The 72,089-nt window shown below is 39.8% G+C and overlaps 1 protein-coding gene and 1 long non-coding RNA gene across 2 annotated transcripts; both read right to left on the bottom strand.

Moving 5' to 3' along the window:
- Positions 1-1,814: 1,814 nt before the first annotated feature.
- LOC142374880 (uncharacterized) lies at positions 1,815-2,484 on the bottom strand. The gene is made up of 3 exons (XR_012768831.1): positions 2,321-2,484; positions 2,056-2,144; positions 1,815-1,982 (listed from the first exon to the last, which is right to left on the bottom strand). It is a non-coding gene; the product is annotated as an uncharacterized LOC142374880 (long non-coding RNA).
- Positions 2,485-28,793: 26,309 nt separating this feature from the next.
- On the bottom strand, positions 28,794-63,074 carry LOC142375689 (uncharacterized). Its single transcript, XM_075459830.1, has 33 exons — positions 62,935-63,074; positions 60,534-60,637; positions 60,356-60,404; positions 47,848-48,000; positions 45,814-45,978; positions 45,501-45,656; positions 45,100-45,243; positions 44,757-44,921; positions 44,444-44,599; positions 44,043-44,186; positions 43,699-43,863; positions 43,386-43,541; positions 42,985-43,128; positions 42,639-42,803; positions 42,326-42,481; positions 42,060-42,203; positions 41,793-41,960; positions 41,165-41,209; positions 39,882-40,079; positions 37,654-38,784; positions 36,803-36,909; positions 36,607-36,665; positions 36,376-36,515; positions 36,089-36,295; positions 34,987-35,196; positions 34,740-34,886; positions 34,473-34,654; positions 33,683-33,847; positions 32,201-33,601; positions 32,059-32,100; positions 29,870-29,929; positions 29,612-29,678; positions 28,794-29,535 (listed from the first exon to the last, which is right to left on the bottom strand). The coding sequence occupies exons 2-33, from the start codon at positions 60,633-60,635 to the stop codon at positions 29,459-29,461; spliced, it is 6,570 nt and encodes a 2,189-aa protein (XP_075315945.1). The 5' UTR covers positions 60,636-60,637; positions 62,935-63,074; the 3' UTR covers positions 28,794-29,458.
- Between the last annotated feature and the right edge of the window lie 9,015 nt (positions 63,075-72,089).

The raw sequence follows: 72,089 nt of genomic DNA, 5'->3' as shown, positions 1-72,089 counted from the left end.
TCTGTTGCTCTCGCAGGTGTGTTTTCATACATGGCAGGTGATTATTTAAAGCTCCCCGAGCTTCATCGCGTGTATGATGTAATTTCACCAGACCAATCAGTGGACAGCACTGATCATGTGACGTTTTAGTATCGGCTAGTACCGACTAGACCCACCTGCAGTACCAGCAGGTACTAGCCGGTGCTAAAAATTGTAACGGGTCCCACCTTCAACCCGCGATGGAAAAGCTCCCAATCAGGGTAGAGTCGTACCGTGTAGAGCTGTACCGGTACAAAAATGTTCGGTGGAAAAGGGGCATAAGACCCCTCCTCAAGGCCCACTGCATCAGATGTAGTACACTTCCTTACACAAGGCCTTGAACTTGATTTGGAAAGTCATTATTAATGTTAACATCTGTTAACATTTCACTGTTCAGCAATTAAGGGACAGAAGTTATGTGAATATAGAACTTCTTTTTTTTAACAAAAAGGTAATATCTTGGTTTTGGTTCCAGGTTGATAAAAAATAATTTCAAAACTACGACTGAAGTATTAAGACAAAAGTTGGGATAAGTTATCTGAACATTGAATGAATATGAATATGTTGCAATAAAAAAATCCATTTTCATATGTCATTTTATTTATCATCAAAGCTACTTACTCTTGTTTGATCCCATTTAAAGTCAAAGTCAGGTTTATTGTCAATTTCTTCATATATACAAGACATACAGAGAGATCGAAATTGCGTTCCTAACTGTCCCACGGTGAAGACAGGACAAGACATTTACCAACAAGTAACACATGGCAGTAAACATTAAAGTGCACAGGCGACAGCAAATGAGGACAGGCTTATCCTCGTCATACTAAAATAAAATAAAATGAAAGTAACGGTGACCTTTGTACAAGATAAGATAAGATAATTTTCTATAAGACCTTTGTACATTTCATTTGCTTCTGCAAAGGTAGAGGGTGTATTAATTTGATCTTGATTCATGACAGAAGTGATTTTTTCAAATGACCATAAGGTAAGCAGCAAGACAACCCTCTGTTGTACATGGAAACTGACTGTTTCCTAAGACTGTCTGGCAAATGTCTCTGAATTCCTGATTTGCCACCAAAGATGGCTCTTCTTCTCCGCTGACGAGCTGCTTTGCGTAGTCTAGGAGGTCTGCATCGACAGGGCACAGCATATCAGCAAAACCTGGAAATAGAATAGAAACATCGGTCCTTCAGTTAAATCCCCTTTGGGTGACTGAAGCATATAGTAACTGCAAAGTGTATTTAAAGGAAATAATTACAGCTTCTATATAACCCACAGAACTAAAAGATTAAGTAGCTCTTGTCAGAAAAATGTATGCCTCCTAAACATCAGAACCAAGCTAAATTGGCTGAGAAAGTTACTAACATGACATTTCAAAGAGATTAGTAAAACAAAAGCAATTACTGAAAAGATACATTTGTACCTGCCTTCAACCAAAGAACTTTTCTGGAAAATCTGAATAGAGCAAGAGAAAAGATGGACATTTCCACACAAAAATCAGTTGTAAACAATCTTCTAAGCATTTGTTCTCATGTCTGCCTTTCACTGAAAGTGAATAGATCAATTGTGCTAGCAAATTGGCATCAAAATTTCCTTTTTATATACAATTTAATCTTCAGTTCTCAATAATATCAGGAGATATAATAATACTTAATAATTTGCATGAGATATTCCCATATCGAGTTTACATACCCATCAGATGTATCCATATCCCAAATAATTTGAGCTTGTCATTGCCTATTTAAAAAATATTTTAAAAATGAATCTTATTTGAATCCAATATTTGCCATCTTGGTTTATTACTCAAATTAACAATGAAATTTATGAACTTTTTACCATCTATGTGCCATGTGTCATTTGGGCCGCGGCTGAAGTAGTTCCTTCGATTTATCTTTTTCTTCCCTGGACATCTTCTCTGAAGCCCACTTGCATCCAGGTCCTTCATTATTTCAGCAACATCATTTCTAGATTGACAGGGGTCTATTATTTTGTGACACGTGAAGTATCGCGTAAGAAGTCCAAAGTAAAGAAATTAACCTGTAGCAAGGTTGCACGCCTCTCATGTCCCAAACTCATTTCAGCATTGCCCTGATGCCTTGTTCAGGTGGCCAATGTTTCATCTCACTCTGGAAATTAACATATTACATAACATTGCACAGATAACCAGAAGAAATAATGTTGCTAATGTAACTAATGTTTTATGTATTTATCAATAATCCAGCTAATAACAATTTTAAACACTGTTCCAGCAGGAAAAAAACCTTTTCCTCTGCTATATTGCTAATACTTGTGTAAATCTTACCTGTACAGCTCTGCAAATTTCAGAGAAAGATCTTTGCAGGCTTCTTTGCCTCAACCCAAACAAACGTAGGACCCTCCTCAGGTGCCTGTCACTGACTGGGTGCAAAAATACTCCATTTCATGACAGTATTACAGAAGTCACATTATAACATTTTCAAAAGCATAAAACTATGACAAGGCAATAAACTAATGAAACTGTAAAAGCATTTTTATATCAGAGAAAAGTCTAAGGGATGATTTTTCAGACAAATGTTGGCTTACCTGATTTTATATTCATATGAACTGTGAGTTTGGCAGATTTCCTTCTGTTTAAATCCACTCTTAAACAACAATTCAATCATTCGATCTATAAACAGTTAAGTGCAGCAACCATAGACTGATTTTCTATTGGCTCCATCTGTACTTATACTTATTATAAAGGCTCAATCAGCCAGATTATGAAAATTTGGAATATAGCATGTTGAATATTATTCCAAAACAGTTAGTACATAGCTCTCAACAGCCATAATTAAACATTTTAACCCTAAGACTAGCTTTTATATGATCGTGGATACTCCTTTCAGTTTCAGCCATCTTCCGTTGTTCTGAAATGAAAATTGTGAAGCAATTAGCAGAATTTCACAATGGACATAGGCTTTTATACAAACGATTAGCTTTACATTACAAACTATTTTTGACACTACCCATCCGCAATTTGCAACTTACGCTACGCTGCAGGGAGCCAATTTCAATCGTATCAACCAGATAAACACAAAACTTTTAGCAGATGTTGGCTCACTTTCTACAGTTCACAATTATATGCATGTATTAAAACGTAAATACTACTGGGATATGGGTAAAATATTTTTACAACGTAATATAGCTATCAATAAGTTACACACTGTCATTAACTCACATTTCCAAACGGCTCCAAATTGCCAACTTCTTCTTTTTTAAAATCCAATCATTTGAATTTAAGGCCTTAAAATGTCTAAAATTCTCTTGAAATCTAATAAAATGTCTTAAATACGATTTTGAAAAGTCTTAAAAATATATTGACTTGACTTTTATTTAAAACAAATGTATAAACTTTGGTCTCGCTTTTAAATGTTTTCATTTTTGAGGACGCTATAACGGAACTAAAGTACCTGTGCAGCCCGCTCATTCATGCTTATTTTCAACCTGCGTGACTGAGGAGCGGCTAATCAGTTAACGCTTTATTTAAGATGGGTAAATGCAAATTTGACAATTTGTGGCTTCAGAACGAACAATTTACGTCATGGTTGAAGCCGGTTGATGGAAATATTTATGGAGCACACTGCACCTTGTGCAAAAAAAGTTTGAAACTTGGCACATTGGGCATCAAGGTGTTGGAGTCTCATGCCAAATCAGAAAAGCATAAAGCGGTCTTAAAATGCCAGCAGGAAAACACTTTCCATCAGCCAGTATTATTCCACATCAGGATCTGGAGCATTGAGGTCCAGCGTGACCCAGTCTGCTACAACTCCAGTTGACCTCCGGACAGCGTTTGGGTCTACACCAACACTAAAAGCGGAGGTGCTCTGGACTCTTCACATGGTAGCGAAGCACCAGTCATATACTGGCAATGAGAACATTGGTGAGCTGTTCTACACCATGTTCCCGGATTCTGAGATAGCAAAAATGTTTAAGTGTGGAAAAGACTTTTGTTTTGCAAGAAATTCCTAGCCTCCTTTTTAAATTGTACTAATTATGGTCTTAAAAAAGTCTTAAAAGCTGTAAAGCACTTTGAATTGCCTTATGTACGAATTGTGCATGTTATGTCTTGTCAAATTTGTTAATCATGTTTATGTTGTGTTATGTCATGTCTTGTTTAGTTTCATGTGTGGGTCCTGTATGTTTTAGTTTAGTCAAGTCACTCATATCCAGTCCTGTCATGCATTTCCTGTTGTAGCGATATTGGGCATTAATATATGTATCAAATATAAGGATTTATAAGACGTTCTCACTGTCTCAATAAACCTTAAACCTCGAATGTAGGGCACCACCTTCGAATGAAGGAAAAACACAAAATCTTACGATCCTGGTGTGTAAGATTAATGTTTTAATTAATAATCAATTAATAATCAGTCTCATATCTTGCTACTTTCGTGAAAGTTCTCGTTTGGTTGGACAGACATTACTTAAAGAAAGCATACGACACAATCTGTGATTATAACATATATATAGATATAGATATGTATTAACTATTTATTACAATGACATGACCAAAGACATGAACCTTAAACAAACAGGAGAGGCATTGAATATGGGTGATTATATACGACACTTAGTGAATGGAAAATAAAATTATGGGAATGGAGGGATACTGGATTTATTCAAATAGTTTAGGTTGGCTTACTATTTGAAGCTAAAGACTGGCATCTTGGATTCATTTGTCAGTCTAGTAGTGAGAGCCTTGAGACATCCATCTAACCCACTTTAAGGTGAAAAACGGGTCGGCCTTACGTTACTGAAGTCCTTTTTGTCAGCTCGGAACACAGCAGGTAGTAGCCACCAGTGGTGTAGTCTACCTTTTTGAGGTGGGTATACTGTATAGTTGGCCAGTCATTGGCCCGTGGTACCAAACTAGGGGTCGGGACTCGGGACCCCTCGGGACCAATAGTAGCCCCTTAATGCACGCCGTACCTCCAGTGGCGCGCTGTAATAGTCATTGAAAAGTAAAAAGTACCATAGTACTACAATACTATGACATAACACAGTTCAGATGAAAAGCCCTCTAAAAGCTATGACAAAAAATAGGCCAATGTAAAGTTTAATTTTTAAGCATTTTCATCTATGACAATCAAAAATGTTACTATCAAATAGGCCTACAGCAAGTCAAGCCCAAACAAAATGAAATGAACTGATTTTTAAATGTAGGCCTATAGAAATATAGCCTGTTTTGTAAACTTATCACATGCACTAAAGGTTTTTGCATCTGACATTATATCGCAGTAACAGTGTAGTAGATAATGTAATTACCATTGCCTAAGTACAGATACATCTCCCCATCCATGCATACCATGGAGATAGCATGGTTCTGGCTAGTAAATAAAGTTTAGTTTATGATAGATAAATTACTTAATCCAGACAGCCACTGTACATATCATCATGTAGACCATATACAGACAGGTATGGCGATTAGGAGTTATTCCCAAAGAAGAATCCCAGATAAACAAACGTCTAGAATTTTAAACTAAGTAAGCAAACGTGGATCAGAGTAGCTAGCTTGCTAGTATTGAGAGAAGAACGAAAGCTAGACTACAGCATGACTAGCCTGTGTTTTTGCCGTGTTATGTCCACAAATTAAACAACCTAGAAGGGTAACTTGGTAGCAATACTAGTTTCATAAAAAGCATGAATTATGTTTTTGACTCAACTTAACTTACTTTTGGAAACGTCAGGTCGGGCAACCTTATTAAAAAAGTTCCTAAGGTCTTGCTGTCCCTTGCGCCTGGCCATGATCCTCGTCGTCCCCAACTAAAAACCTGGAACGCTGCTGCTTTGTTTAACCTGGCAGCTTGTGGTCGGCTACCTAGCGAAATTCACTGGCATGTTTTCATCACGCATTGAGGCTTTTCAAATAATAATGATCATCATCATAATAATAATATATTGTAACGACCCAGAATGAGGGTAAAAGCACACGGACTGGCTTGTTTCCTCCTCTCCCTGTCAATCACTGGACCGCAGGTCATGTCACTCAGGTGTGGGCTGGTGATTGGGGGAGAGGAGTGGGCGTGGGCCAGTCTGTGTGCAGGTTTGGTGTTCTCCTGGGGCTGGTTGCGGAGCAGGACTGAGAGTCACCCGTGTTCTGCGATTGTACTGCTTGTAATAACTTAATAAAGAGCCGTTCGGCAACCGCCGGTCTCAGAGCCTCCGTGAAGTCATTACAATATGTTCACGAAAGTTAGACAACGTGTTAATAAATCACTACCATACCTGTCAACAGCCATGGAAAAGTGTGCCCTGGAAATGCAAACTCTCGGGTTGAGATGATGAGATGATAATTCCATAATCCGATCAGAATGGTGAGAACATGGAGAACATATTGTATCAGCCCATTCCAGATGTACAATGACTTTTCGTAGAAGCCTCGACTTTACAAAGTCCTTTCCTTAGCCACTAAGCACCTACGTACGCACCCCATGATAGATTTTTGTTTTGGCTGACAGCGAGACACAAAAAACGCGTCTGATTGGTTGGAGATTGAGTGACTGCCGCAATTTCCGAATGAATGCAATTCTGAAGTGTTGTCGTTGTATTGTTAAATTATAACAAGGCTTCCATGAAAAGTGGTAGTTGATGAAACGTGGCTGTGCTATTCTAAATATTGAAAAACGAATTTTAGGTTGGTATACTGAGCATTTTAGGTGGGTATACGGAAATCCCCCAAAAAAAGAGGTGGGTATACGCCGTATACCTGCGTTCAACGTAGGCTACACCACTGGTAGCCACGCAGCCTGAGTGGATTTCTTCTGGGTTCCGCTCTCAGGGCCTGGTTGTTGCTGATTTCAGCGGACCTGGAGGTCGCTTCTCTTCAGCGGGAAACGGGAACGCTGGTGCCAAGGACTTCACCGTACAGAATGATAAAATCTTCAGAGTGTCAGAGTTGGTCGGTTACTGGTTTCTCTGATGAAGTGAACTTACGTTCACAGAAGGTTAACAGAGGTTGCTTGGAGTTGGCTTTCTTGGTAGGAAAAACTGATGATGGCGTGCAACAGCGGAGGTTAGAACGTGCGACGTAAAAAGGACATGGATGGACGAACAAAAACACAGAAAGCGTGTATCTTCAGACTACTTCATTCTGTTTCTATCTTTGTTCGGGTCTTTCTTTCTCGTCTTTCTTTGGTTATGGATGACTTCCTCCTGTCGTCTTCTGCACCGCTCATCCTCTCGTCTTTCCGCTCTCTCCTGAGACTCTGGGAAACTCCCAAAACTCTGGTGAGCTCTTCTCTTCTTCTCTTCTCAAATCATCTCTACATCTTCTCTAATCCTTCCAAATCTCTTAAAATCTCATCTTTCTCACTCTCTTCAAATCTTTCAAAAATCTGAAAATCTCTGAAAAACTAAAAAACCGAACTTTGGGTTCGCGGGGTCCGTGGTTTGACTCGCGGAGGCGGGGCATGACGTAGGCTTACACTACTCTTTCAGCCAATGATATGCCTGAACTGTGGTGACGTCTGCCTGGGTGTCTCTGTGTGAGGTTATCTGTTCAGCATTTATATGGGGATTCCTGTGTAGCGTTACCGGGTATTTATATGCGTATTAAATATAAGGATTTATGAGATGTTCTTACAGTCTCAAATAAACCTTACCTCGAATTCAGGGCACCACCAACCTAGGTTTTGACTTAATTTAAGTCACAGTCAGGTAGGAAAACTGTTCGAAATCTTACGATCCTGGTGTTAAATTAATTAATAATTAATATTCAATTAATATTCAGTCTCATATCTCGCTACTTTCGTGAAGTTCTCGTTTGGTTGGACAGACATTACGTAAAGAAAGCATACGACACAATCTGTGATTATAACATATATATAGATATATGAGCTGTTTATTACAATGATATGATCTTAGACATGAACCTTTAAACAAACAGGAGATGCATTGAATATGGGTGATTATATAAAACACTTAGTGAATGGAAAATAAAATATGGGGAATGGGGAAATACTGGATGTATTCAAATAGTTTGGGTTGGCTGACTATTTGAAGCTAAATACTGACATTTCGGATTAATTTATCATTCTGTGAAAGCCTCGAGACATCCATCAAACCCACTTTAAGGTGAAAACGGGTCGGTCTTACTGTGCTTAGCCGGTTCGGACCACGGCAGCGGCCACGCGGGGTCCGAGGGGATTTCTCTTCCGCTCTCTGGGCCTTCCTGGCTGTGGTGGCTGACTTTAGCGGACTTCTCAGTTGCTTCTTTCACCGGGAAACCGAAACGATGGTGCCGAGGACTGTGGTTAGCTGATCGAATCTTTTGAGTGTCAGTGGGTCCGTTGCTTCTCTGATGAAGTGAACTTAAGTTCACAGAAGATTAATAAAAGGTTGCTTGGAGTTGGCTTTCTTGGTAGGAAAAGGTGATGATGGCGTGAAACAGCGGAGGTTAGGACGTGCGACGTAGAAGGACGTGGATGGCGAGGGACGAACAAAAACACGTAAAACGTGCATCTTCAGAGTATTTCAATCTGTTTCTTTGTTCGGGTCTTCTTCGTCTTTCTTTGGGTCCTGCTCCGTCCTTCTCCTTCCTCCCCTCCGTCGTCTTCTCCACGGCTCATACTCTCATCTTTCCGTGCTCTTCAAATCTCTCTGAGCAACTCATCTGATCAATTCTCCATTGTTCTTCTCTGACCTGTTCTCCCTCTGAAAACAAGAGCGTGCTTCTGGAAAACAACCAGAGGCAAGAAACGAGAGAGGCCAGAAGGCAAGAGAGAGCGAGTGTATTTCGCGGGGCACCGGGTTTTGACTCTCGGAGGCGGGGCTTACACTACTTTTTCAGCCAATGACATGCTTGAACTGTGTGCATGTCTCTGTAAGGTGATCTGTGCTATAGGGGGATTTCTGGATGAGACAAAGAACTCTGTGTTTCTCCATTACTCCCATCTCATAGAACATTTGTCTCGTTGATTCTGAAAACACCACATCTTGTTAAGATATGCAGATTAAAGATATAACATAGACTTGTAATATAAAGACATCAAAATAACACACATGATAAAGACAATTATGACTTTCAAAATTCAGATGAATATCTATGAAATCGTGACATATGAATAGTGAGTCACAATGCTAATTTCTGTGTTAACAATGGGGACACTAAACAAATACCAAATAGATACCGAAGGGACATCGTTAGAAGTTACTAGTTGCATATATTGTCCATTTTACTTAGTCCTCTGGGATTTAAATGTTCAACTAATTAACACTGCAGACCACTAGGGGGCAATGTGGTTCCATCAGGCAGGTTGGGCGTTTTCCACCAAAATCAGTTCTTTGTCAATATTTGAGCCAGAATCGTACAAATTGTCTCTATATGCGTCTTGTGATCAGGCTGGAAACCTGAAAGAAATTGTACACGGTTATCAAACACATTTAATATAGTTTTAAGATTCGACTAAAAGTGAGTCTTTAGTGAAGTCTTCTCAGTTCGTATGTAGCCATCTGGTCTCTTTCTCTGGTGGGAGAGGGTGTTAAAATGTCAATTCGATTCATGGTGAAGATAAGATAGTGAGGTCTCCAACATCTCCAACAGAAAGGTTCTTTGTTCATTGAGTTTTCCGATTTTTATGGCAAGTGCCTGTTGCTTAATTTTCACTCCCAAAAGCTCTTAAGATTGTTGTAAATTAGGCAGTTTCTGTCTCTTTTTCCTTTGTGGAAAGAAAATGAAGATCTGGTTTATATCCACATACGTAAACATCCCCCACAGGAATGTTGGTTTTGTCAAAGTTTGAAAACTCTTAATCCACACGGCACTGTGACTGCTACACCTGGATAAAACAAAGAAACTCTATTTCTCCATTACTCCCGTCTCATAGAACATTTGTCTTGGTGATTCTGAAAACACCACAACTTGTTAACACATTGACTCCCAAGTCACGTAAAACTACGTTTTTACTGCCCATGCGTTGGCTCCCAAATGGTAAAAATACGTTTTTACGTTTTTTTTATGGATTCTGAATCTATACATTCTTAGAATCCCTCCACCTACTTGGTGGTTTTATGAACATGTAAACTCCTTTGACACAAGGACACGACGCAAATCCTCTGACCCGGATATGTATCTAAAATGCGACAGGCTGAAAGAGCGCACGTTTCACAAAAGCCCCGATATCTCAGTTTGTTGTTGATTTTGGTGGATACCCGCCTTGGTTTAGCTAAGTATAGCTCGCTAATGGCGGCACCTAGAGACACACAGTTTTGACCCACAAAGAGTTTAAAGTCTCAGCTTTCAAACGAGCCATAACATGTTTCAGTGGCCCTATCACATAATATGCTGTGACTGTACAAAAAAACGTCAAAAAATGGTTTAGAACGCTGGTATTCTACGACATAATTCCGTAAACACCGCCGGTATTCAATGTGTTAAAATATGCAGATTAAAGATATAACATAGACTTGTGATAGAATGAGAAGCTGCACCTGGTGACGCTTTGCGGACGCTGTGACGCTTTGTGGTAAGACGTGTTGCATCACTTCCTGTTACCTTGCTTGTGCACTGTGGAATTTCTTGCTCCGCTTGGAGTACTGATAATCACTTTATTTCGATCTATAACTTACACAATTTTGCATAGTTAAACTCTATAGCTTACCGTTCTGTTCTAACACACTCCTACCGATCTTTATTCTCACTTTTTAACGATGTGTCTGGTTCTCTAGCGTAGCATGGCTATCGGTTCTCTTCCTCCTTCTCCTGCTTTCACCTGCTCCGTGTGTCAGATGTTTAGTTACTCCTCTGCCTCCTTTAGCGATAATCAGTGGCGTAACGACACAACAATAGGCCCGTAAGCAACATTGTCTATGTGGGCCCTATATTCCGTACAACATGTGATAAAGGTCCAGGATAGGCCGACAGTTCCATAAATAGGCCAAGAACATACAATTATGCAATTCTCAGTAGTTTCTGATCACACATCACACACATGGAAAAATAGTGACGGCGCACCTTGAATGGAACCATTGGTGACGGTGCACCACGTCCATGAAAACATATAGGCCTAGCCTACACATCGATGACGCCGCATCATAATAAACGCACACTGTGCTCTTAGGCAAGAATAAACACCCAATAAACTCAACATACACACAGAAAAATGGTGACGGCGCGCCAAATTAATGAAAACGCATAGGTGACGGCGCACCATAATAAACACACTCTCAGGTCAGAATAAACACAACACAACAATTAGGCTTAATACATGACTATTTTAAGATAAATAAAGTTTTTACTCACATCATAGATGCATCTTCCGTGCCTTCCTCTGCGCAAACTCTTCAATCATATCCTGTACATCCAGCTGACGCGCACAGGCATTCTCAATTGACAGTATGGCGAGTCCAGAGAGACGACTCTGTCCCATTGAGCTCCTCAGGTAGTTTTTGATTAGTTTCAGTTTGGAAAAGGAACGCTCTGCAGAGGCCACTGTTACTGGGATTGTGAGGAAGATCATGAGAACTGTGCAAACTTCTCCAAAACTTGCTGTGATGCAGCTGTGCTCAACGAGAAGCATCTTTGTCAACTTTGCTTTGGAGGACAGCGAGACACACAAAGGAGAACTTCTCAATTAAGCGCCTCACTGATGTTGCTTCGTCCCGGTCGTCCTTCTTTTGGCTCGTCAGCGCTATTTTTGTCAGTGCCTTCATCACGTCCTCGTATCTGTAGCGCAGAGCACTCACTGCATCGTAGCGAGATGCCCATCTGGTGGGGCACAATTTCTTCAATGTGATGTTGGAGCCGTTTTCTGTTGCCTCACTCTGATCTTCATTTGTGAGCATTGCCCATCTCTTCATACTGTGTCCAAAGAACACATAAATACGCTCCACAATGTCATAAAATTGTCTCACTTCCTGAATCCTCACCGCATCATTTAGAATGAGATTCAGGTTGTGTGAGGCGCAATGCACATACACGGCAGTTGACTTTTTCTTAGCTATTCTTGCCTGAACACCACTGTATATGCCGCACATATTAGCGGCACCATCGTACCCTTGCCCTCTGCACTTGGAGAGGTCTAGTCCGCTCTCCTCCACAGATGCGATTATCTGCTTGGTTAGTTCACTGGCGGATGAGTCGGTAACTTCACGAAAGCCAACAAAAGACTCTTTGATTGCAACATCAGTGGCAACCCCGCGGCTATCTCGCTCAATAACGACATATCTGAAAATTTGGCTCATCTGGTCCACTTTAGCCACGTCTTGTGTTGTGTCCATTATCACTGAGAAGAATGGAGATGAGCGCAATTCATCTAGAATGTCTTTCTGTACACGTTTGGCCAGGAGTTCGATCAGCTCGTTTTGTATCAGAGGGCTTAAGTACTTGAACGAGCGAGCAGGACGGCTAATCAGTTCTTGTAGCACTGGGTCATATTTTGCCAAGAGCTCGATGATGGAAAGGAAGTTGCCATTATTGGCTTCACCAATGTTTTCCCTATGCCCTCTAAAGGGGATGTTGTTCATGGCTAATGTGAGGGTAACATTAATCACTCGGTCTATTACCTGTCTCCAAAAGCTTGCTTCCTGAAGTATATTCCTCTCCGTTTCCTTATCCATGACTTTGTTCTGACGCCAATTGTCGTAGATCACACATGCAGCTGTATGTGCAGTAGAAGTCTCGTGTTGTTGAATTTTCCTCGACAAATTGCGCCAGGTATTTGTTTTCCAAGTGTGCTTTGCAAAAAGCCAGCAGGGCTCACAGTACGCTACGTCTAGCATCTGAGAGTAGCATAGCCATTTTCTCTGTATCTCCAATCCAGACTTGGTTTTGCTAATGTAGAACGATGAGCAAAGCAGCGGTTCTCCTGTTCAGGGTCCCGTGGGAAAGGACCAGTTGGCTTACATGACCCCATAGACACTATAAAATGTTTCACGTCTGAATCAAGACTGTCGGGGAAATGCCCCATGTCAGTTGGGTATTCCCTCGATGTTGAAACGCCCAGGTTTTCAACTTCTGTAAGCGCACTGTCAGAGTCAGACCCCCTACTGTTAGCACAACAAGCCACCGAACTAGATAGAAGTTCACTGCCCCCCTCCTCACCCACGTTGCAATCTTTACTCGCTGGGCTGGTAGCAGCAACCTCCTCATCTCCCTCTCTGGTCCTCTGAAAGAACGTGCTTATTTTCGGAAGTTTTTTCCGCTCTTCCAGCTGCTCTTCTTTCCTTTTTCTTTTCTGGAATCCACTTAAGTGTTTCTTCTTGGTCCCCATCGCTAACACAATGAAAGTAACGGTTTGTCTAACGTGACGTCTCATGTCTTGCACGCTGCACGCACGTTCATCATTTCCCATAATTCCAAATCGCAGTATAAAAACTAAAATACTAAAAATATGTCGCTCTTTTAAGATATTTATTGCTGTTTGAAACATATTTATGTGTGTAATTGTTACCACCCATCTAATGAACTATACATATATAGTAATTAAAGGTACCACCGTCATGGTGGAGTCTGGCAATGTTCTATAAATAGGGTCCGATAATCTACATTGAGTGTTTGGTGGCATAGTGAGAAAATTCTGCATTGTGAAACATCACTGTGAAAGATAATCTCTCTATTACGTTGGGGGCCCGCCCCGCCCACTAGATGTCAGTGATGGAGGGCTCAGGGCCCCTAGCAGGTCGTGGGCCCGTAAGCAACTGCTGCCTCTGCTTACCGATAGTTACGCCACTGGCGTTAATGGTACATGTAACAAATGTAGTCTTTTTGTAGTTTTGGAGGCGAGGTTATCTGAATTGGAAGCTCGGCTCAGCACTGTTGAAAATCAACCGATAGCGAGCCAGGTCCCTTTTGCCAGTGTGGAGCCACCTAGCGTAGCTAGCTCAATTAGCCTCCCCCTAGCAGAACCTGAGCAGCCAGGATTACAACGTGGCTGGGTGACTGTCAGGAAGAGGCATAGCTCTAAAGTCAAGCCCGTTGTTCACCATCGACCTGTCCACGCTTCAAACAGATTTTCCCCACACAGCGACACACCCGCTGAGGACAAAACCCTGGTAATTGGCAGCTCCATAGTCAGAAACGTGGCATTAGAGATACCAGCGGCCATAGTCAAATGCATTCCAGGGGCCAGAGCGGGCGACGTAGAATCCTATTTAAAACTGCTGGCTAAGGATAAACGTAAATATGGTAAAATAGTTATTCACGTCGGCGTTAATGACACCCGGTTACGCCAATCGGAGGTCACTAAAATTAATGTTGCATCGGTTTGTAATCTTGCCAAAACAATGTCGGACTCCGTAGTTTTCTCTGGACCCCTGCCAAATCTGACCAGTGATGACATGTTTAGCCGCATGTCGTCCTACAATCGCTGGTTGTCTAGATGGTGTCCAGCAAACAACGTGGGCTACATAGATAATTGGCAATCTTTCTGGAGAAAACCTGGTCTGATGAGGAGAGACGGCATCCATCCCACTTTGGAAGGAGCAGCTCTCATTTCTAGAAATATGGAAGAATTTATTTGCCACCCTAAAACATGACAACCCAGGGCTCAAACCAGGATGCAGAGTTGTAGTCTTACACACTTCTCTGCAGCTTCCCCCCTGCTGCTACCCACCCAATCAATTAACACAAAAGGAGCAAATCCTCTTGTGCAAAAAGAAATTATTAAAACAAAAACTTTAACTGAACAAAAACATCAAACTATTAAATGTGGTTTGCTGAATATCAGATGTCTCTGTTAGTGAATGAGTTGATTTGTGATCATCATATTGATATATTTTGTCTTACAGAAACCTGGCTGCAGCAGGAGGATCATGTTAGCATTAATGAATCAATTCCCTCTGACTGTTTAAATGTTCACGTTCCTCGAACCACAGGCAGAGGAGGAGAAGTGGCAGCTATTTTCAGATCAGGGTTACTAATCAGTCCCAGACCCAAGATTAGTTTGAGCTCTTTTGAATCTCTGATTCTCAGTTTTTCCCACGCAAAGTGGAAATCCCAGAAACCTCTTGTGTTAACAGTGTTCCCTCATAACCCTGTCTTATCTGACCATTTTCTGATAACCTTTGAGTTTACATTACTTGACTATACAGTTTCTGAGAAGAAATTTACGTATAGAAGGTGTCTATCAGAGGATGCTGTAACCAGATTTAAAGAATTAATTCCATCATCCTTTTCTTCACTGCCATGTGCAGATATGACAGAGGACGACTACCTAAACTTTACTCCAGCAGCACTTGACTCTCTTGTTGACAGCACTATAGTTTCAATGCGTACAGCACTGGACAATGTTGCCCCTCTGAAAAGGAAGGTAATCAGTCCGAAGAGGTTAGCTCCTTGGTATAATATCACAGCTGCGTGCTTTAAAGCAGACTGCAAGAAAGCTGGAGAGACAGTGGCATTCCTCTAATTTAGAAGAGTCTCAGTTAGTCTGGAAAGATAGTTTAACAATGTATAAGAAAGCCCTTCGTAAAGCTAGAACTGCTTATTATTCATCATTGATAGAAGAGAATAAGAATAATCCCAGGTTTCTTTTCAGCACTGTAGCCAGTCTGACTAAGAGTCCGAGCTCTGCTGAGCCAGTTATTCCTTTAACTCTCAGCAGTGATGATTTCATGAGCTTCTTTATTAATAAAATTGTTTCTATCAGAGAGAAGATTGATGGAGTCCTTCCCACTATTATCAGTGATGTATCATCAAGTACAGCAGCTTTAGAAGTATCTTTAGAACCTGATTTATATTTAGACGGCTTCTGCCCAGTTGATCTCTCTGAACTAACGACAGCAATAGTCTCTTCTAAACCATCAACTTGTGTTTTAGACCCAATCCCAACCAGACTGTTCAAGGAGGTTTTCCCATTAATTGACACTTCCATATTGGATTTGATCAATCTGTCTTTGTTGACAGGATATGTACCTCAGACTTTTAAGGTTGCTGTAATTAAATTCAATTCAATTCAATTCAAAAATACTTTATTTATCCCAGAGGGAAATTAAATGTTGATGTAGCTCAATTAAATCAAAGAGTTATTATAGATGCTGATGGCTGTGGGCAGGAAAGATTTCCTGTAGCGGTCCGTTTTGCATCCAAACTGAAGAAGCCTTTGACTGAAGAGACTCTGTTTTCTGATAACAGTCTCATGGAGAGGATGTTCAGGGTTGTCCATAATTCTCTTGATTTTATGCAAAATCCTTCTTTGCATTATTGTCTCCAGAGGTTCCACAGTCGTCCCCAGAACAGAACCAGCCTTCTTTATCAGGTTGTTGAGTCTTTTTAGGTCCCTGGTTCTGATGCTGCTGCCCCAACAGATGACGCAAGAGGAAATGACGCTCTCAACAACAGACTTGTAGAAGATCTGCAACATCTTGTTGCAAACCTTGAAGGACCTTAGCTTCCTCAAGAAGTACAGTCTGCTCTGTCCTTTCTTGTAGATGGCTTCACTGTTTTGTCTCCAGTCCAGTTTGTTGTCCACATGAACACCAAGGTATTTATATTCCTCAACCACCTCCACTTCTTCTCCCATGATGGAAACAGGGTTTGATCTGACCCTGTTTCTCCTGAAATCTACAATCATCTCCTTTGTTTTGTTAACATTCAAGATGAGATGATTGTTCCCACACCATGCCACAAAGCGGTCCACCAGCTCTCTGTACTCAGCTTCTTGTCCATCTCTGATACACCCGACAACTGCAGAGTCATCTGAATATTTCTGTAGATGACAGGAGTCTGACTTGTACTGGAAGTCTGAAGTGTACAGAGTGAAAAGGAATGGTGAGAGTACAGTCCCCTGTGGTGCTCCTGTGCTGCCGATCACCTGGTTAGACACACAATTCTTCAGTCTGACAAACTGTGGTCTGTTTGTCAGGTAGTCATTAATCCAGGTGATTGTTGAGGCCTCCACCTGAGTCTTCTGGAGTTTCAGACGAAGCAGATCAGGCTGGATTGTGTTAAATGCACTGGAGAAATCAAAGAACATGATCCTCACAGTGCTGCCTGCTTTATCCAGATGACAGTGGGTTTGTTGAAGCAGGTGTATGATAGCGTCTTCAACTCCAACTCCATGGCGATAAGCAAACTGCAGGGGGTCCTGATATGTGCTGGTTTGCTTACACAGGTGGGTCAACAGGAGTCTCTCCAGGACCTTCATGATGTGGGATGTCAGGGCAACAGGTCTGTAATCATTGATGTCTGAGGGGTGAGTTTTCTTTGGTACCGGAACCAGACAGGATGTCTTCCACAACAGTGGTACCTTCTCTTGGGTCAAGCTAAGGTTGAAAAGGTGTTGCAGAATCCCACAGAGCTGCTCTGCACAGGCCTTCAGGACTCGGGGGCTGACACCATCTGGACCTGCAGCCTTGTTCCGGTTCAGTCTCTCCAACTGCCTCTTCACCTGACTTCTAGAAACAGAAAAGTGGGAGGGGGAGGCAAAGGGGACAGCAGCATCTCCTGATTGGGTTGAAGACAAACTAGTGGAAGCAGAAGAATCCATGACTGAGGTGGAGGTGGAGATGTTACAGGAAAGCTGTGGGTCAGAGGAGGGTGGGATGTCTCTTTGGCTGGGAACAGGAGGGGAGGATGGTGAGCTTGTTCCTGAACTGAACCTGTTGAAGAATGTGTTCAGCTCATTTGCTCTGTCCAGACTCCCATCCATCTGATCCTCCCTCTGCTTGAGGCCTGTGATCTTCTTCATTCCTGACCACACATCTCTGATATCATTCCTCTGCAGTTTACTCTCAAGCTTCTTTCTATACACCTCCTTGCTCTCTCTGATCTTGACTTTGAGCTGCTTCTGTAAACTCCTCAGTAACTCCCTGTCTCGCTCCCTAAAGGCTCTTTTTTTCTTGTTCAATAGTTCCTTTAGCTCACTGGTGATCCAGGGTTTGTTATTAGGGAAGCATCTCACTGTTCTGGTGGGGATGATGTTGTCCACACAGAAGTTTATATAGTCAGTCACACACTCAGTCATGGCATTAATGTCCTCTCCATGTGGCTTACAAAGAGAAATCCAATCGGTTGCATCAAAACAACCCTGTAAGGCTTCTTCAGCTTCCTCTGACCACTTTCTAACAGTCCTTTTTGTGACAGGTAGTCTCTGGACAAGGGGTTTATATGCTGAACAGAGAAAAACAAGGTTGTGATCTGATTTTCCCAGGGGAGGTCTTGATTTGGAAATGTATGAATCCTTGACATTTGTGTAAAACAAATCCAATGTCTTGTTTTCTCTGGTAGAGCAGCTGACAAACTGTTGAAAAGTTGGCAGTGTAGCAGAGAGTGAGGCATGATTAAAATCACCAGATATTGCCACAAAAGAATTGGGGTGTTGCGTCTGTATCTTAGCAACAACGGAACTGATGACATCACATGCAGTGTCGGCAACAGCTGATGGTGGAATGTAAACAGCCACCAAAACAACACTGGTGAACTCTCTTGGCAAATAATATGGACGGAAACTTACTGCCAATAGTTCAATGTCAGGACTGCAGAGACGACTCTTCACAGTAACATGTCCTGGGTGACACCATCTGTTGTTGACAAGCACTGCCAATCCACCCCCTTTCCTTTTCCTGCTATTCTTTATATCTCGATCTGCTCGTACAGTCAGGAAGCCCGGCAGAGAGACGCTGGAGTCGGGTATATGATCCTGTAGCCATGTCTCAGTAAAACACATAATGCTACATTCCCGATATTCTTGCTGAGTCCTTATCAAGGCTAAAAGTTCATCCAACTTGTTAGCTAACGATCTTACATTTCCCATGATGCAGGATGGCAGAGATGGTTTGAACTTCTTCTTTCTTTCTCTCCTCTTTGCTCCTGCTCTGCATCCACGACGCCTCCTTTTCAATTCCAGTGGGATTTCTGGCTTCAGTTGTCGAATTATTTCTGCTTTTCCAATGTTATTCAGCTGCTCCCTGTTGTAAACCACCTTGTTGCTATGGTGATGCATCATGACAAAAGAGTAAAATATACAAAAGTATTGGGAAATATCAATCCAGCTGCACAGCATCCAAGGCAGGAAGGAACAGTTGTCCAAAAAAATGCAATTTCTTCCAAGAAATAACAGGAATGAAATTTAGAGAAAAAGAAAAATCTCAATGTGAGGTACAGAGCTACTCCAACATGCTGCCACCCTCAGCAGCGCATTCTAGAACATTCTAGAAACCTTTACTTAAAAAACCTACTCTTGATTCAGAAGTGTTGGCTCATTATAGACCTATATCCAATCTCCCTTTTATGTCTAAAGTTCTTGAAAAAATAGTTGCAGCTCAGCTTTGTGATCACTTACACAGAAATAATCTGTTTGAAGAGTTTCAGTCAGGATTCAGAGTGCATCATAGCACAGAAACTGCACTGCTGAAAGTTACCAATGATCTCCTCTTAGCCTCTGATAGCGGACTTGTGTCTGTGCTTGTCCTGTTGGATCTCAGTGCTGCATTTGATACGGTCGATCACAGTATCTTATTACAGAGACTTGAACATGTTATTCGGATTAAAGGAACTGCATTAGGCTGGTTTAAGTCATATTTATCTGATAGATTTCAGTTTGTTCTTGTAAATGAAGAATCTTCCTCACACACCAGAGTAAGTCATGGAGTTCCCCAGGCTTCTGTGCTTGGACCGATTCTTTTCCCTTTATACGTGCTTCCATTAGGTAACATTATTAGACAGCATGGCGTAAATTTCCATTGCTATGCTGATGATACTCAGCTGTACTTATGTATAAAACCAGATGAACCCAATAGGTTGGTCAGACTACAAGCATGTCTTAAAGACATAAAGACCTGGATGACTCAGAACTGTCTGCTTCTAAATTCAGACAAAACTGAAGTCGTTATCTTTGGACCTGAGCGTTTCAGGGAGACATTGTCTAGCTATATAGTTACTCTAGATGGTATTTCCTTGGCTTCTAGTTCTACAGTGAAGAACCTTGCAGTTATTTTTGACCAGAACTTATCATTTGACTCGCATATAAAACAGGTTTCTAGGACTGCCTTCTTTCATCTTCGTAATATTGTTAAAATCAGGAACATCTTGTCTCAGAGTGATGCAGAAAAACTAATTTATGCATTTATTACTTCAAGATTGGACTACTGTAATTCTTTATTATTGGGCTGTCCCACATATTCTCTGAAAAGCCTTCAGTTGATCCAAAATGCTGCAGCCAGAGTTTTGACGAGAACTAACAGGAGAGATCCTATTTCTCCAGTTTTAGCTTCTCTTCATTGGCTCCCTGTTAAATTCAGAATAGAATTTAAGATTCTTCTCCTTACATATAAAGCTCTTAATGACCGAGCTCCATCATATCTTAAAGATCTCATTGTAAGATATTTTCCTAACAGAGCACTTCGTTCCCAAACTGCAGGTTTACTTGAGGTTCCCAGAGTTTCTAAAGGTAGAATGGGAGGCAGAGCCTTCAGTTATCAGGCCCCTCTCTTGTGGAATAAGCTGCCAGTAAATGTCCGGGAAGCAGACACCCTTTCCACTTTTAAGACCAGGCTTAAAACTTTCCTTTTTTATAAAGCTTATAGTTAGGTCTGTTGAATCTGATAGTGTGTCTGCTAGTGTGTCTTGTCCTGCCTCCACCTCTGGCACCCTCTATACTTTCATTACCCCCTACCCGAACCAGGGTTTGAATCCCATTCCCGCTTATCTTACCTCTTTTATTTCTCCCCCTACCCGAACCAGGGTTTGCATCCCCACCCCGCTGTGACTGGTGTGCAGTTCGTGAGAGGCTGGGGTAGCTTGTGGCTGTAAAAAGGTGGTTGTTGCGGTGTGAGGAGCAGATCTATATAGGGAGTATAGGGAATTACTCACTGAGTCTGGTCCTTTATTTTATTATTTATTTTTTCGTTAGCACAAGTTTCTTGTGTTTACCTTGAATAGGGATGGCTCAGGTAATCCTGAAACATCCCATAGTTAAGCTGCTATAGGCCTAGACTGCTGGAGGGCCTCATCTGTCACACCTTTCCTCACTTTACTCTCTTTATGTATATGTGATATTATTGTGGTCATTAACTCGTGTTTCCCTGTTCCAACAGATATCCTTTGAAAAGGAGTCGTTTTTCTCCACAGTTGCCTCAGGCTCAGGAGATTGGACCAAAAAACAAAAAGTTTTCAGTGCAATCTGTTGGTTTTCTTAGCTAGGAAATTGTTCTTGAATTGGCTCTATATGAACGAATTGGATTATTTTATGAATTATGATTATCATTAATTAATTGAATTCCAATTGGCTTGAATTGGACTTACTATCTAAGTGCCTTGAGATGACATTTGTTGTATTTGGCGCTATATAAATAAAAATGAATTGTATTGATATAAAGGCATCAAATAACACAACATGATACAGACGAATATGAGTCTCAAAATTCAGATGAATATCTGTAAAGTCGTGACATATGAATAGCAAACCACACAATGTTATTTTCTGTGTTAACAATGGACATACCAAACAATACAAATAGATACCGAAGGGACATAGTTAAAAGTGAAATTGTTGCATATAACTGTCCGGTTTACTGAGTCCGTGGGGATTTAAATGTTCAACACTACAGACCACTAGGGGGCAATGTGGTTCCATAGGCTGGTTGGTAATTTTCCAACAAGATTATTTCTCCGTCAATATTCAAGCCAGGATCGTACAAATGGTCTCTATATGCGTCTTGTGATCTCACTGGAAACCTGAAAAAACCTTGTATAAGGTTATCAAACACATACAATACAGTTTTAAGATTCGACTAAAAGTGGGTATTAGTAAAGTCTTTTCAGTTCGTGTTTAGCCATCTGGTTCCTTATCTGGGGAAATGGGGGTAGTGTCAACTTCGATTTATTGGTCCAGAGAAGATAGGTAAGTCTCCCACTTTTCCAAAAGAAGGGTTCTTTGTTCATTTGAGCTTATTCCAATTTATGGCAAGTGTCTGTTGCTAGTTCCACTCCCAAAAGCTTTCAAAGGGCCGAAGGTTGTTGTAAATTAGGCTTTTGTCTCACTACTTTGTGTAGAATTTACGATCTGTTCTTGCCCAGAAAAGAAAACATCCCCCATTGGAATGCTGTTATCTTCAGAGGCTGCAAATCCTCTTAATCCAACACTGGGACTGCTACACTGTTTTATTTTGTATTCACGCCCCATGTCATGCTATCACGGCGGAAATGTTTCATCATACCACACAGACAGAACCGGTGGGTGTTTAATAAGTTAAACTCACACTGGTCTCCTTTGTCTGCAGCGCTCTGCTCTCCTTTCTTTCTTCCTTCATGAAATGAAAAAGTATGGCCTGCGCTCGATCCTTCTTCTCCTGACTCTCTCTGTGTGCTCTTCCAGCCTCGATATTAGACGCCTGATGTGATCGTCCATGATTAATATCACCATCATGCAGACCATGAACACGGTGGCCTCCCCGCTCTCCATATTAGCTTCTTTGTGGTGTTTTTTCTTCTCTCCTTACTTTTACCGGGTTTTGTTTTGTTTTGTTTTGTTGTTGAATGTGGCGCTGAACGGCTAACGTAACACGTCACTGACGCAGACGGCTGCGCGCGCCGCATCAGTCCCGACCTGGTCCCGACTCATGTGCGAATGCAGACTGAAACCGTTCCGCTGGGGAAGGACAGTTATCAAAACGAAATTCGAGTAGGACAGTTCTGATAACTGCGTATATAACTACTCTGTCCGAAAGCGGCTATTGTCTGTGGTGCCAAAAGCTGTTTCCAGGGCTTTAAGATACTCTTTAAAGCTGCCGTCAGCAACTTTTTTTTAGTCATATTAGCTTGAACTGTCATGGGAGTCTGGAAGTAGAATATTAAATAGGCTGTTTAGGAAAAATCCTGAATTCTGTAGCTCCCTCTAAAGCCTGTAATCGTGCTTGCAAAAATCGAGCGCTCCCGCCTGTTTTTAACCAATCACGTTAGGTTTATTATTACTATTATTATTATTATTATTACTATTATCTGAGCAGAACAGTCACCAACCACGTCTTCCATGCTGAGCGTGAGTCTGCCCCCAGCTTGTGTGCGCACACACTGGTGTGAACTCACGTGCACAACCTCGTCCACAGAGGGGGAGGGACCTGAAAGTTGTGTCAGTTCGAATTTTCCGACTTTAGACTCGGAATTTTGAAAACCTGCCGATGGCAGCTTTAAGACTCTCAGCTATTCTCTGCTTCTTGACGACATCAGAACACTGCCACTCATCCAGAAGCGGTCTTTGCATAGAGGCATAGCTAGGCAACCGCCTTGGCCCCCTCCACTGTAGGGTCCCCCTGACTAGCTGCAAACTTCCCATAGGCCTACAGCTCGTAATTGGGGCCATTTGGACAGTAATTCACAGATAGTGCGTTCATAAATGATGATTTTTGTATGTTTAAATTGGAAACAAAAACAACACAATAAATGACAAAGAAATATAGATTACGTGCACACCCCCTCTTATTCATGTTAAAATGGAATATTCCATCCATGCCATGTGCGCTAGACCAAAGTGGTGTAAAAAGAGAGTGGCAACACTCCCATAGAAAGAAAGGAATGCGGAAGTCACGTGGGTCACGGAGACGCCAGAGTTCCAAACAAGAGATGCAGCTCCGTTAACCTCAGTTACTCGTCAAGAACAATTACTGGTAAGTAGGGTGACCAACCGTCCCGCGTAGCGCGTGCGCGTACAGCGTTCGAGGCCAAAATAGTCCGTCCCGCAAATTCAGAGCTTGTCCCGCATAATTGATTCTTGCTGGGGTTGTCACTTTGCCCGCGCCACCCAGATAGCCAAACGAGCGTTACTTGACATTTCAGAACAGCACAGTCGCCGCAGACTGTAGAGCTACAACAGATCCACACACACGCGCACACACACACACCCCTTGCAGTCGCATCTGACAGGCTGGCTGTTATCAAATATTTGTTGTTGCCATGACAATTGACTCAACGTTCGCAGTGATGATGAACGTCAATTCACGCGCCTCATCACTAGGCACTTCAGTCAGTCAGTTGGCGCGGCACACTTGGCTAGAACTAGTTGTGGATTGTGGTTTGTGGATAAAAAAAAACACAGGGGAAAATGGCAGTGTAGATGGTAGTGTGTGTCATTGAATGCTCAAAATATTATTGTTATCATTATTATTGTTATATATTACATCACCAATAACAGAGGAATCTATATATATATATATATATATATATATTTTGATATACCATGTAAGGTAGTATGTACTAGAAATGGGTAAACCACTAAGAGTCTGGCGGCGGGGCGGCGTCCCCCCTTATCCCCCATAAACATACCCCTTGTCCCCCCTTGTCCCCCATAAACATACCCCTTGTCCCCCCTTTGGCTTATGAGCAGGTGGTCACCCTACTGGTAAGTTAATAAAATAACAGCATTTTAAACGTTTTTTACATTTTTAAACATTATCTATCAGAAGTATACTCTTAGACATCGTTATTTTTACATTTGGTTAGCATGAAATGTCGATGTTGATGTTAAAAATGTAATGGATTTAGAGACCTAACTGAAAGCTTTGTAAAGGAGGCTAACGTGAGGTAATTAACGTGATCATTTCACTAAAGTCCGTTAACTTTTTATTGTCAGGTGACATTATGTAAAGTTGTTTTGATTGTTAGGTTTTAAAACATTACCAAAATACTATATAGGCCTACAGTAATAATACATTTAATACATTTTTGGTATTTCTGATGTATTTTCTCTGGTGAATTGATTAAATTACAACATTTTTGGCATAGTGAGGCATTAGCTGACTGGTCTTTAATTAAGTAAGTTTTTTTCAGCATGACTTTGCAGCTGTGATAATGAATTTATTAATTTCTCTGTTGTTTTTGTCAGGGAGGTCAGCAGATGTGGTGGTCGCTGCTGTCATGCTGCCATGGATCAACCCTTATTAGGGCTTCAGCAGATTTCTACAATATCCAAACGCTTAAATTTGATCAAATACAGTTCATTGTTGCAGATTAATCAACCCAACAGTATAAATAGCAGTAAAAGAACTTCTTTAATAAGGCTTGTTTTACATTTTCCATGATGACATTTTATAATAAAATGTTTGGTTTAAATCTGTTTTGTTTATTTTTTTCACAACTGACACATTTATTTATGTTTTAACCAGAAAAAAGTTAAATTCATATTTTAATCCATCCATCCATCCATTATAGCCGCTGAATCCGTCGGTCGGGTCGCGGGGGGGCTCATTGTCCATCTGACACCAGAGAGAACAGACAGACTGAATGACATCTTCTAAAGATGGAGTGTTTGGGACAACAGGAGTAAGTCCAGACAGTAACATCAGGCTCTGTTGAAGGATGTAGATCTGAAGGTAAGCTGGACCACTGGCATGATTCAGTATAAAGGAGGACAAGGTAGCTGCCCCCTGCTAGCATGCAGGGGTACCCTCTACGATTTAAAATGGTGATAAATGTGTCTCTGCGCTCCAAAAAAGAAAAATGTTGATAAAATACATCGTCAGTGAAGTGATCAATGCACATTATGGGTCAATATTTACCGAAAATTGCGTCGTAAATGTAAAAGTTATCGTTTTTGTGCTCCGTCCCGGTAAGACCTGTTCAAACTGACTGACAGCGCTGTGATGTTTGGAACTCCGGAGGCTTACATGAACCACGTGACAGCCCTAGCGGCGACTTCAAAGCGTGTCGCAACTCTGTATTACTCTATAGATCTGCGCTAGACGACAGTTCCATATACAGTAAACTTATTTCTCGCATATTAATGTTGATGGGCCCCCTAGCTAAATTCGCCTTGAGCCCCCAAATTGCTAAGTCCGCCACTGCACTCATCTAGCATGTGGGTGGTCTGTCCCAAACTGCAGGTTTACTTGTGGTTACTAGAGTTTTTTAAAAGTAGAATGGGAGGCAGAGCCTTCAGTTATCAGGCCCCTCTCTTGTGGTAAATGTCCGGGAAGCAGACACCCTTTCCACTTTTAAGGCTAGGCTTAAAACTTTCCTTTTTGATAAAGCTTATAGTTAGGGATGGCACAGGTGATCCTGAAACATCCCATAGTTAAGCTGCTATAGGCCCAGACTGCTGGGGGGCCTCATCTGTCACACCTTTCCTCACTTTACTCTCTTTTTCCCCCATTTAATTTCCCAAATGATATTCTGTACATGTGACATTATTGTGGTCATTAACTCGTGTTTCCCTGTTCCAATAGGTATCCTTTGAATGGTGTTAGTGTTTTCTCCCATCTTTTCTGTCTTCTCAAACCCCAGCTGGTCGAGGCGGATGGCCACCTTTCTTGAGTCTGGTTCTGCCAGAGGTTTCTTCCTGTTAAAAGGGAGTCGTTCCTTTCCACAGTCGCCTCAGTCACGATCAGGACGGGAGATTGGACTGAAGACAAGTTTCGGTGCAATCTGTTGGTTTCCTTAGCTAGGAAATTGTTTTTGAATTGGCTCTATATGAATGAATTGGATTATTTTGAAAATAATTATGATTACAATGAATTGAATTCCAATTGACTTGAATTGGACTTTACTTTTTAAATGCCTTGAGATGACATTTTTTTGTATTTGGCGCAATATAAATAAAACTGAATTGAATTAAATTGAATTGAAATTACAGTATCTTCCCAAATAAAGTACCACATATACATTTCTCCACATTAATAACTTATTTCACAACAGCAGTAATTTAACAGACAATATTTCAAAATATTACTGCATTTTGTTAACTGAACACATGTTTAACTAAACAAGATATTAACATTCTTACCAGAGCACTACAGAAGTATAGCCATATAGAATTGCCTGGTAAGCACTTGGTTTTTTGTATGATAAAGCAGGTGGGATCTTCTTTGTCTGTGCTTCTCAACTCCACAGACAGCTCATGTGTTGGTGGAATTCGCTCTTTTGAATATAAATATTTTGTCATTTGAGAGACTTTCTTGTCACTGTCAGAATATGATCAGCCTATAATATGTGGATTCTAGCTTCCAAATTGTCAATATACGGTGAACATCAGTATTTTCTAAGAGCAGTTCCACCACATTACCAACATATGGTCACAGTGATTCAGTTCTTCTACATGGAAAGTTCCCCCTTCTGACTACACAGTCACACAGTCAAAGCTGACAACTGTGCGCCCAAAGTTGCACCAGCTTTTTTTTGTGTTGGTGTATTTAAAAACAAAGCACCATCTCTTCCAGTTGTCCATTTTTCCAGAATATATTGGGTAAACAGAATGTGCTCCATTTTCATTAGCAGCTTTGTGCACTTCTTCACATTTTTTCGCTCATTTCTTTCACCAGGATTTCCTGACACTCAGTCTTCATGAGCTGCTGGTAATTGTTTACCTCTGGGTCAGTATAAGGGGTAACAGAGGGCCTTCTCTGTATTTTGGGGTGACATAAATACTAATTTTGCAGTGAGTGCATATTATGAGCATGCCAGTTATAAAATACACATATAATATACATGTAACTTCACTTGTTAACTATTCTAAATCAACACAAACCTAAATAGCACATATCCCATTACTTGTTGTAGCACACTCCTGAAAGACTCATGGTGGCCACAACTAAACAAAGTTAACAGTTTATTGAAAAAACGAGAATGAGGTCATCTGGAAATAATGCAATACCTACAGATCTAAATGAAATTATGAGATGAAATGACTATATTAGCATATCACAGAGAACAAGCACATAAATAAATCCACAGAAAGATAATGGCTTACTCTCAATTCTGCTGCTTTGTCCTTGTAGAAACAGACTGCAACAAATTTCTGTGCAAAGCATATGAAGTAAATGTTGGGGGATTGTAGGAGGACATAAAGGCAAGACACAGGAGACAGATGTGGCCTACGAAAGACTAATAAAAAAAATAATGAAACCACAGAAAGCACTACAGATGCAGGATAATAAAAATGTATTTAAAAAAAGCATATATTGTATCTACGTGTATCACAAAAAACATGCTACAAGCAGCATGGTAGTTGGTGCAATTCCTTTGGTTTGATCCATAAAGAAGACTTGCTTACGTAAATAGTCCTCATTGTTTGTTGTGTATCTTCTGTCACAGTTTTTTTGTTGCGACTTAATAACTGTGTATAACTGCACAATGAGGATTTCCATATAACACAACTGGAGGTGGCCATACAGGTGGGAGAGCAAGCTGTAGTGCTACTTTCACAAACTTGTCACAGATTTTGTTATGTTGTAGGAACAGACTTCTTCAGATTACTAGCACACTTTCTGTGGCTTGACTGTAAATATTTCTATGATTTTTAAAGAAATTTTCAAGTTAATACCCAATGAAATTTGAAAAACCCTTTATGTAACTGTGAGTATAGTAGTCATAACATATATACTTTCAGTAAATTAACAACACATGATATCAGAAAACTAAGTCTTTATAGTTTTTTTTTGCAGACTGCAGATGTGCAGGGCTATAAATCAAAACGTCTTAATTGGAAGGTTTGCCATTACATAGTGGTCAGGAGGATATATGTCTACCAGTTCTGCATTGTTTTGATGGGATCTTAAGACAATCATGAAGAGGACAATGTTTAATGCATTTCCTTGTTTCCTTGTTATATAGCATAATATAAATGTTTCATATGAAAAATATGACAAAAGTTCCAAATAATGAAGTACATGTTTTGAGAACAAATCCTTGTTAACCAGACCCTCAGGCCTCAGACATTTGAAGTTTTGACAGTTTTAGGTTTTCTTAGAGACAAGCCAATGTTAGTTTATTATAAATTCTGTTTATAGTCTCATATAGTTATTTCTGTTACACCAAATGTGCCGTGTATACACATTTTCACACAAATAATTAACTTGAGTAGTAATTCTGGTATGTATAGTAAATTGCATTCAAATAGCATCTGGAACAGGAAGATACAGACACTGTAATATTCAAATTAAATTAATCAAAGTAAATGACAGCTGTTTTAGTTTTTTGACAAATTGAGAAGTTGCAATTTCCAAATAAGAGCAATAAATCACCTTGTGATTTCACAATTTGTTTTCACAATTTGCTTTTAAAACTTTTTAGAACTCTGTAAGAAAAATGGCAGTGAATGTCAGTGGAAATTCCATAGCTTGTGTTTTATTTCTTAACATACTAAATTCATGAAACAACAACAAATTTGCACAACACTGTTAACCTGAGCAATGACATTAATTAGAGGCATAATAACAGCAATTCCTCAATGAACCATCTTTATCTTAACTTATTAATTGTCACATGATTTAGGCAAAAATATTTTACAGCATGGTGCACAACACTCTGGAACTTTGTTACATTATTAATTGTTATTTCAGTTAGGTTGTAGGATGCAGTGGTCTGACTAAATGTACATATCATTGTTAAATGTTCTGTTTCAAACAAGTTCGTGGTTTAAGAAGTCCCAAGGGACAAAGGCTTCAAATATCATTTCATAGTTTCCTTTACAAGACTGTAACATAGAACTTTACATACATACACAATAATATAACGAATGATGATATACATTTCATGCTCCTATGTGTGATTGTTGGAGTGTTAGGCATTACTCTGAAATGATTCCACTGCCTCACTGTTGCTGCTTGATGTCGCAGTCTGTGAAACATGGTAGGTATCTGGAAGACAAAATTTTTTTTTTTGATGAAGTTGATTCAGGTAAACAGAAAGGGTGCTTTATGTAAAATGACTTACATCTTCTTCCACGGAGTCGACTTATCAAATTTGTTCCACTGAAAGTGGAAATGCCCCCAGTTGTGCTCTATGGTAGAAATTGTGTGTAAAAGTAAGTGAATAGGTTTAGATTTTGAAATCATTTAATGAGGCAATAGTTCTGTAACTGGCTCTGTAATATCTATTTCAATTCAACAACAGGTAAAATCCACAAAATTACTAAGATAACATGCAAAATACACTCATTAGCTTGGTTATGTAATTAAAAAATAGACTTACTCTTGTTGCATTAGAGCCAGTACTTAGTGAGAGTACACTTCTTGAGAGGAGAGAACGGATCTAAACACAAAGAAATTGATGACATTCCTAACTTTATTTACAGTTTTAAAAAAAAGTTTTCTTACTGGGGAAAAAAAAACGTATATTATTTCAAGTGAGATAAGAGAATTTATTCTAAAATCTAAAGGCTAGGGTTTCTTTTTACCGGTTTCAATAGAATACTGAGCTACATGTTGTTATGTTCTTAGGTGCTGACCCTCCTACCTTATCTGTCTTTCCTGCTCCTTCCTTCCTCTGTCTTGTGTGTCTGTGGGCGTGAGTACCAACTGCGTGTACCCTCCCAGAAGCAGGCATGGATGCCCCAGTTTCTCCGTCACACCTGACCATCATCATTCATCTACTACAGTATTTAACCTGGACTCTCCTTCCACTCATCGCCTGAATGTTAATCTATGTTGTATGGTAGTGTGATCAAGGCCCCTTGCTTTTTGACCAAACCTTGCCTGTTTTTCATGTGTCCTATTCTCCTCTGCCACAGACCCAACTCCGGTGTGCCTGCAAAAGTACATGCTGACAAATCCTGCGGTGTTCTCGCCTTGTGTGTGTCTGTCCAGAAGTTGAGTCCTTTGCACCCACCCTTGTGATACATGTAACTTTGAATATTAGGAAAAGGTGATGCCTTTTAAATGGGATTATTTTGAGACCTGTGTTCTTAGCTAGCATCAAGCAACCATCAATTGTATTGCTTTTTAACTTTATGAAGTTACAAGAGTACCACAAAAAAAATGACAATGTTAAAACTTTACGGGAAATGCAAAGGAGAATAAATAAATGTGAAAAAAACATTTATTTTAGTTGTGTATTGTTTAAAAATTTTCTATTTTTCTCATCACTTTCTTTATTGCAATGCAATATATTTATTGCTTTTACTTTTCTCAATAACTTTAGCTTTTCCCATCTACAAATTGTTTTTTCCACTCCATATTTATTTTGATCTTACCATTTCTCAGTTGCTTTTGCTTTTTTTATTTCAGTTTTTTTAATTTTATTTATTTAGTGCATTTTCTTTTTCCATTTCCAAATCTGGTTTGGAATCTCCCTACAGCATGTGCTACTAGTAGCAATCAGAGTGCAATTGCTGCAACTTTTAACTTTCCAGTAAGTGAAGCTAACCACTCGATTATGCCTATCACTTGTTCAGTTGGTACAGGATGAGTGTTAAATCCTTGTTTACATTAATAATTTTTCCTCTTACAATAGGTTGGTATCTTGGCCAATATAGGATACAATACTTGGGGAAGAAGATTTGTTTCCCATATGTGTGCACCTGGGCTTTAGCAGGAGCTTTTCAATGGACACGACCTGCTGTAGTCCTCTAGCCCTAAAAATGCTACTGCTATTGTGCATTCTCAACACTGTGCAACCTCTTCTTCTGATACCAGTGTCATACTTTGCATGGCAAGAATGTGTTACGTCTTGCTGTAAAAGCTTCCAAACTTTTGCTGGAGTAAAGAAGGATTCATGTGTACGGGGATTGAAAATGCATCCTTATAAGTTTGAGTGTCAAGTGTTAACCAGGGGCTAATAGTTAGCTTCAGTGACCTAAAAGTTAAGAACGATACAGAAATTGTTAATACAAAACTTTAAACACAAATTTAGGCCCATCACTGTCTGCACCAAGAGAGTACATATTTTCTTTTAGTCTCTGATAGAGCGAGTAATCTGATTTGCAGCCATCTGTTGGGGCAGCAGCATCAGAAATTTTATTTTATTTATCTTTTTTTCTTGCTTGTTTGATCCATCTTATATTTTTCTCATTTCTGTGTCTATTCTTTGAATAATTCAAATTTACATTTCCTTCTTCATTGTCTTATTGTTTTCAGGGTTGTTCTTTTTTTGTGACAATCCGATCATCTCATATCCTTCTTGTTTGCTTAAAATCTTAGGCCCCATAGCTTCCTCCATCTTTTTTATGCTGTTTTTAAAATGTATCAGACTTAATTTTCAGCTTGGAGTTTTATACATCGGACAAAATAGAAAAAAAAGATATTGTTCTTCAAAAATAGTGACTAAAAATACATACTGCCATGGACAAAACCAGAAACAATGCTTTTTCCTTGTTATGCTACATGTGAAAGATGTAAGAATCACTCTCCGAGATATTAGCAAGTCTTTAAAAATCAACATACCTTTGAATCAAATAGTGTCCCAAACACTAAAATGAAGAAACCCTGAGGAAAATCAAGCATTTCTTAATCAAAAGTACACAAAAACTATACAAATTCAATTGAATTCCATCATTAAATTACAAATTGTTCTGTGTGCAAGTACCTGTAGTGAGTTGAAGAATGCAAAGGCAATGTGGATTCCCTCATTATCTGATGATATCATGGTTCCAACTCCCAAAGACCAGGTTAATCCAAATAAAGGAGTCAAAATGGCCACACATCTTAAGATGACTACAAGGGTATGTTTTTCATCTGGCCGGGCACTGTCTCCCATGCCTCTTCTCAGCATTTTGAACAAGACTACGATTACAATCAAAATGTTGATCAAAACTATTGCCAAGGCAGGTATCACCAAGGCCAGCAGGGCCCGTGTATCGTCCCAGTTTAACCAGCAAGCATAATCTTTTCTTATGTATTCTTTTTCCGGTGCTGTGACAGCAATAGTAATAACAGCTATAATAAGCGGACAACCATAGCCCAAAGTGAAGCCAATGGCTACCATGGTTGACTTGGACATGTGGGAGAAAACCATGACTGTTCGGTAAAACAGCAGAAGCCCGGACACAAGCATCCAAAAGAAAAGAGCAAGGTAAAAAAAGTGCATAAAAAATATTGCTGCAGAGCATTTTTCAATTGGAACATTATAGTCCTCTCCTGGATTTTCAGTGGGGTTCTTAGCAACAAATGCACCAATGATAAAACAAATGTCAGCAATCAACAGACACAGAGCAGTATTGACGATGGAAACATGACGCATGAAAGCAGTACTATTTTTCGTTATGGCTTTCCACACATATCCTTCAATAATGAGACATATTACTAAACTAGCCAGGGATATTCCAACTCCAATATAAGTGATTATATCCAAGAGGGTTCCCATTGATTGAGGAACATCTGTTGACATCAGAAGTGAGAAGGATGTAAGGTGGTTGCAGCTACAGGTTACTGTGTTGTTTGTATGGGATTCAACTTGACACCCCTTGTCATCCCAAGCACCTAGATTATCAAGGAGTGTAAAATTCCAAAAGACGCACTGTTGGTTCAGTGACAGGCTTCTATTGAAAGTGGTGTATTTCAGGGTGACATTTTGAATACTTTCACTTATTCTGACAATTACTACAGCAGCATTGATGGCATTATTGGTGTCAGTTTCATTGCTGGTGGAATTAAGGAGGTTGGTGTCGAATGAGGAGTTCCGTGTTGGCATAACATTATTAAGGGTGGAAAGAATGATGGTAGTGATAAAGACATTCATGATGCCTGTCTCTGGAATAGTAATGGAAACATTGGAATTCAATTTTTCTGCAAAAGAGTTGTTAAACACAGTTCTGTTTAGTTGGATCCGTTGAGTCTTGATTGCTAATGTTTCATTCAGTCCATCAGAGAGTCTTTCTAGTGAACCCAATAATACTGAGCTGGAATTTAAGGTTTCATTTGCATTCAGGAATTCCCAGGACTCTTTTGCATCATCAGCAATGATAACATCAACAGTGTCCAGTACATTCTGTAGAACAGATCAAATAGTTATTTACTGCCAGGATCACGATTAATAGTTAAAATATACTAAGTGGAATGCATGACTTACCTGCATGACATCTTTGCTAACAACAGTGGAAACAGTTGCAATGGTATTTACAATGTCAACAATAGTTGATATTGTTGCAGATGAATTTGAAATTTCAGTTTTTTCATCCTGGACAGTCTTACTTAGATTTGCGGCAAATTCCTTCACTTCTTCTTTAACTAAATCCTGAAACAATGAAACAGTTAAAAGAGTCATTTTTTACATCACCTTGTGCTTGTAAATTATTCTTCTTGATAAATGCAGAGATATTTATCCCCAAAAGAAAGAGCTACAAAAATGAACTATTTCTAAATAAGGCCAAAGAATGTGCAAAAAGCAAAATAGAATGAGCTGCTTTTAAGTTGAAAAAAAGCCAGAGTGGCTCATTATCCCAGTCTAGGAACCATTCAGGTTCCTCTTGGGGAAATAGTCAGTATCTCTGGATTTCTGGTGCACCAGCTGAACTACAGATATTTACAGTTTTACTCCCTGCTGCAATGCTTTTATTTTATGTAAAGCCCTTTGAATTGTTTTGTACATGAAATGTGCTATACAAATAAATTTGATTTGATTTGATTGCTACTCCTCCTTTTGCATTATATGTCAACATACCATTAATAACCAGTTCAATTAAATAAAAATGGTGTGTTTACTCCTTGTATTACTTTTCAGCTGTCTTTTACCTCTGTTGTCAAACCAGTGTTTCTACATATTATTTTTTTCTTTCTAAAGTTGCATGATATCATTGGTAAATATAGAAGATATTTAAATCTATCATTATAGCAGATTAGTGAAATGGTGAATCACCTACCTGTGACTCAATTAGTAATTCATTGATTTTGGTGACAATGCAGGTGTCCTCAACAAGTTTCCAATCTCCTGTTTTCTGACATTCTGCAGTCTTGTTACCCTGTTGACCTTCATCACACATTATGCTTGCTCTGTCACCTTCTCGTCCAATCCCATACATATCTTCATTGTCACATGTAACCACTATGAAGTATATAACTGATTAGTAAACAGGACAGTAAAACAGAAAGGATAGTATAATTACAATACTATACTATACTATTCTTACCTCCTTTGAAAACGGTCATTGTTGTCGTCTCTTTATAATCCTTAGGATCTCTAACGCTACATGTGAAAGTGTGTTTGTCTGCCTCTAATCCACTGCAGCTCTGTATTTTGTGATAATGCTTGATGCAGTTGGTTCCTTCAACGGGATCTACGGATATTTAACATTATTGTTTAAACAAAATTAAAAGTCATATCCATCTTCTCAACATGGACACATTGAGGAGTTTATATCAATAGCTCATGCTTACCTGACTGTATGGGCCCTGAACCGTTTAACCACTCAACCTGGAAAGGGGACTGAACACAACACTGAAGGGGCTCTGTTGTTTCCTCTTTGCATACAACATTAATTTTATTCTGTAGTCGCACAACAGGAGCTGGTTTGATATTTTTGTCTGTCACAGTTCCATTTTGGTATAAATAAAAATCTGTGCCTTTCAGAGTACATTCATAAAGTCCTGTAATAAAGAAAAGTTGACATTACTGATTATATCGTTATACATTAATAATACAAGAATAAAAAGCATTGCGATAGGTGGAGGTTTTTTTCTTGTCTTTCAATTAATCCATTAGCTTTGTTTGGACCACAAATGAGCTAATTCATTTGTGAGCATTAATTTGTGAATAAGCTGTTATTGTTAAAGTTAAAAGTTGAATCTTTTCCTCAACAAGTTCCTGTAACCATAGCCAGATATTTGCAGAGGTTAAATCCTTGACCATTTTAAACAAACAACAAGGAAGTAATAGCCTGCCTGAAATTCCTTTGCAGCCAGGCAAAGACTAAAGTGAAGTCAGTTAAGCAAGTTAGCTTCAAGCACAAATGCTTCAGAGGCCAGAGGGTTTCCCTAAGGCCTGCATTATTAGAGGCTGCATTTCATGTTGGAACAAGAACTTCTTTTAGCCTAGCTCATTAACAAACAAAAGCCACACAAATCAAACACACTTCAAACAGGACTACCAAAAATGGAAGTTTAACTTTTACCTGCATCATGTATATTTATGCATCACGAATCATAAGTTCTTCTTTGTATGCAAACACTAACATCCATCTTTACAATTTCCATTGGTAATCAATAGTCCAAAATAACTTTAATCAATTATTATATAGATTTTACAAATCTAAGTGGAATATCCTGGAAATCCCTATGTCTTGAAAAGACCAACACAATATTCTGAACCCAAACTACAACACAGCCTATGTGACCGTATAGTAGTAGTATAGTAGTAATATGAGAAACATAGAACCCAAATTTGTCTTCTGTATACTTGGCAAAGCTGTCAACATTCAAATTGTGTAGGGATCTTTGGTTAGTGGTTTCTGAGTAGCAAATTAAGTTGACTTTGACTTACCGATATCAGCAAGAATTACTTTGCTAACCGTAAGCGTGGACTGCCTTTCAGAAGTAGCCACTTTCAACCTCCCTTGCCTGATTTTCCGTCCTTTAAATTTCCACTCGGAGCTAGTAATCGTTCCTATATTAATGACACCAAGTTCACATATCAGCTCCATTTCTCCTCCACTATAAGTGAGCGTTGGAATTTTGACCTGGGTGGGACCTTTAGGAAGAATGAAATAGACCAGTTTGAAATTAATTTAAGTCACACAAAAATGAATAAACTAACCACTTTATACCTACTGTTGTACTTTGTAATAACTGAGCCAATGACAGGGGCAATTGGGTTCATGGCCTCTTTCAGGTTTTTATTGGCTTCAGTCAGTTGTGCTGCAACAACGTTTGATGTCCGAACAACAAAGTCTATAATAACGCTTCCCTGTCTGTAAGTACACAAAAGAAACAGTCATGATGTGGAATATGTTCAAATTCCTGACCTATTTTTTCTTTTCTCTAATCCCAAGAGTGTTGTACCTGAATCCTATCACATGGACATTAATAAATCCATCCATACTGCTATAGTGCTTCTTGAACTGCGGAAAAAAGCACACACACATATATATTTATATATGTAAGAGGGAGAGAGAGATGGAGAGAGAGTTATTGATACAAAATTAGAACACAAACCATTAAAAAACAGGATTGATTTTGTTGGAAACAATGCACTTACCACAGCATTAGTATCTGATTCAAGCTTTTTGTAGGCAGCACTCTCATTGTCGTTTAAATCTGACGTGAACTCCATGTCTAACGTAACTGATAGATTCATATCAATTGCTGTTTATATAAAAGATAAAAGAGACAAAATATGATTATCATCATCATTATTATTAATAAATGCATTTGTTCTGAGATTAGGAGAAACAAACACCAAAACAGCTACACAACTGACTTGGCAATACACATACACACAATAATGACCACTGTTAACTCCAAGCAAGCATCACACACATGAGTGGAAATTAGATTTTAAAGCATATTATATTGTGTTACATTATTATAACACAGTAAGCTATCAGTCATATATAATATGTCCCACTTCAAAGCTTATTTCACAAAATGTTGAGCTCAACAGTGCTGTTTTTTATTAAGTGAGTCAACAATATATTCTCAAGTCAACAGCAGGTGGAGCAGTTGCTGTGCTATAAGCATATCTCATCCTTAACGGCTGTGAATGCTGAAATGTCAGGTATTTTTAAGCTTGTGGAAACCACTGTTGTACAAGGAGTAGATATTCCAGTTGAGTTGAACAACATATCATTTTATCTGTCACTTCATGTTTGTAAATGAGGCAATGCATTTCATAAGTAATGAAGTCTAACACATTTCCCTCATTACCCGTATGTTAGTTAGTCCAGAGTTTAATTAGTGCAAAAACATTACAGCAGGGTGAAAGTGATAAAAAAAAAATTGGGGTTTTCTCAAAACTTTTATCTTACTAAGCATATATTAATTATAGTTTTTTTTATCTTGACAGATTTTGAAAGACTAAAAATAAAGGAAATTATTTTACAACGCTACCTGGAAGCGTGTCTGTTGCAGTTGTAGTTGCACTGGTAGCAGTTGTCCTTGTGATGGAGACAGTGGTAGTAGCTGCGGTAATGGTCGCAGTGGTAGTTGTTGTGGTAATGGTCGACGCAGGTGTGACAGTAGTAGTTGTGGTAATGGTTGGGGAGGGGATGGTGATAGTAGCCATGGTAATGTTCGGGGCAGGTGTGGTGGCAGTAGTCGGGGCAGGGGTGGTGGTAGTAGTCGTGGTAGTAATCTTGGTTATAGTCGGGGCGGGAGTGGTGGTAGTAGTCGTGATAATGGTTGGGGCAGAGGTGACGGTAGTAATCGTGTTCATGGTTGGGGCTGGAGTGGTGGTAGTAATCGTGTTCATGGTCGGGGTGGGGGTGGCAGTAGAAGTCGTGTTAATGGTTGGGGTAAGGGTGGCGGTAGTAGTCGTGGTCATGGTTGGAGCGGAGGTGGTGGTAGTTGTGTTAATTGTTGGGTCGGAGGTGATGGTAGTAATCGTGTTAATGGTTGGGGCTGGGGTGGTGGTAGTAATCGTGTTAATGGTCGGGTAGGGGGTGGCAGTAGAAGTCGTGTTGATGGTTGGGGTAAGGGTGGCGGTAGTAGTCGTGGTCATGGTTGGGGTGGAGGTGATAGTAGTGGTCATGTTAATTGTTGGGAGGGGGGTGGCAGTAGTAGTGGTGGTCATGGTTGGAGTGGGGGTGACAGTAGTAGTCGTGGTAATTGTTGGTAGGGGGGTGGCGGTAGTAGTTGTGGTCATGGTTGGAGTGGGGGTGGTGGTAGTTGTTGTGGTAATGGTCGGAACAGGGGTGATGATAGTAATCGTGTTCATGGTCGGGGCGGGGATGGTGGTAGTAGTTGTGTTGATGGTTGGGGCAGGAGTGGCGGTAGTAGTCGTGGTCATGGTTGGGGCGGGGGTGGTGGCTGTGGTGGGGACAGTGGTAGTTGTTGTATTGGCTGTGGGGGAGATAGTGATAAGTGTTGTATTATTTATCATAATGGGGATTGTGGTATTGGTTGTTGAAGGGAAAAGGGTAGTAGTCGTCATACCATTTTTGGTTTGGGATGTAATGGTTGTATTCATGGTGCGAGTAGTCAAGAGAGTGTCTGTGGTATTTTGGCTGGTTACACTCATAGCTGTAAAAGCAACAATTAAGACATATCTGTAATGAATAGTCAACGTTACAAGTTAGTAAACACAATGGATCAATATGACTTAAAATGTTATATTGAAACCAACATCGAAGTAAGTTCTAAAAGAAGACAAAGAATACACAGTAAAAGAATGAGACATTTCTTTATTAAGAAGAATTCCATATCTGTAAATGTCAAATATATTATTGCTGAATTTGAATAGGAAATTAGTGTATTAAACCAATGGGATGACAGTCTGTGAGGTTAGGTGCCATACTGTATTGTAAAAACGACATATCAGTCTGAGTTTTTATCAAAGGTTTTTCTGTTGGAGGCAAATCATTAGGCAATATCATATATTTGCATTGCTAATCAAATTGAACTTAGCTATATTCCCAATTAATTACTAGGATGACCAGCATGTTTTGGACTGCCTTAATGTGTAATTTTTTTGCTTCCCAAATTCCTGTAACATTTGGCCCTAAAGGCCCAAGAAACACATGATCTAATCCTGTACTTACTCTGGAAGACATTACCTTACCCCAAAGAGTTGCCATGAAGAACCAGGGAATTAATATATTACCCTCTTCGGGTAATTACGGTTGTGGTATTCATACATGTGCAACTGAAGTTGTGTTGGTTTGAGTATGCAAAGATCACTAAATGACCTGTTAATGCTTAAAATATAGAAATAAATCACTTGCAGTAATTAGTTTTTAAAAATATGAAATATATTCTATATTTTCGTACAGGCCCATGTGATGGGTCTTGTTATTCAAACATTCATACACAGGTTGAAGGGGTAGCCAAATACTACCATGACTAAAAAGGATGTAGAACTTATTACACTTAATTTTTGTTGCAATAAATTTGGTAGTCCTCCAGGTGAGCACATCCATGGTCTTAACATCTGTATTAGTGACTCATAATGGTAAGGCTGTTATTTACTCCCTGCTTTTTTCTGATTTTATTAATTAGAAACGAAAATGTAATTTCCTTATCTAGATTTTCAATTTCAGTCTAGCTAATAATAATATGACTTATTATGCACTACTACAAACAAACAAACAAAAAAGTAATCATTACTTAAAAGCCTTTACCTGCTGTTGTTGCAGCAGTAGTCATGTTCATGCCTGTTGTGGAACCATGCGTTGAATCTGAAGTAAAACATATGTGTAAGGTTAAAATTTGGCTCCCCCTACAGTTCTGGGATATACCATCACTGCCATTAAAACAGCTTATGTAGAACAACCTACAAGTAAATGCATTTGGTTGAATTAAGGTGTTGTAGTGTCTGACTGTGTTGTAGCAATAATTTCTTAATCTTCAAAGACAATTTAGAAGAAGAAATGTTGATGCAAGCATAATAAACAAAATCATTGAAAGGCAGTTTGTGATATGTAGGCTAATAATTCCACTTAAGCACACACTTTTTGTTGCTGGGAGTGTGGTAGTTGTTGTTGTATTGATATCTGTTGAAGGAAAGATTGTTGAATCTGAAAAGACATCTTCAAAACAATGTCAAATATTTGATGTTGTTTTCATCTGGTGAAAGATGAGACTATTTGATGGAGAAATCCCAAGTTACAACAGTTTTTACAGCAGCTGGGTGCATCAAATTAAAATTTATTAAGCATGTTCAATGGTACTACAGTGTTCTCTGAAATTTATTTCTGTCATTTTGTTAGAAGGGGTAGATGTAGCTAGTCTGAAGGACTGTGGTTAGTTAGGTGATTCATACAGAATTTGTGTCATATACAGTCACCCACAATTGAGTTGGAACACCTCAGAAAAACTCATGAGAATTTTTTCAAACTTTAAAAATTATTTACTATAAGGTGTCAAAGATCCATGGCTAATATTTCTTCTTTGCAACAAAGTTTTGTGTGTGCCTCTGCAGTATTAATTCCACATCCTCAACACCATTTGATTACTGTGGATACAATTTTTACACATTCAAGAAAGACTTAAAAATCTGCTGACAAAGATTGTCCATTTGTATATATCGACATGGAGAATAAATTGGACAGCTGGTTAATGAAGTTTGGGTCTTTACACAGTAACCAAATTTGTATGAAAATGTGTGATTCAGTTTGCTAAAACCACATGATGAGGACATTTTATCAGGCCCAAATCAACCCCAATAACCACTTTTGAGGTTATTTAAAGATTTGCAGTCTCTGCAGTCGTCTTTTTGGAAATATAATGTAATTGTTCATATACAATGTATATATAATGTAATATGTTCAAGTAAGAACATTCAGAAATAGCTGGAGGAGCTGCAGGGAGATGTTCAAAGAATTATAGTGGAATTATAATGCTGGTGTGTAAAAATAATTTATATAGTTGTTTCTTTTTGTTCACTGATTAAGTGCTGTCTCACATGTTGGTGATGTAGAGGGGGTTGTAACTGGACAAGCTGTTTGGTCTGTAAAGTAGAAAGAAGTAATATTAGAAAATGTGAGCTAATAATTAAAACATGAACATGTTATGTACATTTTTTTAGGGAGAAAAACTGATTTACAGCATTCAGCAATATTTATCCTGACATTACCATATCAAAGTGAAAGTTTTACTTTAACCCCATATCAAAGTTTGAAAGGCAAAAAAGTCATGAAGTTTCACACAATTTTAAATGCTTCCATGATTAAGTAAATCAATCATTAAACGGCTGAATCCACCAATTATTAACTCCTCTTCAGAGAGTTGTTCGTGTTTCTCCAACACTCAGAACTCCCATGATTCAAGGGCTTCTTTAAAACGCTTCTCTCTTTTTTTGGTTCTAAGTCAAATGTGCCAGTGAGTTAGTACTAATGGGACACATCTAAAGATGCCACAAAAAAGTCAGGAAGATATGCAGAGAAATAAGAGGAATGATACAAAAAAATACTAAATAAAACATTAAAATAAATTTGGAAAAACTGAACACCTCTTTGAATGTAGAATGTATGAGGAAGTAAATGACTTGGAAACATGAAGACCTATGATTTGTATATAGCCATAACACCTACTTTGTTGCACTAACTGACAGTAACGCCCATCTGTGGTAATGGCTGTAAGGCACCCACATGTATTGTTTCCATAACCATCACATTTCCCATAGATGGTACACTTGTCACACGGCCAGAGGTAGCCATTCTCACAGCGACATTTGTACCCAGAGCCATCAGGGCTGCAAACTTAAAAGAACAGCACATTTGCGCTTAGAAAAAAACAATGGTCAAATATAAAATAAAGGAAAAATCATACCAGCTCAGGGATGAAATGTTTGATCCTACCTGTTGTAATATCGGCATCTGATATGTTTATATGAGAGCTGATCTGGAGAGGGAAAGTGGTATTTTTGAGAGTGCTTCTCAGTTGGGTTGAGTCAGTTGTGTTGAGCTCAATGACAATTTGGTATTCATGAACAGCTGAAGGAACTGTTAAAAGAGGGTATCGTTAAAATGCAGTAAAATGAGAGCAGGGACACAGTTAGTTTGTGCATGTGAACTCTGGTCTCTACCTAAAGATCATTTATTTGATGCAGATCACAGATTCTTACCAGTGAATATTATCTTAATTCCTGTGATGTTGATTGCTGAGCTGGCTCTGACAGGAAAACTCATGCTCCCAACAGTGTCTTTCAACTCTTCAAGCAGTGCCATGTTGCTGACTCTGACTTCAATCTCAATGATGTATTCATACAGCTCTTCAGGTTCTGGAAAGCAAAGAAATTAAACATTAAAAGCACATACTATCATGATCAGAGATACAATTTGTATATATAAATATCACAATGTACGAGAAATTTTAAAGTCTACCACTAAGAAAAGGACCTAAATAAACAGACAAAGAGCATTATAGGAAACCATCACCTGTCTTTAGCTGGCAGTACTGCCCACTCGATGGAATATTCTTAATGCACCCACAAGTGTTGCCAATGATGTCATCACAGGCTCCATATGTAATACAGTTTGTATGTGACCAAAAATATTGATCTTCACATCTGCACTGGTAGTTGGTACCATTTGGGTAACAAACTGAAAAATAATCATAAAAAAGAAAGAGAAAACATAATTATTGTATTCATAGGGGAAAACTGTGGATGAAATTCTACACTTTAGAAAGAACAGCACATTTACGCTGGGAAAAAAAACAATGTTCAAATATAACACAAGGGAACAAATCCCATCAGCTGAGTAATGAAATATTTGTTCCTACTTGTAGTAATATCAGCATGTGCGATGTTTACATGAGAGCTGATTTGGAGAGGGAAAGTGGTATTTTTGAGAGTGCTTCTCAGTTGGGTCGAGTCAGTTGTGTTGAGCTCAATGACAATTTGGTATTCATAAACAGCTGGAGGAACTGTTAAAAGAGGACACGGTTAGTAACATTTTTTTTAGTTTGACCCATAGTGGCACTTGACAATTTCCATATACTGAAAACAGTAATGCGGTATTTTCTCCTCTATTTTAACACTGCAAAAGATCAAGCATGAATTGCCTTGTTCACTTTTCTCATGAATACAGTTAAAATGAGTCCAAGGATACATTTAGTTTGTGCATGTGAACTCTGGTCTCTACCTAAATTTCCTTTATTTGATGCAGATCACAGATTCTTACCAGTGAATATTATGTCAATTCCTGTGATGTTGATTGCTGAGCTGACTCTGACAGGAAAACTCATGCTCCCAACAGTGTCTTTCAACTGTTCAATAAGTGCCATGTTGCTGACTCTGACTTCAATCTCAATTATGTATTCATACAGCTCTTCAGGTTCTGGAAAGCAGAGAAATTAAACATTAAAAGCACATACTATCATGATCAGAGATAAAATTTGTATATATAAATATCACAATGCATGAGAAATTTTAAAGTCGACCTCTAAGAAAAGGACCTAAATAAACATACAGAGAGCATTATAGGAGACCATTACCTGTCTTTAGCTGGCAGTACTGCCCACTCGATGGAATATTCTTGATGCATCCACAAGTTTTGCCAATGATGTCATCACAGGCTCCATATGTAATACAGTTTGTATGTAACCAAAAATATTGATCCTCACATCTGCACTGATAGTTGGTACCATTTGGATAACAAACTGAAAAATAATTATAAAAAAAAAACGAGAAAACATAATTATTGTACACATAGGGGGAAACTGTGGATGAAATTCTACACTTTAGAAAGAACAGCACATTTACGCTGAGAAAAACAATGTTCAAATATAACACACGGGATCAAATCCTACCAGCTGAGTAATGAAATATTTGTTGCTACCTGTTGTAATATCAGCATGTGAGATGTTTACATGAGAGCTGATTTGGAGAGGGAAAGTGGTATTTTTGAGAGTGCTTCTCAGTTGGGTCGAGTCAGTTGTGTTGAGCTCAATGACAATTTGGTATTCATAAACAGCTGGAGGAACTGTTAAAAGAGGACACGGTTAGTAACATTTTTTTTAGTTTGACCCATAGTGGCACTTGACAATTTCCATATATTGAAAACAGTAATGCGGTATTTTCTCCTCTATTTTAACACTGCAAAAGATCAAGCATGAATTGCCTTGTTCACTTTTCTCATGAATACAGTTAAAATGAGTCCAAGGATACATTTAGTTTGTGCATGTGAACTCTGGTCTCTACCTAAATTTCCTTTACTTGATGCAGATCACAGATTCTTACCAGTGAATATTATGTCAATTCCTGTGATGTTGATTGCTGAGCTGACTCTGACAGGAAAACTCATGCTCCCAACAGTGTCTTTCAACTGTTCAATAAGTGCCATGTTGCTGACTCTGACTTCAATCTCAATTATGTATTCATACAGCTCTTCAGGTTCTGGAAAGCAGAGAAATTAAACATTAAAAGCACATACTATCATGATCAGAGATAAAATTTGTATATATAAATATCACAATGCATGAGAAATTTTAAAGTCGACCTCTAAGAAAAGGACCTAAATAAACATAAAGAGAGCATTATAGGAGACCATTACCTGTCTTTAGCTGGCAGTACTGCCCACTCGATGGAATATTCTTGATGCATCCACAAGTTTTGCCAATGATGTCATCACAGGCTCCATATGTAATACAGTTTGTATGTGACCAAAAATATTGATCCTCACATCTGCACTGATAGTTGGTACCATTTGGATAACAAACTGAAAAATAATTATTAAAAAAAACGAGAAAACATAATTATTGTACACATAGGGGGAAACTGTGGATGAAATTCTACACTTTAGAAAGAACAGCACATTTACGCTGAGAAAAACAATGTTCAAATATAACACACGATATCAAATCCTACCAGCTGAGTAATGAAATATTTGTTGCTACCTGTTGTAATATCAGCATGTGAGATGTTTACATGAGAGCTGATTTGGAGAGGGAAAGTGGTATTTTTGAGAGTGCTTCTCAGTTGGGTCGAGTCAGTTGTGTTGAGCTCAATGACAATTTGGTATTCATAAACAGCTGGAGGAACTGTTAAAAGAGGACACAGTTAGTAACATTTTTTTTATTTTGACCCGTAGTGGCATTTGACAATTTCCATATACTGAAAACAGTAATGCGGTATTTTTTCCTCTATTTTAACACTGCAAAAGATCAAGCATGAATTGCCTTGTTCACTTTTCTCATGAATGCAGTTAAAATGAGTCCAAGGATACAGTTAGTTTGTGCATGTGAACTCTGGTCTCTACCTAAAAAACCTTTATTTGATGCAGATCACAGATTCTTACCAGTGAATATTATGTCAATTCCTGTGATATTGATTACTGAGCTGACTCTGACAGGAAAGCTCATGCTCCCAACAGTGTCTTTCAACTGTTCAATCAGTGCCATGTTGCTGACTCTGACTTCAATCTCAATGATGTATTCATACAGCTCTTCAGGTTCTGGAAAGCAAAGAAATGAAACATTAAAAGCACATACTCTAACTATAAGAAATACAATTTGTATATATAAATAGCACAATGCATGAGAAATTTTAAAGTCTACCTCTAAGAATATGACCTAAATAAACATACAAAAAGCATTATAGGAGACTATCACCTGTCTTTAGCTGGCAGTACTGCCCACTGGATGGAATATTCTTGATACACCCACAAGTGTTGCCAATGATCTCATCACAGGCTCCATATGTAATACAGTTTGTATGTGACCAAAAATATTGATCTTCACATCTGCACTGGTAGTTGGTACCATTTGGGTAACAGACTATAAAATAATGATAAAAAGAACATGAAGACATATTTATTGTACACATAGGGAGAAACTGAGGATGTTTTTAGAAAACACAACAATGAGTTTTTCATTTACATACTGTTTGGTCTTAATAGAGTCCATGCTGGTTTATTCATTGCAGCATGTTTCTAATATTTGACTTCTCGTTAAACTTTAACTTAAGCATGTGTGCAAAGACTTTGAGCATGTTCTTTGTGAGAAAAAACCCTGGGGGCTATGCTGATATTAAGTAAATATATTTCTTGTTGTAATGATTTCTTGTCCAGCACGTTTGGGAACAATTTCTATTCTGGTCAAATTCTGACATTAAGTTAAAAATTATAAAGATTTTTTACTTTGTGTTTTTTGACAGATTTATGCATAAATAGAAAAGCGGTTAGGCTGCACAAATTCGATACAGTAAAAAATTTTTTAACCCAATGTTTTGTTTTCACTAATGTTTTCTGCTTTAACAAAAAGCCAGTATAAGTATTCAGACTTCTCATATTTTTCTACATTTTATTTAAGTTTTTGGTATGATATGGTATGGTTTCTTGAGTGGGAATAAAATTAAAAATAGCTCCAGTTAAGACATAACACAATATTTAATGTGGCCCTGTCTCTACCTTTTCTAATTTCAACATTGAAGATGTTGTCTTTATATAAAGTTGAAATTATTTGCGATGTTATCTATTATTTTTCATCACAACACAATGAAGTGAAAGCGTACTATCCAAAAAAATCCGCACTCCAGAAGAAATACTATATGAAGCAGTTTAACAGGGATGCCATTAAACTGCTTTGTACAGTGGTTTTGTTCCTCAAGAATTATTCTACACTTTGATCTGGCAAACATACGGGGCATGTTAAGCTAAAAACTTAAAAAAAAAAAGCAATTCCAGCAGAATTAATTGTTAAAGGACAAGACCGTTTTTTTGACATTGGGCCCTTGATTTCACATTATAACATGATGTTCTACTCACCCCTGCTTGTTGTTGGTAATTTGGAGCTGTTCCGAAGATATTCGAGAGGCGTCTGGCTGCTCTCTTGAGATATTCGGCAATGAAACGGTTTCCTATGGGCAAGCTTATACAGGCACAAACTATGCTGTTTATAATTTATTAATTACTTTACACTAGCACTGATAACGTGGAGGTGCGTCGCTTACTTAAAAAAATCCGGATTACTGTAATTTTGAATTTTTGTCGTAAAGTGGGTCTGTGGGCTGTCTGTGGTAGTAGCACGATGATGACGTCAGTAACACCCACTTTACGACAAAAATTCAAAATTACAGTAACCTGGATTTTTTTAAGTAAGCGACGCACCTCCACGTTATCAGTGCTAGTGTACAGTAATTAATAAATTATAAACAGCATAGTTTGTGCCTGTATAACATTGCCCATAGGAAACCGTTTCATGGCCGAATATCTCAAGAGAGCAGCCAGACGCCTCTCGAATATCTTCGGAACAGCTCCAAATTACCAACAACAAGCAGGGGTGAGTAGAACATCATGTTATAATGTAAAATCAAGGGCCCAATGTCAAAAAAACGGTCTTGTCCTTTAAGTACACTTAAAATATATTATAGCTTGAAAAGATTTTATTTTTATTGGTGAAGAAATAGAAATGTAACAAAGGTTATAGGTATTCTTATGAATAACTATTAAGTCTTCCTGTGTTGAAATTATATTCATAAGAGAAAATAGAAATCAACAACTAAATATTAACAGAGAATCATCATGAATCAATTTTATGGAATTAAGTACTGTGGGCAAACATATAACATAATATTGTACACTCAAGTGCAACTGTTGCACAAATTATACCTCAAGGTTTATTTTTCAAATGACGCTTAACTCTTACCCGTTGTGACATAAATGTGTGTGACATTCACGGTTGGGCCCAAGGTCATGATAAAGCTGCCAGTGTCCAGGAGGTTCCTTATGTAGTCCACTGTACTGACATCTGTTAGATTCAGCTCCAAATCAACCTCATAATTAGCTTGAGCTGCAAGCTCTGTAAAATAATTCCAACATAATTTTTTTGTTCACTCCATAGCACGTATATACAAAATATACAAAAATACATACAATTCAAAGTGCTTTCCATAAAATCAAAGCATTATAGCGGGGAGTGGAAGAAGCAATAGAAATTCATAAAAATAAAGTTGTGTATCGTCTGCATAACTGGGATAATTGATGTTAAAGTTCTGTAAAATCTGACCCAAAGGGAGCATATACAAGTTAAATAGAAGAGGTCCAAGAATTGACCCCTGAGGGACTCCACAAGTCATGGCCACTCGCTCAAATTCATAGCTTCCAATTGTAACAAAATAACTCTGGCCAAGTAGGACCTGAACCAGTTAAGGACCGCTCCAGAAAGTCTAATCCATTTTTCCAGTCTATGCAACAGGATTATATGATCTACAGTATCACACGCAGCGCTGAGATCCAACAGAACCGGGACTGAAACATAACCAGAATAAGTATTCAACCTGATGTCGTTAAAACTTTGACCAGAGCTTTTTCAGTGCTGTGATGAAGTCAGAAGCCTGATTGAAAGTTATCAAGATTTCCACTTTCACTCAGAAAGTTGAGTTGGTTAAATACAACTTTCTCAATAATCTTGGATATAAAAGAGTGGTTAGAGACAGGTCTGTGGTTGTTCATCATAGAGGCGTATAGAGTTCTCTTCTTTATGCTTAATGGCAGCTGTCTTTAGTGACTCGGGAAAAATGCCTAATGCCAGTGAGCTGTTAACCCATTTAGGCCTAAGACGCCTGGAAAAGAATGCCTTTAAAACCTATGGGCGATTTCAGAAAGATCCCCTAAAACCTGAAATTTTCTGGAAATTCAGCAATTGTGTCAACGCCTACTAAATGATTGATTTCTCAGCCTCTGTAGCAGATAGAAACAAAATTCAAAAAATATTTGAGAGCTTACACCTGTGGCTTTCTTTGGAAATTGAGTTTATTTACATACACCTTCACGAAAATAGAAAATGTAAAAAGTAAAGTGCAGGAACAGCACTATTTTCAATAAAAAACCCAGTAATAAAATGAAATAAAAAGTCAAGTGCAGATACAGAGCTATTTTCAATTAGAAAACAGTAATAAAATAAAATAAAATTTAATTTAATTTTATATTTAAATTATTTATTTATCTATTTATTTTATCGCCAGAAATCTCTTTGTACTGGCAGCACAAGGAGTCCCATGCCCATGCACATTCCAATAAACGTTTTCATCTCCGGCACAGTTACGTGTGACCACCTTGCCATCTTTGCTCAAGCTGGAGTCTGATGTACCTGCTCACTGTATCTATTCGTCTCGGAAACGAGATGCACCCAAAGCTCCTCAGTAAAAATATGATTAAATGCCTGCAACAGTGTGGCATCTGCAGGTAAATCGACTTTCACCCCCGGTGTGCGGTTGAAATCTCTCCGTCGATTACGGTGGTAATTGTCAGTCTTCCACTCACTTTCAAACCCTTCAAAATCATCCTCAAACATATGTGCTAGCCATAAATCTCCATCAATTGGGTCAGCACGTTCTTCAGCATCATCAAAGCCAAGAAACTCCTCACAATCGCTACCGTCTGAAATGTCTTCCCACTGAAAGTCCTCCATGCTTTGTTCGATGAAACTTAACTTTTTTTTTCTTTTTTTCGATGTAACTTAACTTCAAAACAATGACACGAGGAACATGACGACACTCTCACGTGTCTATTATAATGCATTTAATTGGTGCAGAGGTCAATAATTGGTGCAAAACTACCTTATACATGAAAAAAGACGTGTATGCTTTCCCGGCCTTAAAGGTAGAATAACGCAACAGCGCCCCTGGCTTTAAAGGTAGAAATGCGGCAATGCTTTCCCGGCCTCAATAGGTTAACTATTTGTAGGAGATCACTTTATACTGAGGTAAAATCAGTTTTTAAAAAGTCGGATGGTATTATGCCCAGAGTGCAAGTTGCTGATTTCAGATGCCGAACGGTTTCCTCAGAGTATAATAACATCAGAGTTATTTCTAGTTTTTAGCTTTCTTGTTTGTCTGTGTGACGTGAACATTCAATTGTTTTGATTTTTTGGCTAAAAAAGTTGGCAAATTGGTTGCATTTCTCAGTGGAGAGGTCTGCTTTTGACTGTTTAGGAGGATTTGTGAGTTTTTCAATCATAGCAAACAGAGTTGGAGAATTGTTGATATTCTTATTAATCATTTCAGATAAATGCAGCTGTCTGGCCTTACACAGCTCATTATTATAACTACGCAGGCTTTGTTTGTACAGCTCATAGTGAATCTGAAGTTTTGTTTTCCTCCACTTAGGTTCAGTTTTCCTGCATTCTCTTTTCAGGTTTTTAACCGTAGTGGTGTTTCTCCATGGTGTTTTCTGTTTGCTCAAGGTGCTCTTGATTCTTATCGGTGCAACAGCTTCCATTACATTCAAAATGTTCAAGTTGAAATGATCCAGTAGCCCGTCAACTGACTCTGCGCTCATAGTTGGTAACATAGCTATGGCCTCCCTAAACTGAGCACTTGTTTTCTCATTAATGTACCTCTTCTTAACTGAAAAGCTGGTTGTTTCAACATTCTGAGTGATCAATAAATCAAATAAAACACAAAAATGGTAAGACAAGGCCAAATAGATAACCACAACCGAAGAAATATCAACACCTTTAGAAATGACCAGGTCCAGAATGTGACCTCAAAGTGGGTAGGTTCTTTTACATGTTGTCACAAACCAAACATGTTAAGCATAGAAGAAAATTATTTGGCATAACCATCCGTCATATTATCTATGGAATGTTAAAATCCCCAGTCAAGATAAAATGGTGAAAATCAGTCGAGATAACAGGCAATAGATCAGAAAATTAATTTATCAAATTTGCACAGTATCCTGGAGATCTGTAAATTATTAAGAACAGAATTTAAGGAACACCCTTTAAAATAAAACTAAGATATTCAAAAGAAGTGAAATCACCAAATGAGATCTCTTTGCACTGGAATGTATCTTTAAATAAGGCAGCTTCTCCTCCACCTTTCTTCCCATTTATCCATAAAACTCAAATTTAGGGGTTTGAGTGCTGTTTTGTTGATGAATTATCATTCAATGGGGCCTGAAGTGACACAGTCTCTCCAACAGCAGAGAAAAGTCTTTCTTCAGGATCTCAGAGCCAGTCTTCCTTCTCGGAATATCAAAAGATCCTGTGTGAACAATGATCCTCATGCCATCTGGATGTTTAGACAGAATGGTCGGCAAGATATCTATCAGTTGCCTGTCTGATGTTTCAGAAAAAGTTATATTTTACATCTTTGCCAATCTGACATGCTGTATTATAGAGAAGGCTGTATTATACCAGAATGGTATCTATTCCTTTTGTGTGGGGGTGTCGATTGCTTCCGTAGTCCTCACCTTGGTTGTGGGATTTGGGCTTCTCCTAATATTCTGATTTGCCCTTGAGTTTTGGGGCCATTTGTCTTATTTTTATAATTTTTTGCATTACATTCATCATAACACATTCTATTTGGAGTGAACAGATCGTATGCAATGGGACTTCAGGTGGTGGAGTGCTTGCTGGAGGTTTAGGTTTCGTCCTGGGTTTACCTCTGCAACGGAAGACGAGAGGTCCGTTTCACGAAGCAGGTTTAGTGACAACTCTGAGTTTATTAACCCTGAAATGAGGGAAACTCTGAGTTTTCCCTTTCACAAAGGGAGGTAATTCAACCCCAAGAAAGAGGGGTAACTAGCCTGTTTCACAAAGAGAGGTAACTTAACCTCTTGGTCAGTTACCGTAGTAACAGACTCTATGAACCTAACCTGGTCGGGACCAGGTTTTATTCAAGAAACCTTGAGTTTCTCTCTGTCGCCGCCGTCTTTCAGCAACACACGCCATTTGATTTCCTCATTCATTTAGTCAGCAGAACAAATTCTTCTACTTCTAGAAGTCCATTAGGCACAGTAGGAGGCAACTTTTTCCACAAACATGGCATGTCCTTTTGACAACGATCCCGTGGATGAAGGTGCAGCATTATTGCGCAGAGAATTAAATATTCGTCGGGAGATGGTTATCAGGTTATCATAGATGTTTTAGCATTTACAGACAATTATCTTCTTGAGCGGCAGGCACCATCAGAATTTTGTTGGGACAAAAGAAAAAAAAGACATAAAATACAAATAAATATTTGTATGAATAGGCTTCCCATGAGCTGTCACCTTACCGTGGTGGGGGGGCTTGCGTGCCCCAATGAGTCTGGGAGCTATGTTGTTTGGGGCTTTAAGCCCCTGGTAGGGTCACCCATGGCAAAAAGATCCTAGATGAGGGACCAGACAAAGAACAGCTCATAAAACCCCTATGATGATGAAGAAAAATGGACACCGTGTTCCCTTGCCCGGAAGCGGGTCACCGGGGCCTCCCCCTGGAGCCAGGCCCAGGGGTGGGGCCCGCCGGCAAGCACCTGGTGGCCGGGTCTGTGCCCGTGGTGCTCAGTTGGGCACAGCCCGAAGAAATTACACGGGTCCCCCTTCTGACGGGCTCACCACCCGTGGGAGCCTGTACATTGGGGTTCACCCCGGTAGACGAGAGGGTAGCCTCCCTCCGCCTTAGGGTGGGGGTACGGGTCCTGACTGTTGTTTGTGCTTATGCACCGAACAGCAGTTCAGAGTACCCACCCTTTTTGGAGTCCCTGGAGGAGGCACTAGAAAGTGCTCCTCCGGGAGACTCCCTCGTCCTGCTGGGGGACTTCAATGCTCACGTGGGCAATGACAGTGAGACCTGGAGGGGCGTGCTGGGAGGAACGGCCCCCCCGATCTGAATCAGAGTGGTGTTTTGTTGTTGGACTTCTGTGCTAGTCACGGACTGTCCATAATGAACACCATGTTCAGGCATAAGGGTGTCCATATGTGCACTTGGCACCAGGACACCCTAGGCCGCAGCTCGATGATCGACTTTGTGGTTGTATCGTCGGACTTGCGGCCGTATGTCCTGGACACTCGGGTGAAGAGAGGGGCGGAGCTGTCAACTGATCACCACCTGGTGGTGAGTTGGCTCCGCTGGTGGGGGAGGAAGCCGGTCAGACCTGGCAGGCCCAAACGTATTGTGAGGGTCTGTTGGGAATGGCTGGCGGAATCCCCTGTAAGGAGGAGTTTCAACTCTCACCTCCAGCAGAGCTTCAACCATGGCTTGGGAGGAGGAGGGCATGGAGAACGACTTCCGGATGGCCTCGAGGAGATTCTGGTCCACCATCCGGCGGCTCAGGTGGGGAAAGCGGTGCACCGTCAACACCGTGTATGGTGAGGGCGGGGCTCTGCTGACTTCAACTAGGGACGTCGTGAGTCGGTGGGGGGAATACTTCGAGGGCCTCCTCAATCCTACCGACACGTCTTCCGATGAGGAAGCAGAGTTGGGGAGCTCGGACGTGGGGCCTCCCATTTCTGGGGCTGAGGTTGCCGAGGTGGTCAAAAAACTCCTCGGTGGCAAGGCCCCGGGGGTGGATGAGGTCCGTCCTGAGTTCCTCAAGGCTCTGGATGTTGTGGGGCTGTCTTGGTTGACACGCCTCTGCAGCATCGCGTGGACATCGGGGGCAGTGCCTGTGGACTGGCAGATCGGGGTGGTGGTCCCCCTCTTTAAAAAGGGGGACCGGAGGGTGTGTTCCAACTATAGGGGGATCACACTCCTCAGCCTCCCTGGTAAGGTCTTTTTGGGGGTACTGGAGAGGAGAATCCGCCGGATAGTCGAATCTCGGATTCAGGAGATGCAGTGTGGTTTTTGTCCTGGCCTTGGAACAGTGGACCAGCTCTATACCCTCCGCAGGATCCTAGAGGAAGCATGGGAGTTCGCCCAACCGGTCTACATGTGTTTTGTGGACTTGGAGAAGGCGTTCGACCGTGTCCCTCGGGGACTCTTGTGGGGGGTGCTCCGGGAGTATGGAGTGCCGGACTCCTTGATATGGGCTGTTCGGTCTCTGTATGACTGGTGTCAGAGTTTGGTCCGCATTGCCGGCAGTAAGTCGGACATGTTTCCTGTGAGGGTTGGAGTCCGTCAGGGCTGCCCTTTGTCACCGATTCTGTTCATAATTTTTATGGACAGAATTTCTAGGCGCAGCCAGGGCGTTGAGGGGGTCCGGTTTGGCGACCTCAGAATCGGGTCTCTGCTTTTTGCGGACGATGTGGTTCTGTTGGCGTCGTCGGGCCGTGACCTTCAGCTCTCACTGGAGCGGTTCGCAGCCGAGTGTGAAGAGAATGAGATCCTTCCCCAAGTGGAGGAGTTCAAGTATCTCGGGGTCTTGTTCACGAGTGAGGGACGAACGGAGCAGGAGATTGACAGACGGATCGGTGCGGCGTCTGCAGTGATGCGGGCTCTGCACCGGCCCGTCGTGGTGAAGAAGGAGCTGAGCCAGAAGGCGAAGCTCTCGATTTAATTCAATTCAATTCATTTTTATTTATATAGCGCCAAATACAACAAATGTCATCTCAAGGCACTTAGATAGTAAGTCCAATTCAAGCCAATTGGAATTCAATTAATTAATAATAATCATAATTCATAAAATAATCTAATTTACCGGTCAATCTATGTTCCTACCCTCACCTATGGTCACAAGCTGTGGGTAGTGACCGAAAGAACGAGATTGCGAATACAAGCGGCCGAAATGAGTTTCCTCCGCAGGGTGTCTGGGCTCTCCCTTAGAGATAGGGTGAGGAGCTCAGTCATCCGGGAGGGGCTCGGAGTAGAACCACTGCTCCTCCGCATCGAGAGGAGTCAGATGAGGTGGCTCAGGCATCTGGTTAGGATGCCTCCTGGACGCCTCCCCGGTGAGGTGTTCCGGGCCCGTCCCACTGGGAGGAGGCCCCGGGGAAAACCCAGGACACGTTGGAGAGACTATGTTTCTCGGCTGGCCTGGGAATGCCTCGGGGTCCCCCCAGAAGAGCTGGAGGAAGTAGCTGGGGACAGGGACGTCTGAGTCTCTTTGCTCAAGCTGCTGCCCCCGCGACCCGATCCCCGGAGCAGCGGAAGATAATGGATGGATGGATGGAGGCTTAAAAAGATATATATAGGCCTATTATACTTGTGTCTAGGGGGTGGACTCCCTCCAGGGATTCCCTCAGCCACTGGCCTTCCGTTAGAGGTGGCGGTGCTGGGCCACTACCTTCTGCCTTCTTTGTGTTGGCTGAGTAGAAGTCTGTGTTAGTTTAAATAGGCTTAATTATTTAACAGAACATGATATAGATGAGAAGACATTTATGTGTGTGAAAACAGCATTATGTTGGGGATAAAACAACTGCACAGTGAAATAGCCACTTAATATTTATTTTACAGTGTAAAACATGATCAAAATGAGGTACCTCCATGCCTAGGTCTCACCTGTTTGAACAATGTTTTTATATTTCATCTTAAACTGGTGCCAAGTGTGCTTCTCCCCCGCGGGATTGTACCTAAATTGAATAAATGAATGGGTTACCATTCAAGCAGTTTTCCCCTGTAATATTATTGTGATTGCAAAGGACTATATTTAAACTTACGCTTTTGTAGCTGCAACGGTGCACTTATTTCTAAAAACGAGTTGAAACTCGCCGTATGAGCGCATTAAGATTTCCAATTCAAAGTTGGTGAAAAACGTAGCCCCTCCTCTTCCCCATTGCCATGGTGACTTGTCGAATCGGGGCTCCATTGATGCTGGCTTTTTAACGTTATGGCGCACACGCAAAACTCAAGGTGAAACTACTCAGAGTTGATTAAACTCACTCAAATCAGCATTTCTCAGAGTTTTCTATCTCAGAGTAGATCAACTCAGAGTTCAGGAAAAGACTCAGAGTTTGTTGCACCTGCTTTGTGAAACGGATCCAAAGTCCTGGCTGGGGTTGATGACTTTGGTTTGGTACCAACACTGTTCCAGTAGAAGATGTCAGTCGGACCGTCTGGTTTGGGAGCTTCACCAGACATTCCAGTGTCATTTGGACACATCCAGGGAAGTGTGGCCGCAAAGTCTGCTGTGTGAGGCTCCACATCAGCTTTGATCCCGCGCACAAAGATTTGAGTTAGTCCTTTGGGACATGAAGGCTCCACAGCCTGCACAGTAGCTATAATAAGTAGCTATAATAGAGTCAATAAATTCCTCGTTCGCACGAATGTCTTGCAGCATTTCAATCCTCTTTTCGGGCTGTGTTACCGTCACAGAAAGTCGCTCACACTCTGTGCAGCTCACTGATATTGCAGGGTTAGGAGACAATGAGCCTCATGCAACAACCATTTCTATGAACAGATTTGTTCTTCAGTCATGCATACGAGTGATTTAAGAGAATTTGCGCATCCGTCAATTTTTTCGAATTTTCAGTTCTTTCAGGTACGAACAGAATTTACGAGTGAGCCAGACCTGTCTTAGGAGTTTCGTAAAATAGTCTGCTGTTATTCGAATCAAGTTTGCTTGACTAATGGATTGTATATTTAATTCATTTTAAGCAATCATAAATAAATATAAACATCATACCCCATAATGATGCTGACATTATTCTGTTTGACTTAAATTATGCACTAGTTGAAGGTTAATTTGACTCTGTATATAACAAGGTCAATGGGAAATGTAACTAGATGTCCAGGTCCTCACCACCGTTGGATTTTTGGCCATGGGAACCTTTCAGAGGGAGATTGGAGACAGATCAGGTGTGTCCCAGTCCTCTGTGAGTCATGTGCTCCCCTTGGTCATCAAAACTCTCATCAGTTTATCACCCATGGCACATTAAATTCAAGTACACCACTGTTGAACAAGTACAAATTAAGAGGGACTCTCATGGCTGGACTGCCAAACATAATCGTAGCAATAGACTGCACTCATATATGCATCAAAGCACCCGTGCCGTTGTGGAGTGCACTAATGAGCTGAAGACCAGGTGGGTGTGTCTCGATACAGCGGGGGCAAACTGCTCTATTGACCCTTCCCAGTCACGTGACTTTCGTAAAGCAACCGCCATTTTGGACGTATAGAAGACAACGATTTGCGAGTAGCGATAGTAACAGTAACGATACAGACAGACTGAAAATTGAATAAAAGAAGAAAGAACAAGATGCAGAAAAAAACTCCACTATCCAGCGAGGTCGGGCATTTAGTGGGCCAGCAGAGGGAGAGGTATTTGGAGAAGCTGAAAATTGGAGGTTTAGAAAACGACGTGTACTTGCTTCCACTAGGGCTGTTTACAGACGTCCGACAAAATGCCACAGCCTCGTCTTTACCCGACTTCGGCCCCCACGACCTTTATATTTATGTTGTAAAAAACCCATCGCCATACACGGGAAAGGATCTAAAGGCATACAAGAGTTTGGATGCCTACAAATATTTTGTGTCGGGCTATGTGACCTGCCTTTTACCAGTGGATCGTCCCTGGAGCCGGTGGGCGCCATCTTTTTACAGCTAAGGTTTGTTTACATTTTTCATTTAACGTTGTTCACCAGGATAAACGACATGTAAACCCGTTGACACGGTGTTATAATCTTGCTATTACGAGAATTGCAATGACCAAGTCGTAGTGCTTTACTAAAGGCGCTGTGTTATGTTTTATCTAGTAGAAAGGCAACCCTGAAATGGCACGGGGGAACACTAGTGTGCCGTGGAAAATCCCTCTCAGGCTTTATCTTTATTTTGCATGTATATGTATTTGTTATATATCTTTATTCGACACTTACCTCCAACAAAGTGGTCACTACACAACCGCTGGTATACTGAAGGTTGCCAGTCTTTCCTATTGATCGCCGCGACTCATCTTCTGCGTCGCTCAAGGTCAGTGGGGATCCGGTAAAAAGACAAATCTTTCCTCATCTGCTGACTGTTGGTACACACAGGCGCGCAACAATATGCCGGCATGATGTAAACCTTACTGCAGGGCTCGAAATTAACTTTTTTTCTTTGTGTACCCCAGTGGTCCCGAATTCTGTGTTGTATTGTCCCGAATGCAAGCAATAGTGTCCCCATTTTTCTCTTGTCTGAAATTGAGCGGAGTGGTTAAGAATCATCTGAATATTGTATTAGGCCTATATTTGTAACTGCAATGTTACAATAAAAGTTACAAAACGCAAATGACATGTCCTGTCATATACAATATCTTCTTCAAAATAAGACTTATTCCATTTCCAGTTTTTTTAACTTTGGCGACCGCACTGAATAGACACCTGTTTATTTAAAGGAGCCAAACAGCTCATTTAGAAAATGTTTCATCTCACAGCATCTGCACTACACTATAGTTGAAAACAACACCCCTTTCATGTTCATTTCATCTACTTGTACCTTCAATATTTGATGCTACTAAAGCTAGCCGCAGGCAAAACGGTTTTGCCGTTTTGCCTGCTCTTGTCCCGTTAACGGAAAAGAGCTACTGTAAAGCAGATATCAGAAATGCACTGCTGATAAAGAGTTGTGTTGCATGAATTGTGACAACGACAAACCCAAGCGACAACCACACAGTAGTGCAGACTCAGTACTACTGAGTTTTCCCATCAAAAGAACTTCACTCAAATGCTTAGCCAACTTTACACCACATATGCCATACAATACGTGCCTTAACACAGTACTTAACAGAACAAACAGATAGGTGGGAAGTCTTTAAAAGCAGCTTCAGAGCGGCGTTCTGAGAGGTTATTCAATTTCAGCTTTCAGAATTCGGCGCTACTAAAGCTAGCCGCAGTGAGTAACGCACTTCCGGTTTTGCCGTTTTGACAGCTCGTCACGGCCCGTTTTAACCACCTTAACATTTTCAGTCTTCAGCTCTTGTCACGCGTGTGAGAATGATTTGATTCTGTAAACTGTGTCTTGCACGTAGTAGACCTAGTACTAGCGTTAGTTCTAACTCTAGCAAGTGAGGGCAGACTTGGGCCAAAGATTCTAGAACATTCTAGAATGCGCTGCTCTGTACTGATGGACCGACATGCATGAACATCAATGTATTTTTCGCTGTTAGCTTTTTAAACAATTAAAATGGACAGAGGAGGCTTATAATAAGTAACTAATAATAATAACTTTTTTTTTTTTTAAAGTTTTTTTCTCATTGTCCCACGATTGTCCCAGATATGATAATGTTGTGTCCCTGTGTAATTTTTTATGGTCCCCGGGACGTCGGGACACCGTTAATTTCGAGCGCTGCCTTACTGATCAAATCGATATTTTCCTTTGAATGTTCCTCGCTCCTCCGTTGTTGGCTGTGGTAGACTACTCGTTTTCACGTCCAAAATGGCCATTTTCATATCAAACCATTTCTTCTTTATTTCGGTGACATTACGAACTACAGGTAACACAGAACAGCACTCCTAATAACTTCCCTTTTCTTCACTTTAACAGGTCCCGTAATTCCACTGCTGACACTGCTAAAAATGACAGATTTTCCTTTTTGGATCTCTAAAACCAGAACTTCAATCTTAGAGCCCGTAAAATTCTTTTTGTGCCGCGATGTCATTCTCATGACTCAACACTTCCTGGCACAGGAGATAGGAAGCTCAGCCTTATATGGTATTATTTTGGGCGTGGAGTATGCAAATTTACTATCTTCGTGCACGTGCACTTAAATACGCATGGGTGGCATTCATCATTTCCACAGGTTGTTTACACACTCTTTCCGAAAATAAGAGCGTTTGTTGAATCTGACGCGGCGTGTTCGTACGAGACCTTACGAAAAAAGTAAAAATATGAAAATGTTCTTGTATGACGCCCAATGTTCTGTTCAATTCTCTTTGCAAACAGGAGGCCTAATACTGTTTACAAATATACACTTAAAAGAAAAAGAATAAAATAATACAATTATATCCAAGACTTGTGGAAAGAAGTAGAATGATTTAAAAGCGAATAAAGCAGTAAGTAGCAGGACGATGCAGAGACATGTCTGCACTCTTCAGAAGCAGGATGATTTGAACATGTTGCTGAAGGTCAAACTTATCTTTCATGGAAGGAAAGATGGTTTTTCAAGCAACTTCGAATGATGGTCTTTATTGTGTAACAATGGTCATGTGAAAAAGAAAGCTTTTCATCAGGACAACAGGAAGTGTTACACAGTCATGTCAGATGCAACTATGTGGTGCTGCTACAATGTTATGCTAACATTACCATGATATGATGGAGGAGGACAGACCTCAGCAGCCAGAGGCAATGTTTGAAGGTAGATACTGTCAAATCATTTGAATTGTAATTTAATCAAATAATGAGATCAACAAAGATTAACACCTCTTAAATGCACATTATCTATGGTTATTTATTTTTCTAAAGCATGAATAAATTAAGATAATCTCTGACAATAACTTCATATTTAACACACGGATATAAAAGTGGTAAAAAATTTGATAAGGGAATTTTCCAAAGTATCAAGCGCCCACAAATTCATATTCAGTCAATTTTCAGACTTACCACTCCTTTTTTCTCGCTTGTGAGGTAGAAAGTGTTCCTCATGCTGTTCCTGATGAAAAGAAAAAAAAGAAAAGCAATTGTTATGGGTTTTTTTAAAAGACGACATATGAATAATTTTTTTACCCCAAATTAACATTAGAAAGAACACATTTACAGTAAATAAGCGCAGAACACGTACCGGTGAAACCAGTCTAGCAAAGTCAGGGAAGATGCCTGTTTTCAAAATAAGAAGTGATAGTAGAAGGGCAAAGATGGTCAGGATGTTTTTCGATGTTGCCATTTCTTTAAAAAGAAAAAGTGAAGGACACAGAGAAAAAGTCACAACTTATAGGACTGTATCTGCTTCAGGAATTCTTTTGAAATGATTTTTTATATCAACAGCATGATTCAAAATTGGATTTATTTGCTCATGTGATACAATGTGGTACAATGTATTTTAATATATAAATCATTGGTGATGTAACTACGAAGAGAGTGCTAACATTAGTTTCATCTCCCTTTTAAATGATAAATAATCCTGGTTGTACAGGCTACTATTGATTCAATTCAATTCAGTTTTATTCATATAGCGCCAAACACAACAAATGTCATCTCAAGGCACTTAAATAGTATAGTCCAATTCAAGCCAATTCAAGTCAATTCATTGTAATCATAATTATTTATAAAAAAATCCACTTCATTCATATAGATCCGATTCAAAAACAATTTCCCAGCTAATGAAACCAACAGATTGCACTGAAACTTGTCTTCATTCCAATCTCCCGTCCTGAGCGTGCCTGAGGCGACTGTGGAAAGGAACGACTCCCTTTTAACAGGAAGAAACCTCTGGCAGAACCAGACTCAGGAAGGGTGGCCATCCGCCTCGACCAGCTGGGGTTTGAGAAGACCACTGTAAAAAACCACTGTAACACCATTCAAAGGATATCTGTTGGAACAGGGAAACACAAGTTAATGACCACAATAATGTCACATATACATAATATCATTTGAGAAATTAAACGGGAAAAAGGGAGTAAAGTGAGGAAATGTGTGACAGATGAGGCCCCCCAGCAGTCTAGGCCTATAGCAGCTTAACTATGGGATGTTTCAGGATCACCTGAGCCATCCCTAACTATAAGCTTTATCAAAAAGGAAAGTTTTAAGCCTAGTCTTAAAAGTGGAAAGGGTGTCTGCTTCCCGGACATTTACTGGCAGCTTATTCCACAAGAGAGGGGCCTGATAACTGAAGGCTCTGCCTCTCATTCTACTTTTAGAAACTCTGGGAACCTCAAGTAAACCTGCTGTAGAAGCTAAGCCAATGCTTTAAGCCACTGAGGTGTTTCAATATTAAAACCTAGTTGACGCGCTTGGACCATACCATCACGGATGAATGAGAATCCTGTTGCCTTTGAGTTTGATACAAACAACTCCATTTATTTCGCCTCTCATGCTCTATCACGTCTCATGGTTACATCCGTACGGAGCACAAAATTATGCTGCACAGCGGTCAAAAACTGTTTGTTGTCCGGAAACACCTGACGAGCCCCCAAAGATACATACAATATATAGGCTGACCCGCCAATCACAATCCGACAATTACACACAACAATTAACTTAGATCTGCTCTTACACCTGCAGTTTGGGAGCGAAGTGCTCTGTTAGGAAAATATCTTATTATAGCATTTGCACTGTAGGAACCTTATAGGCAGTTCCTATAACCTTTTAAGGAACAGGGCCGTTTTTTCCCGCATTCGCACATACAGGAACTCGGGACCATCGCCCTCAGTTCCTATAACCATTTTAGCTCCTTCTCCGAGGCTGGGTCTTGCACAACCTGCGCGTGTTTAATAAGTTAAACTTACACATCGTCTCCTTTGTCTGCGGCGCTCTGCTCTCCTTCCTTCATGAAACGTAGAAGTATCGCTTGCGCTCGATCTTGACTCTCTCTGTGTGCTCTTCCAGCCTCAATGTTCGGCGCCCGATGTGTTTATGAACTGCAATCCAGCTGCAACAACCCTGGTGCTTGATGCTTGTGATTCCACAGCATTTGCCCTGGTGCATTTCAAAAGCATACCAGCGGTAGCTATCCTATTTATATGGGCCTAGATTAAAGCCACGCCAGAACACATTTATACTTGGCTGAGGATGCCTACAGAGACCAATGTAAACACTACAGACACATATCAGTCCTTATTATGGTATGGTGTCTGCTTTAAGATCTTTGAATCTTATGAATGGAGTAGTATCCCAACAATAAAAAGTTATTTAATGCATGTTAACTATGATTCAAGTACGCAGACAAATCTGGGTGGTCACAACAAATTAGTGGTCTGCAGGTGGAATCAAATAGCATACTTAGACTGGATCCTACATTTCAGTAAACAGCTTTTCTAAAAAAAAACTATGAATGTTGTCAAAAATGATGGAAGGAGGATGACCAAAAAGGTCAATGTAGTGAATTTCTTGAGCAGTAGATATCACAATATATCTTCCCTAGTTGTTTACTTAGATTTAAACTTTTTTTTAAATTTTATTTTATTTCAGAAGTGTCCAACATTTCTATTCATATACAAAGTTCTTTTCAAACTTGTTATACACACCTTTAATCACTTGTCCTCCTCAAAATTGCATCATCTGGATTGAGCAGAGAAGCCCCACAGAGAATTGGCTGTGTTCCCAAAAAAGTCCAATCTTTCTGGGCAACAAATCAGCCAGATTGTGGTCATGGTCACACCAGAAAATAGACCTGTTTAGAAAGGCATGAAGTAGAGCATATTTGTTCAATATTTGTTCTTTTGCCAATTTAATCTACCTTTCACATGTCCCTTGAATATGAATTTTAGTTTTCCACTTGAATTAACACTAATGTTCCATAATGCCAACAAAAGTTCTGCTTTTTCTTTGCTGCAATGTCTTTACTTTCAAATTCAATGAGCTGCCTGTTCAGGAAATGAAACACAGATGTCACTATCCAATGTCGATCCAATCTTCTTTTTGCGGCCCTCTCTATCTAAACTCCTTGTTGTGTCTCTCCCAGACTGTTAGGAAGCAGGGGTTTGGGTTCTCTTTTCTCCACCAGAGGGAGGGAGCCATGGAGCCTCACCCAGAGGGCAGACCAGCAGGTGATTGCTCGCACCTGAGTTGCATCTAGACTAATCAAGCGTCAGGATAAGAGGAGGGGATTGCCAGTCATTCAATGCCTGAGTGTTAACCTACTTGGTACTCAAGCTGCTTTCCCTAGAGTGCGTTATACTCCTAGAGTCTCTGTTCAGTTTTTGATCTAACCTTATCTAGTCTGCTACCAGGAAACTCCTCCATGATCTCCAGAAAACAGTTCATCCTGACTCCTCGCCGACTCCACCCTCTCTGTACTCCTGAGATCTCTGTCAGAGATCTCAGGAGTACAGAGAGTAGAAACAGAGAATCTCTGGACCCGCTGTCTAATTCATGGTTCTCAATCCACGACTGGCTACCGCACCTCCTCTTATCAAGCCACCACCTGCGAACCCTGTCCGCCCTCCAACCTTCACCTGCGGCTGGCTCTCTCTGGACTCCTGGAAGGTCTAACTGCTCCTCCATAATCGTCTGGACATTCACTTGGACCCAAGCCCCTCAAACTCCACTCACCTCTCCCTGGCGGACCAACTCGCTTCACCATCAGCAGTAAGTCGTCCTTCTACCAAAACCTTTCCAACTCAAGTTACCCAGTTACTCACCAACTCTACTTCCGTTTCAGTGATCCTGTCTCTCTTCACCATTCTCCAGTTCTCCAGGACAAAGGACTCTTAAATTCTTCATTTTTTTGTAATAAACTTTATTCTGCCTCCTTAGAGTCTCGGCATGTGGGTCAAATACCCTCCTAAAACAATGACACAGACGTTGCCAACCACGGCACATTCCAGCAACTTCATAGATAAAAATTGTCTTAAGATTTGGTCCCAACTTAAACGCCACTTTGGATTTCAGGCCATACCCCTTCAGTCTCTTGTCCACTCCAACCCTCTATTACTGAAACAGCTTTTGCAACCCGGGAAGCGCAAAGAATTGTCTTTGTAAATCTTGCCATCTCATTTTATTGAGCTTGTAGCTTTTCTCACTTTGCTAGCAAAGCGCGTTATCCTGATGCACTATATGAGTCCTCGTGCCCCGTTCTTGTACACATTGGATTAAGAATGCCCTGTAATTTGTGAAATTAGAAAAAAGTAAACATTCTCTTTGTAGCTCCAATGTGAGATTCTCTAAAAATTAGCAGCCCTTCTTGGAACATATCAGGTCCCTCCAATTTGATACTGTCTCGAATGATGGCTGGATAACTATACCTTGTTTTCGAGTCCTGTTCTCCTCATGCAGGTATCACATAGTCTGTGTGTTTGTTTTTTTTTTTCTTTTGGGAATATAATTTTTTTTTTGTCCTTGTTTTATTTATGTATTTTTTTTTTTCATAAACTTTTTATTTTACCTCCATGGTTGTACTGTTATCCCCTTGTCTTCTTTACACTACCTCTTATGCCATCATCTCTCATTTTACACTTTTATTTCATGTACTCAGTCATACATGTGGGGATTCATATACTGCATTAAATGTTTGTTAAATTCTATAAATAAATCATATACAAGATTCCATCTAAAATTATTTATGTGGGAATTTAATTTGAACAGCTGCTTGACATTTTCTTAACTTTTTATTCAGGAGAATAATAGATTATTCAACTTAGTTGAGTCTAAATGTCTTCCATCCTCAAAAAGATATGTCAGCACAAAGCTACATTTTCAATATTAGAAGTCAGAAAATTTGTGTTTTCATGAATCGGGGCGCTTTTTGATATCGAAAGCAGTAGCTTTTTAATGTGAGTATTATCTACTCTGAGTGGGTCAGGCTGGCTGGCTGTGTTTTGGTTTGCTGTAAGTCAGAGTGAACAGCTAATGGTAGGTTGTATTATTGTACCAAAATGTTACATTTTACACACAGCTTGTTTATCTAGCTCTTGATTTTAGGTAAGAGTGCACAGATGTCCACTTCAAGTTATTTTTTTTCTTTTAAAAACTAGCTGCTGAGCTCTGTTTATCACCCAGCATATCACAGAAATGTTAACTTCGGAGCTACCTGTTATTCTTCTGTAGTATTCTACATCTGCAAACTCAAATGAAGAATAATTCACACCAACATTGTGATGTATTTCCAAACCTTGCAACCTATTTGTCTTTGCAAAAGACATTTTTGGTAGATTTGTCACCATCTTCAGCAGGACAACAAATTCTCATTGATGTTTATGCATGTTCAAGGCTCACGCAAAGATTTGTTTTTCCATTTTGGTGTTATATCCCACAACTCTAGGGGTAGCCTGAGAGCAAAAAACTGCCAGATTCTCTAGAACTTATCCTCATTATAGGGCTGTTAAAGGCATGGTTGGTAATCCTGTTTAGAAACACATTTTGTAATACTGGGTGAAATGGTCCGTCTATCCTGAGAGTAATCTACAGTATACATGATGTATTTAGAAAAAAGGCCGAATATCACCTGTGCCGGAAATAACTTAATGTGAGTGAAATGGTATTGTACTTTTTTTTTTTTTTTAAATAATCATTACAATAATAATATAGTTTACTTACAGGTGAATGAGACTTGTCGGCTGAGTCCCACCGTCAGATGTGTGTTCAAGTTTGTGGGGGCGTGGCTTTTAGTGGAGCACTGACGGGATGGGGAGGGTAGCGGAGGTGCCACTTTCAAATCTTGCTAGCTCTCCAGGATAACTAACCATGCCTTTACTTGCCAGAAACTAACTAATAACTTGCATTTACTGTACTGCTTGGAAGAACTGCATGAACAGAAAGACAGTGTCCTAACTTCCCATCAAACATGTCTTTATATCTACTTACTAAACATCAAACACAGTGAAAAACATTTAATTAGGAGTTCTATTGGAACCTGGGCTGATCTACTCACTCTGATTGTAAAATTGGTAAATCACTTCGGTTAACCAAGTTTTTTTTAAATGGGCTGCAGAAATAAACTTTAACTTGACTTGACACTTTCATTGATAAACTATAAGACGCTGGTTATATTGACTAGAACAAGATCTTATTCTTGTCAATGCAGGGACTCATTGTACCACAAATTTCTTTCTATCTAACAATTACTTTTCTTTCAAAACCAGTGCTGATGGGCTGACCTGGAAAAACGTCCTAAATAAGACCTCTCTATCTCTCTTCCAAATGGCAAACAATCCCAATAGTAAAGCCTTGATGCTTTAGTTGACCCTATTGTCTGCGCGCAGTTGATGGAGCTGAAATGCTTTTCCAAGACCTTGGTGTTTCCTCCAGCCAAATTCAGCGTAGATGTTGGATCCTTTTGGAAGCTCTTCTTAAAATCAGTCTTGAGAAAAGCATGGCTCTCGCTGGCTATTCTCATAAACAACAGGCTAGCTAACTAGTTATTTAGTTCTTAAGAACAATGCTCTCACATTGAAAAGCACACATGAAAGCTTGTGATTAGTGGCTCCACAGTGGGCACAACTTCTGGGGCCTCATGTACGAAGCGTGCGTACGCACAAAATAGTGGCGTACGCACCTTTTCACGTCAACGATCAGATGTATCAAGAGTGAAATGACCGTGGAAATGTGCGGTGCCTCACGTCAACTTCAGGGCTGGCGTACGCACTTTTCTACAGCTGTTGATTCTTTGGCGACACCTAAGGGGATGTTGGGAAACTGTTATAATAAATAAATGGGAAAACAATTAGTCCTCAGACAGTGATGTGCACATTTGAGATACATGAACAATTAATACTGATAAACAATTAACACACCCATGTGTCTGCAACTACACGAGTGGATATAAAAGCATGCGCAAAGTGGTGCAACGCATACCATTAAAAACAATGGCTGCTTTAGCAGTATTAGAAGACTTTGCAAATGGTGTGATTCGAAGAGAGCGTGTGTTCACTAGACAGAGAGGATTTACTGGCACATGATGGCGACTCATTAGCCGTTTTGAGGGAAATCCTCCTAGAACTGTGCGCAGAGCTGCGGTCGGCGTTGGACCGCAACGCGGCGAGGAGCAATGCGCTGCCTGTGCTCACAGGTGACATGCACACTGGGGTTCCAACCGGGGCATTCCAGAGGCAGCTGGCCAACCGATTGAGACTGTGCCAGTCTACCCTGAGCCGAGCCATGCCAGCCGTGTGGGACAGAATTATCCGCATCTCAGCCACGTATATCAAATCCCCACAATGCAGTTGAACAGGTCAACATTAAAGCTCAATTTGAAGCGAGAGCCGGTTTATCGACTGCACACACATTGCTATAAGCGCTATCACATGATGAATTTGTATGTTAACAGGAAACATTTTCATTAGATCGATGTACAGATCATATGTGATGCATAAATGCAATTAACCAACATTGTGGCGAGGTGCCCTGGTTCAATGCACGATTCATACATTCTGAGTAACAGTATCGTTGGGAACAGACTACAAGGTGGCACTGTGCGTGATTGCTGGCTTCTTGGTGAGTAACTTTATTCGTGTAATTATCCTAATATTATTCCCTGTGACCTGACTCTCTGTTAAAACAGTCGGTCACCCCCCCACCCGCCTGTTTTGGCCACACTTTGGCGGTGGGCAGCCACTCTCCGTTTCGCAGCCACTCTCCGCTTCACATCCACCTTAAAGTCGGACCACTTCTTCTTCACCTCTGCTTGTGTGCGCTTCTCTGACCCCACAGCATTGACAGCCTCTCACACGCTCTCCCACCCACTCCTCTTGTGTTTGCTGCTTATGCCGGAGGACAGCGTGCCAAAGAACACATTTTTGCGGGCCTCCACTTCAGAAAGTAGCACCGATGTCTCGCTTTCTGTAAAGTTCTCATTTTTTCCCGTCTTATTCATTCTTTTTTCTTTATTTTCTGATCGTACACAGAGGGGAATCGCAGGTGCAGGGCTCATTTAAATATGATTTGCAAATTTAAGTAGGGGCGTGGACAGGGAGGAGACGGGTGCTCCGACATGTGTGCTCAATTCCACGTTGATTAGGATGTACAAACGAAATGTGCTTGGATTGAAGCGTGCGCACAGATTCATACATCCGATGTTGGAGGGCATTTGGGTTCCAGCGTACGCCATGTTTGAGTAGGAAATCCACGCAAGTCTTTGTACATGAGGCCCCAGGATTGCACAGCCCACCCATTTCGGGAAAATATTTTATTGTTCACTTTCACTGTCAGCCCAAATAACTTTCCTCGAATCACTATTGAGTTGCTGTCGATAATTCTTATAGCACGCTATGGGCATGAAATGTCACTCACAAATATGTATTGTTGAACCATTTTCATCAATGAATAAATAGCTATACTTTTTTGGTTTCACTTGTTTGTAATATTTTTCTTTTTCTGCTCTTTTGACTTGTGTGGAGATCAGACTATGTTTTAAGATTGCATTTACATGTTTTTAGGTACCACTATATTCATATTAATTTGTGGGTATCTAGTAGCACAAAATTAAAGGTGATTTTGTTGGCATGAGTACATGAAGTGCAATTACAGAATTGCTCTGCTGTCTGTGTGGACATCTGTAGCAGCAACAAGTCACTTCAAAGGCATAACTTCTACCAAAAGAATGGTCATGTGATCAGGGCTCGAAATTAACTTTTTTTCTTTGTGTACCCCAGTGGTCCCGAATTCTGTGTTGTATTGTCCCGAATGCAAGCAATAGTGTCCCCATTTTTCTCTTGTCTGAAATTGAGCGGAGTGGTTAAGAATCATCTGAATATTGTATTAGGCCTATATTTGTAACTGCAATGTTACAATAAAAGTTACAAAACGCAAATGACATGTCCTGTCATATACAATATCTTCTTCAAAATAAGACTTATTCCATTTCCAGTTTTTTTAACTTTGGCGACCGCACTGAATAGACACCTGTTTATTTAAAGGAGCCAAACAGCTCATTTAGAAAATGTTTCATCTCACAGCATCCGCACTACACTATAGTTGAAAACAACACCCCTTTCATGTTCATTTCATCTACTTGTACCTTCAATATTTGATGCTACTTACTAAAGCTAGCCGCAGGCAAAACGGTTTTGCCGTTTTGCCTGCTCTCGTCCCGTTAACGGAAAAGAGCTACTGTAAAGCAGATATCAGAAATGCACTGCTGATAAAGAGTTGTGTTGCATGAATTGTGACAACGACAAACCCAAGCGACAACCACACAGTAGTGCAGACTCAGTACTACTGAGTTTTCCCATCAAAAGAACTTCACTCAAATGCTTAGCCAACTTTACACCACATATGCCATACAATACGTGCCTTAACACAGTACTTAACAGAACAAACAGATAGGTGGGAAGTCTTTAAAAGCAGCTTCAGAGCGGCGTTCTGAGAGGTTATTCAATTTCAGCTTTCAGAATTCGGCGCTACTAAAGCTAGCCGCAGTGAGTAACGCACTTCCGGTTTTGCCGTTTTGACAGCTCGTCACGGCCCGTTTTAACCACCTTAACATTTTCAGTCTTCAGCTCTTGTCACGCGTGTGAGAATGATTTGATTCTGTAAACTGTGTCTTGCACGTAGTAGATCTAGTACTAGCGTTAGTTCTAACTCTAGCAAGTGAGGGCAGACTTGGGCCAAAGATTCTAGAACATTCTAGAATGCGCTGCTCTGTACTGATGGACCGACATGCATGAACATCAATGTATTTTTCGCTGTTAGCTTTTTAAACAATTAAAATGGACAGAGAGGGGGCTTATAATAAGTAACTAATAATAATAACTTTTTTTTTTTTAAGTTTTTTTCTCATTGTCCCACGATTGTCCCAGATATGATAATGTTGTGTCCCTGTGTAATTTTTTATGGTCCCCGGGACGTCGGGACACCGTTAATTTCGAGCGCTGCATGTGATTAGACACTGATTAATCTGACATAAAAAATCTCTGTTACTGTTTATCAGAAGATTAAGGAACCGCAGAATATTTACAAAGATGTTACATAAAGATATGCAATAAATTAAGTGAGGGTCTACTAAATCATTGTTGTCATGCTCTTTGCAAACTTTTCATTTGTCATTTTCTTGCAAACCTCTCACATTTTTTTTTTTCAGTTTTACATGGAAAAACAAAGTCAAACAGTTAATAATCATGCTTTATATTCACTGCAAAGTTCTAAATAAATGTTTTACATGTAGATTAAAGGTAAACAATAAAGGTTTAACAATACTATCTGTCTGGATAATTTAACAGTTAGAAATATTTATGTTTTTGTAAAGCAACAAGAGCAATAGATCATATGATGATATGAGCACCACAGAACCTGGATCTCGACATTACTGAATCAGAACTGATTTACCTGAGGACATGGGTGCCAGCTAAGACAGCAAAACCCCACAGAGGTACTATTGCAATGTCTCCAAGGTGCGTGTAACAACAAACTCACCAAGAATGCTGATAGCTTTTGAAATTTGTCACCGCGACTTTTACAAATACAATGTGAGTTAGTCCTTTGGTTAAACTTTTAAAGAGGAAAATCATTAGAGACATCCTGCAGTAACTCCACAATGTATTTCAGCCTGCAGAAACACATTCTTATTCCTTAAGACAAATGAATGGGTTGTCGTGTAAATAAAATATGCATTCATTGTTCATTCTTCATTGTTACTTCATGCCTATCCACGAACACTCGCATGACCTACATAATTAGATAAATTCACAGTGTAAACAATCAGCTCAATGATAGCATCCACGTAGAGTCCACCACATGCTGCTTATTAAAAGAAAAAGAAAATCAATCTTCTCACCATAAATTTTTTCTCCGTTTTCTGCCGTAATTATTCCCTTTTTGTGTTTGAGGAACACACAGAAAAAAAAGTACCCGAGAATAGGGGCTGTCAAACCATTAAAAGAAAAAAGAAAAAAGAGGGAGGGACTTCCTGAAATCTCGTAAGAGGGAAACTTTGGGCTGCCTCAAAAGGTTTAATCATTTCTGTCAGTTTCCTTGTTTTTATTTCCTTCTTTTTCCTCTTGTAAGACAAAAATCTACCAAAAGATAGTAAGTTTGATAAATGCATTATTTAAAAAAATAAGTGAATAATTTCATTGGAGAATATTCTTGCAAAAGGCCAGAAGCAGAAACTTTATAACAGTTTAACGGTAAGATGATAACACAAAGAAACTGTGGCGCAGTGTTCTAAGCATTTAAATGATAAGTTCACTGTCAGTGACAATATATTAAACATTTTATACTTTAAAGGAACCAGTAGAACAGGGCTAGGTTCCATTCTTTACTTGTTCCTTTTCAAGCATGTATAACCAATCAATATAAACATGACAAATAATGTATTAATCCTGCTTGGAAAGTAAATGAAACTTTAAAATGTCAACACAAAAGGTAGGAAAAAAACAACAAAAATCTCATATGACACATCTATCATAGTGGATCCTGTTTTTTTCCTATATAGTAAGCATTAAACTAAGATTTCAGAGTGGTACTTCAGAAGATAAAAATGTTGTACACTATTTTAGATATAATCTACAAAGTGGTGAATAAAGAGGTATTTGTGATAGTAACTAAAATGTTTGGTTTAAAAACAAATAAAGAGTATAGACACATAATTTATGACATTTAGATTAATATACAGTATATACATATGTATGTGTATAATTTATATATATAAATAACTACATGAACTACATTTAACTACATTCAATTAACTTGAAACAACCCTATAAATCAGTGTTGACAATGTATAAGTAATTTACGAGGGTTAGCT

The sequence above is a fragment of the Odontesthes bonariensis genome, chromosome 24 (genome assembly GCF_027942865.1).
Source record: "Odontesthes bonariensis isolate fOdoBon6 chromosome 24, fOdoBon6.hap1, whole genome shotgun sequence".
NCBI lineage: Eukaryota > Metazoa > Chordata > Actinopteri > Atheriniformes > Atherinopsidae > Odontesthes > Odontesthes bonariensis.
Note: the sequence above shows the minus strand (reverse complement) of the source record. Positions and strands in the feature narration are given on the sequence as shown.

Excerpts from the sequence above, each read along its gene's own strand:
- LOC142375689 (XM_075459830.1), bottom strand. The coding sequence starts at position 60,635 with ATGGCAACATCGAAAAACATCCTGACCATCTTTGCCCTTCTACTATCA. Across the intron at positions 40,080-41,164 it reads CCCCTCTACATCACCAACAT|TCAGACACTACAACACCTTA; the intron begins GTGAGACAGCAC and ends GCTACAACACAG. Across the intron at positions 34,655-34,739 it reads AATGACCGTTTTCAAAGGAG|TGGTTACATGTGACAATGAA; the intron begins GTAAGAATAGTA and ends TATACTTCATAG.